The sequence below is a fragment of the Electrophorus electricus genome, chromosome 4 (assembly GCF_013358815.1).
Source record: "Electrophorus electricus isolate fEleEle1 chromosome 4, fEleEle1.pri, whole genome shotgun sequence".
Classification (NCBI taxonomy): Eukaryota; Metazoa; Chordata; class Actinopteri; order Gymnotiformes; family Gymnotidae; genus Electrophorus; species Electrophorus electricus.
Window position 1 is genome coordinate 18,108,386 of NC_049538.1, and position 70,072 is coordinate 18,178,457.

The 70,072-nt window shown below is 46.6% G+C and overlaps 5 protein-coding genes and 3 non-coding genes across 8 annotated transcripts in view; all 8 read left to right on the forward strand.

The window, feature by feature from the left end:
* The first annotated feature begins 4,312 nt into the window (after positions 1–4,312).
* LOC113576951 (F-BAR and double SH3 domains protein 2) lies at positions 4,313–53,060 on the forward strand. Its single transcript, XM_027009344.2, is given in 21 exon segments — positions 4,313–4,687; positions 7,476–7,573; positions 15,097–15,142; positions 27,780–27,859; positions 28,175–28,319; positions 28,537–28,670; positions 29,765–29,819; positions 30,153–30,281; positions 39,038–39,160; positions 39,715–39,810; positions 42,301–42,417; positions 42,910–43,014; positions 45,618–45,779; positions 47,783–47,917; positions 48,113–48,196; positions 48,300–48,477; positions 48,706–48,923; positions 50,137–50,308; positions 50,386–50,477; positions 50,647–50,688; positions 50,690–53,060. Coding segments are annotated over 21 exon segments (2,700 nt in total). The 5' UTR covers positions 4,313–4,315; the 3' UTR covers positions 50,807–53,060.
* Positions 53,061–53,686: 626 nt separating this feature from the next.
* On the forward strand, positions 53,687–59,755 carry LOC113576978 (NACHT and WD repeat domain-containing protein 2). The gene is made up of 7 exons (XM_027009377.2): positions 53,687–53,726; positions 53,979–54,067; positions 54,428–54,535; positions 54,890–55,068; positions 55,204–55,331; positions 55,412–55,920; positions 56,024–59,755. The coding sequence occupies exons 1-7, from the start codon at positions 53,687–53,689 to the stop codon at positions 59,753–59,755; spliced, it is 4,785 nt and encodes a 1,594-aa protein (XP_026865178.2).
* A 2,285-nt stretch (positions 59,756–62,040) lies between these two features.
* Positions 62,041–65,790, forward strand: rps3 (ribosomal protein S3). The gene is made up of 7 exons (XM_027009369.2): positions 62,041–62,118; positions 62,827–62,957; positions 63,111–63,204; positions 63,350–63,444; positions 63,768–63,955; positions 64,764–64,966; positions 65,730–65,790. Exons 1-6 carry the CDS (start codon positions 62,089–62,091, stop codon positions 64,961–64,963), a joined length of 738 nt encoding a protein of 245 aa, XP_026865170.1. The 5' UTR covers positions 62,041–62,088; the 3' UTR covers positions 64,964–64,966; positions 65,730–65,790.
* On the forward strand, positions 63,513–63,661 carry LOC113576984. Its single transcript, XR_003410571.1, has one exon. It is a non-coding gene; the product is annotated as a small nucleolar RNA SNORD15 (small nucleolar RNA).
* On the forward strand, positions 64,397–64,546 carry LOC113576986. Its single transcript, XR_003410573.1, has one exon. It is a non-coding gene; the product is annotated as a small nucleolar RNA SNORD15 (small nucleolar RNA).
* On the forward strand, positions 65,277–65,428 carry LOC113576985. The gene has a single exon (XR_003410572.2). It is a non-coding gene; the product is annotated as a small nucleolar RNA SNORD15 (small nucleolar RNA).
* An 83-nt stretch (positions 65,791–65,873) lies between the features above and the next one.
* kctd14 (potassium channel tetramerization domain containing 14) lies at positions 65,874–67,980 on the forward strand. Its single transcript, XM_027009370.2, has 2 exons — positions 65,874–66,223; positions 66,975–67,980. Exons 1-2 carry the CDS (start codon positions 66,137–66,139, stop codon positions 67,644–67,646), a joined length of 759 nt encoding a protein of 252 aa, XP_026865171.2. The 5' UTR covers positions 65,874–66,136; the 3' UTR covers positions 67,647–67,980.
* A 678-nt stretch (positions 67,981–68,658) lies between these two features.
* Positions 68,659–70,072, forward strand: part of ints4 (integrator complex subunit 4) — a 9,011-nt gene continuing 7,597 nt past the window's right edge. Inside the window, exons 1-3 of the mRNA XM_035525070.1 lie at positions 68,659–68,760; positions 69,451–69,648; positions 69,812–69,929. Coding sequence (XP_035380963.1) covers positions 68,668–68,760; positions 69,451–69,648; positions 69,812–69,929 — 409 coding nt within the window. The 5' untranslated portion in view covers positions 68,659–68,667. The remainder of the gene's footprint in view (positions 68,761–69,450; positions 69,649–69,811; positions 69,930–70,072) is intronic.

The window sequence follows — 70,072 nt, forward strand, 5'->3', positions numbered from 1 at the left end:
TCTTATCCAGAGCAACTTACAAAGGTGATTTGTCATCTGCTCATAGAACGTATCCTAACCAGTATAGTAGGTCAGAGTTCAAAACATTCAACCATTTCACTGCGAGTTATACTGTGTATGACTATGTATGTGACAAATAAACCAAACTTGAAAATATTTGAAATAGAATACTGCTGAAATACAGGAATCATTGCTGATACCTAGAAGTGCTAAATAAGCATAAGCTCTATATCTATATAAGCAAAACAAGCATTTTATATATATATATATATATATATATATATATATATATATATATATATATATATATATATATATATATATGCAATAACAAACAATACCAATTAATACGTGCTCAATTAAGTCCAAGAATTACTCAAGAGAAAATTGGTTATAGTTGGTTATTTAAATATTCCGCAAATAGAAGAGTCTTCAGTCTGCATTTGAAGACTGCAAGGGAATCTGCTGTTCGGACAGCCAGTGGAAGTTCATTCCACCATCTGGGAGCCAGGACAGAAAAACAGTCTTGATGCGTATCTACCATGAGACTTGAAGCATGAAGTTTTATGGCACTTGTAATGAAATTAGATCCTGTATCAGCAAAAGACCTGAGTTCTATGTCTGCCTAGGTTTTAAGTGCAAATTGCATAAATATAAAGGTAAAGGTAAATATAATTTGCAGACCTTCATTTGAATAACAATTATAAGATTTTCTGACAAGGTCATTGCAGAAGTCATATTTGCTACCTGAATTAAAACACAAATATCAGATTAGCTTGGTACTCACAGTTGCAACTGATGGACTTAATCACCCTGGAAGAAGGATCTCTCTCTCTCTCTCTCTCTCTCTCTCTCTCTCTCTCTCTCTGTCTCTCTCTCTCTCTCACTTTCACTCTACATCACTATTTCTCTGCCTTGCATACTTGTGTAGAACTGCCAAGCTTCTGCCTGCAGCCGTTTCTGCACCACCCATTACTCCAGAGGTTCTTCCTGCTCAGTCGGACATGCCCCAGCGTGTGCTACACACACGCAGCACCTTGTGCAGCTGGAGAACCGACTGCTCAGTCACACACTCAGGGGCTTCACATGCCACTCAGCCATGCATATCCTAACAGGCCAAAGTGGTCATTCGGGCCGGTCTTTTGATTTTGGATTGAACAACCACTTCAACCATTATGTCTTGAGGGTGGTCATTGGCCAGCTAAGCTCAAAACCTCCACAATGCTGGACTGAGGTGCATGAAATGACGCATGCAGCAATTTTGTGTGTGTGTGTGGAAAACCTGGATGGTTTCAGGTTTCTCTGCAGTCTGAAGAGCTATGCCAACCTGCTAAGAATGATTGGTTGTGGTGACTGCATAGTGTTGGAGTGCCTCCCACCACAGCAATAGAGTTTTGAGTCCTTTTTAAGACATTGAAAAAACGCTGGCGATCCACAGGGTTTAATATCTCTTTAAATTCAGTCTAGAATTCTAGCATAGTATGTCCCAGAATTGATACAGAAACATAAATTATGAAGCAACAGCACTTCGAATCAATTCAGTTCAAGTGTATCTACATAAAAAGTAGATTTAACACAACAGCAAATCGAACTGGCATATTTTACCGTTTACGTGATTAACTGAATAGTGCTACTGCATTTTCTCCTCATTTGTATATGACGTTAACGATTCATAATAGAACAAACACACAGAGAGAGAGAACACCTGAACCTGTCCGATGGTGAATTTCCCATATGAACCCAATGTGGCTTGCATTAATTTCTTTTCTCTAACATTTAGCTAATTGATAACACGTATCAATTTAGCTAATTGACAAATGTAAAAGGCGGGGTTTTGGTCTGTGAAGTGAGCATGGTGGTAAACTTTGCAACTGCAGTAGTAGTAGTAGAAGTACACGAGGAAGGAGACTACTGAAACAGCTGATTTTGTCCACCCCTGAAAATATTTGTTTCCTCTAAAGCTGGCTTTACTTCATTTATTCAATAATAATTTGAGCATTAATGTGGTCATTCTAGTCAATATATTGAAACATATTATTTTACTAATAACAGAATCACTAGATATTACATGGGGTACAAAGGACATTTCATGAAACGAAACAAATTATTTTTAATTAAAATGAAAAGAAAAAAGTGTACTACAAATATTTTAAACCATAATGCTGGTACTTATTGTATTGTTCAATGCCAATAAACGCGACAAACACAGTCGTAACTTCTTTCGTGAACTTTTCCCTACAAGCCTGTGGGGGCAGTGCTATGATCTGGGGTTGCTGCAGTTGGTCAGGTCTAGGTTCAGCAACATTATGTGCCAAAAGAATGAGGTGAGCTGACTACCTAAATATACTGAATGAGCAGGTTATTCCATCAATGGATTTTTTCTTCCCTGATGGCATGGGCATATTCCAAGATGACAATGCCAGAATGCATCAGGCTCAAATTGTGAAAGAGTGGTTCAGGGAGCATGAGACATAATTTTCACACATGGATTGTCCACCACAGAGTCCAGACCTGAACCCCATTGAGAATCTTTGGGATGTACTGGAGAAGACTTTAGGCAGTGGTCCAAATCTCCCATCATCAATACAAGATCTTGGGGGAAAATTAATGCAACTCTGGACAGAAATAAATGTTGTGACATTGCAGAAGCTTGTGGAAACAACACCACAGCAAATGCATGCCATAATCAAAGCTAAAGGCGGTCCAATAAAATATTAGAATGTGTGACCCTTTTTTTGGCCAGGCATTATATAATAGTGTTTAAAATTAATCGAACTTAATGTGAACACTAGTCTATCTTTAAAACCTTTATTACAACAGCCATGCAGGATAACATAGTAAAATGTTTAATGATATAGATGAAAATAACGGACCTAATCCATTTATTAATACATCTTAAGTGGAGAACAAACATTTATAGATTAACAGGCCCTTGTAACAGCCTGTGCCAGCCCCTCGGCGGGCATTGAGAGGATCAATATGCCTGGGCTAATATGTTCGCATTTTTGGGTTCTAGTTAGTAGGACCCTCTAGCCTCTCTCATGGAGTTGCATTGTGGATAATTCTCTGAACCTGTATTGTCTATTAGTGCAAGGTGCAACCATTCCTTTGTGGTTCTTCTGTCAGAACCTCTACACACACAAAAAAAAAAAGAGAGAAAAGTTTATCACATAGCAGAAGACAAGCCGAAGATCTCCAGAATATCTCAAAACTGTTATTTTTAATTTGAGCCCTGTCTTGAGTGTTATTTGATAGTTGCTAGATTTGTGCATGCAAATGAGTTAGTCTCACTTGTGTGCTAAAAGTGGAAATAATGTGAAAGACTATGTGAATAATGTTTTGCATCTGTGCTTCTGCTTTAGGGCTGAAGGCTATTCTGGCTGCAGGGAATATGATATATATGATATACAATCTATATTCTGTAGGCCATACTTTAAAGAAGTTATTATATAATGTATGTTCTTTCACTCACACTTACAGTTTGTCTGTCTCTCTCTCTCACTCACTCACACACACACACACACACACACACACACACACACACACACACACACACACAGAGGAACGTTCATTCGTTGGCATTCACAGCTTCCCGCTGAAGTGAACAGTACGTTTGATGAAAGATTCACATTACAGCTTGTAAATCAGTCAGTTTGTTATAATCAACAGGAACTATGTCTATTGTAAATAACTAACTATCCCAAATGTTTAAAAAGGATCTAAAAACAAGTTGATCGAAAACAAAATGCGAGACGTTAACCTCTATTTGAGGCACAATGCTATTATCCTGAAAGCGTTATAAACTGGATAATAAACTTTCCCATAAAATAAGTTTATTAGTGTGGTCACTAATAAAGTGATTTGGTTTTTTTTGTTTTTTTTCGAAAACGAATTACCCGCTGAATATAACTTGGGAGGAGTAGGATAACTATTCGGTATAGGATCGTAGGCTACTCTAGTAATGGACAGTTCCAGCAGCTCGAGTAAGCTATTGTGGCTTGCAGAAACGATGAGAAATGGAATGCAGCCCTCATTTTTTTCGGTGTTTGAATAGGAAGAAAAGATTGACTGCCGGGGAGCAGTCTAGATCTGTTTTAGTGTTTGTCTTGGAACAAAGAGCTTGTAACTTGTAAAGGCAGTGTAAGATCTATAGCTCTGCTATCGATCGACGTGCCGCTGCGACAGTAACTGTCTATCGACGTGCTCTCGCTCGGCTGCGGTTCCTTGTTGCTGTGCAGGTCCAGAGTCGCGGGCGCGTGGTGCACAAAAAAAAGAAAAGAAATAAAAAAAAACAAAAAACGGTTCGACAAAACTCATGCGCGAGGATCCACGGCGAGGCGCCACAGCCTTGTCTACGCGCCCTGCGACGCCGAAGACATTTCCTCCGAGTGTCGCTATTGTGCCTCGTATTTACGGGAAACCCCACTGCTTTTCTGAAGACTTTTCCTCTATTATTTTCTGCCCGCCTGTCTGCGCTCCGCAGTATTTGCTCAGGGTTTGCGAGAGCGGAGCTGCTTTGTCATGGCCGCCTGAGTCCCGTATCTGGGGTCGCGCTCGTCTGTCCTTTCCCTCCTTTTCCCGAGGTCGAGAGCTGCCCGTTGCAGTCGGATTTCGCAGTTTCTTAGGACCTTATTCTTTTTGGAATTATTCATGTCAGTGTTCAAACATGCAGCCGCCGCCGAGAAAGGTAAGAATGCCCCTTCTCCGGATATTATAAGAAACGAACTTACTGGGGTTTTTTTTTGTTTTTTTAATCTTCTAACGTGAAGTAAAGTTTGTTTGTATCGTACTGACGAAGTTGTAACGAAGTCGCTTAAACGCGTGTAGTTTCTGTCGGCCAAAAACGTTACTTTTGCGATTTCAACTCCCCTTGTAAGTTGTAATCATAGACTTTTCGCATAATGATGGGCCATCGTTACGCTGATGGACTTCACTTTGTCAGCACCCCCCTGGAAGGCATCTGCTCGGCGTGTTTTGGAGGTATTTCTAAAGGAATGTCTCCAGCTAACCGTTAAGGCGAATCAGCATGCGTCGCCATATAAAGTGAAGCTACGGCTGCTGAACCGAACCGTAAGTTCAGGCTGTGTTGCCTGATGTCCCCGAGATGGTTTCTTGTCCTCTGTGCATTGCGTGTCCTGTGCTTTTGACCTGTGGCTTTTTACATTGTACCCAGTTACCTACTGCTAGACTAGCGAGGTGTTCTGATTTCATCGCATTCCTCTTTTAAATCGTTTTGTCAAACGGCTTAAAGATTTGCACGTTTAAAAAGATTTGTTCTGACACTAAGTACAACAAATTAAGGTGAGCATTTCGACTGGTATCTCACCGATTCTAGCCATGGTGAATGACGGTAATGGTGTTGGATTCATTTAAGAGTAATGCAGGCTTCTGAGTCTGAGAAATAAAGGCTAATGATTCACGTGCTGACTCTTCATCTGTTTTGTTTTGTTTTTTGTTGTTTTCCAAGAACAATGGACACCCAGAATATACTGATGGCACCTCGAATAAAGTAATGGCTACTGTCGTTACCTATAATAAACTGATGGCTAATGTAGTCACCCAGAATAAACTGATGATTTAAGATAGTGGACGTCTGACCTTTTGCCGCTGCTTTGTCTAGTGCAAAAATTCTACGCTCGCTACCTTATCTTGAAATGAAAGGGAAGCTGTTAGATTTGACCAAATACATTGACCATTATTTTATTTCGTAAAATACATGGCAAATGCCATTGGCCGGGAAACGGTGCGTAAGTCGATAAGCCAAGGCCAAGGTTTACGGATGGTATATCGGATTTGACTCAGTTTAAATCATACTGGCCGGGTGGGTTTACTCCTATGCTTGCTGCCCTCTCGTGTGACAGCGGCAGATCATGCGGTTTATGTACTGCTAAGATGAACACTACCATCCCTTTCAGTGGCGAATGGTGTGATCGTGTTTATTGCAAACCGGCCGCCGGCGTCGGTTCATTTGGGCATTTATATAGAGACGGAAACGTGGATTGATCTGTCCCCTACTACACGACACCGTAAACGTTCTACAGATGCGCGCCATATCAGTCTCCAGCATTTTTTATTTTATTTTTTGCAAAGCACGAAGACCGTCCAAAGGGATCCGGTATCTTACGAGCTGGCATGTAGTCTCTCCTGTGCACCGCTTCCTGCGACCTGCCTGCGCCTTCTGTTCAAGCGTGCAGGCTTCGGCTGTACTTGACGCTCTTTGCTTTATCTAACCTTTAGGGGATGGTTGCAGAACCAATTAAGCGACGCCGCTCTACCGGCAAGCCGAGCGGTTCCGTTGTAATTAACAGCGGCTCCCAAGGTATGAGCAGGCCTGCTGTGGCACGCCAGTGCGTTCCCACCGGGTCCTGCGCAGCGTTAAGTGGGGCCACGGAACACATCATCACCCACGCTGGCTCCATACATCACGGTGCTTACTTGGCGCCCAGAAAAGCATCGTCAGCAGGGACTGGTGTAACCGGCGATGCTGGTGAGGTATGGAGCTGGTTATTGGCACTGACCTCACGATTCGATTCACAAGGGAGGCTATGCGATTATTGGTAGTTGCGATAATCAAATGCGAATGACAACAGCAACATTAACAGGGACCGGCTGAGCCCTAGTGGTGTCGACGGGATTTACATACGTCTGTATAAATGACGCATACAAGTCCGTTTTAGTTTGTCCATAAGGCAGCATCCTGTCAAGGTTGACTTAAATTGTTCTCCGGGAAAGGACCGGAAAATTCATTAAATTCCACCTCCACCTGCGCCACCTTTCAGATGCACCTGCGGCCTTCAAGAACCTTCACACTGAGCTGTAATGACAGCAGATCAGACTACCCAGGGTGGCTATGTGGAGGCAGGGTTGTAGTCAGTGCAAATTTGTAACTGTCATGGAGGTTTAAGGTTGTTTTTTTTTGTTGGATTGTTTACATTTTTATATAATTTTAACATCTGTTTCCTACCACCTAGATCCCCTCTGGAGTTTGACATGTTGTACTCAGAATTGAATGTCAACTAAGTTCTGGAGCTGGGAGAACGTCAGTGGTGCTTGTGTGTTTGACACTAACAGCTTCATCTCCACCCTGCCAACATGGGCGTTGGTTCTGGATGTGGGGTTAGGGCTTGCAGTTTGCTTCGGTGTGTTGTATCCCGCGGGTAGAGAACAGAAACACTGCACGTGCTTTAATTGCATTCCAATAAAGCAGGCTTGGCGTCATGGTTTTCAACTTCAAAGAGAGGGCAGAGTATCCAGGGGCAGACATGTTGCATATCTCATACGTGCAGTATGGTGCTTATTGGTGTTTGTTTGTTTTGTTGTTGTTGTTGTTGTTGTGTGTGTTTGAAAATTCCGGGAGGGAGGGAAGAGAGAGAGAGAGAGAACGAACATGTCAACTGTGAGTATGAATACACGCTCCTCTTTCTCTGATGCTAATGAAGCCCTCTCCTTCCTTCTTTTCATGTGTGTGTGCATAGGTAAAAGTCACGCAGGAGCTGAAGACCACGCACACAGAGCAGCTCACAAGACTACACCTTAAGCACCAAACCGAATGTGATTTACTGGAAGACATGAGGTAAACCCTTAAGCAGCCACCCTCACCCCTCCCCACACACACTCTCTGTCTGTCTCTCTCTCTCTCTCTCTCTCTCTCTCTCTCTCTCTCTCTCTCTCTCTCTGTCTACCTTAAACACTTTCACAATAGCTCATGAGGCAAGCTCTTCAGTACATGCGCACACACACATGCACACACTCTCACCATTGCTCATGAGAGGAAGGCTGGACTGGAAGTGAGCAGCAGGACTGGGAGGCTATGGGGAAGGGAGAGGCGAGACGGTGAATTCCCATTATTTGGAAGAATACCCAGATTATAGGACTGGGATATGGCGAAAGCATTTCCTCTGCGTTTCCGGCTCGGGCCTCGGATGTTCCCACATCCGAGAGTCCAAGCTGGAAGTTTTTCCTTATCCCTCATTTAATCCTCCTCCATGTCGTTTTGTTACCCCCGCCCCCACCCCAACTCCCCCTATGAGGAAACAAGGCATGTTCCAGGAAATGGAACGGAGAGTCTGCAGAGGCTGGAGACAGCACGTGCGTGTGTGCACACAAGTGTTTCTGGGAGACGTAGTTGACTTTCACACCCACGCAAGGGACTTATGGATCGAAATTGCTGTGCAATCAGAATATACTCTGCATGTATAAGTGTGTGTGTGTGTGTGTGTGTGTGTGTGTGTGGTTTCACACTGACTGCATCAAGGAGCTGGAAGGATTATTCAATTTTTCTGTGAGGCTGAAACCTCTCTCTCTCTCTCTCTCTCTCTCTCTCTGGTGTTTTGGTCCAATGTGGTTCCAGCTCTTGTTTAGGGCTCCCACCCTGATAGTACGCACCTCCTGCAGAGAGTCCCCCTCTCCTCTCAGCACCTCCTTACCACGGTCATCCACAGTGCTGCGCTTCTCTCATTAACCCCTCATCACTCCCTCACTCTCATTACATTACAGCTGAACGCAAGCTGCATGAGCTCTCTCCCACTTACTAGTCACGTTTCCTCAACATTATAGCAACTGCTTACGAACGCTCGCTAATTCCTGCCATCCTAACAGCTGTTTCACAATCCGTAATGTCGACCTTTGTAGGAGGACACATCTCGTGCGCCTCCAGAGGACTAAACTGTGATCATCGCCAAGGCCACCCCAATGATGTCATGGGGGCTGTTGGTTTCAGGAATTGTCTTGGTAACAGTCCACAGCTTATAGCACCATTATAACGCAGCACTTGGCTGATGGCGCATGCCGCTACTGTTATGGCTCACAGCAAGGGACCGTCATGAGGGTCATCGTAACTGTGTGAACATCCCCCACAAGCGAAGTTCTGGGGGATGAGAGAGCGTGATTGAGTGAGCAAGAGAGAGAGGGGCGGGGAGAGAGAGAGAGAGAGACACTCAGACGGACAGAGAGAGACACGGACAGATAGACAGAGTGAGAGAGAATACTGATAAGAAAGCAGAAGAGGCAGGCTAATTCTGCTAGTCAGCTAAATATCCCCAGTCTTGCCTAATATGCAATTTTTATTCTTTTTTATTCATAATAAATAAATAAATGAATGAACAAATACCACGGCAGCTAGCGCCACGGCTACATGAGAGTGAGAGCTAGCTGGCACGTAATCCATGGAGATGCTGGTTCCTCAAGAGTTCTGGAGGTCCTCAGCACTCTATGGTTCAGTGTTCCACACCCTATCCCGCTGAACCAGCCCCTCAGTCGCCTGCACCTGTTGAGTAAGGGTGCATAGGAGGAGAGGAATCGGTCAGCTGTGCACTTCAGGGCCTCTCTGGGATTCGAACTCGAGACTTTTAAAAGGCACGAGTCAGTCTAGGGCTGCTTTCCTGGGTGTCCGTCTTCTAAAGATCTTTATTGTTCTGCTCTGGGGGGGGGGGGGGTCCTCATGCCCTTATGTCTCGCATCAGACTCATTGCTGGGAGTACAGAGCCTCATCAATGTCGGATGCTTTCTATCTGCTGCTCTCTCTTTCACATACACTCTCTCGTTCCCTTTTTCTCTGTCTCTCGCTCACACACACGCACGCACGCACACACACGTGATCTTGTTGCCTAAATTGATCTCTTGGCAGGGAGGCAGGGTCGGCATTGATCTAATCCCATGTTCTCTGATTTGATCCTCCTCTATACCTCATTGGCCTGCTGCTGCTGCTGATGTCATCTCTTCGAGACTACATGTGGCCAAAGCTGTTATTATTCCCACCCTTTAGCACTCTCTCTCCCACCCACACACACAGTAATAGACACGCTTGCCCACACACACACACACACACACAGCCACATCCTCCTTACAAGTTTATTTTCTCATATGTTTGTTTCCTGTGTGTGTGTGTGTGTGTGTGTGCGCTTCATTGAGTGCGTGCTACCATTTGCTCTTGTGTTCTGTGTTAACTGTTGATGGGCAGCTCAGTGAACTCAAGGTCTGAAGTTCAGACTCTTGCTCAGATGAACTGATACTGCTGGCGGTACGAGGCAAGAAGGAGTACAAGGCATTGTGGGAAATAGTTTTGTGCTCCACTGAGGCCTCTGTGCCTTCAGTAAGTTGAAAGAGAGTTTTGTTATTGCAGAAACTGGAGGACAGTGTTTTCTTTTTTCCCGCTTCTCTACAAAGTGAAGAAGAAAGTGTTGTTTTAAAGGACCGTCTTTGTGTTGTTTATGTGAGAGAATAATTATTTCCAGCCAATGCGTTTTAGTGGAATCTGGTGTGAATTACTGACTTGCACTTCATGGCATGTGTGCACATTGTCTACACGTATGTGTGTGTCACTGTTTGAATGTGTGTACGCATGAGCCTCTGTTCGTTGGCCCTGTGTGCCACAAGGCTTAAGCATCCACTTGACCTTTGTTTGTCTGGGGTCAGCCCGGGTCATTCTGTGCCACCTGACCTTAACTGTGTGGCCAAACGTTCAGGAATGGGGTCTGATAGGCCTTACTGATAGAATAGCCAACACACTCTCCTTTTTTAGTGCAAATCTCTGGTATAACCATTACAAGGCTACATTTGGCCTCTGATCATTTTTGGTGGTCTGCAGGATTTCATAAATAAATGTAAAAAAATGCTCTTGGGTATTGCAGGGCTGTTGAAAAAATATATTGGGTTTCTCTAGTCCTAAAAAAATTCCATTGCAAAACTCCAGCTTTGAGACATTCTGTGTAGGAAAATGTCCATATTCATGCCGGCAATATAAATCAAAAGATCGATGGATACAAGATTTCTCATGTGGATTGTCCTCCAGGCAGCCAGTTGTATCCAAAATTCTAACATTGGTCAGGTTGTAAAGCACTTGTGCTGAACCTGAGGTTCTTCAGTACACACGTACACACACTTGTTTTTTGGTACACGTGTATATACATACCCAATGAGCTCTACACCTTGCACTGCTACACACGGAGACGGAGAGAGGCACAGACCCAGGCTAGTGTGTGTGTGTGTGTGTGTGTGTGTGTGTGTGTGTGTGTGTGTGTGTGTGTGTGTGTGTGTGTGTGTGTGTGTGTGTGTGTGGGAGCTGTATGACTAAGGTATCTAGACCCTCTGAAAGGAGTCCAGCATTAGTGAGTGGAAAGCTCTTCACCGGCAGTGGAGGCTGGCGACTTGGATCAGTAAGGCAGCAGGAGAGCAGCTTCTGTTCACGTCAACATGAAGACACACGCCCTCTGTCTTTCTGCCAGCCTTTCTATACAGCGGCACCACACGCGCACACACACAGAGTTCAGATGCTCAACCAGTTTCTGAACAACAAATTCTTGAACATAAGTACAGTGTGACTTGGTGACATCACTACAGTGAGCTCGCCTCCTGACTCTGCTTTTATATAAAACAAATATATATAGAGAAAAATCATATCAGGACACACACACACACACACACTTGCTGCTTGTTGCTTTCATACCCAGTCACTAATTGGAGAAGTGCCTATGGTGAAAATCAAGTCCTCGACCTGGGTCACCCCAGATTCTGCCAGCATCCTGTTCCAGGTGAAATTAGATCACCATCACTGGCCCCCAGAGCCCTGCTGCTTCGTTTACCCTCTCTCCATCTCTCCATCTGGACGTGTCTCTCTCTCTCTCTCTCTCTCTCTCTCTCTCTGTGTGTCACGCTCTCTCATTGTGTGTGTGTGTGTTGTGAAGAAGCCCCTCCTGTCTCCACCCCTTCCCACATGGCCCTGCGGGGGGTGGAGGTGTAGGAGAGCACTGTATGCCTCTGCAGCGGCACGTAGGCCAACTCTGTGTAGCGCTATGACAGCACCACCTGAGGGCCATGATGCCTCAGTTTAATTCAGGTTTATTCACTGATCTCTTATATTTATTTACACACACACACCTCAAGGCACTGATTGCATCATTATATTCAAAAGTGGGCACACAAGTACAGACATATAGTATTATGGCATCATTCTCACCCGTACGAACATTGGAATGTTTTATGTAAGGGAACATCTGTTTAGTGAAGTTTATAGACATTTTATAGACGTACAGCACTTGCAGACCTTCTGTGTTATTTGGAGTGATTATTATTTGGGCATCTCATTGTATTGCTTCCTAGATTTAGAGTTTGATTAAATTGGGCTTGAATTAGGCTGTGTTCACATTACTGCTGTTGGAATGTGTGTGCTTACATTCTGGTGATTGTCATGCAAATGGCGCAATTTATAGTGTGTGGGTGCGCGTGTGTTTGCGTGCATGCATTGATCAGGCTGGACGGGAGAAAAAAAAGCTAACGATGATGGCTTTCCCCGACAGAGCTCTGACCTCTGCCCTTTAAGACCGGCCTTGACCTTTCCTCAGTTTTCCAAATGTGCCGAAGTTTGACGTTACCAGCAGCTTTCTGAAAAAGCCTGTCGTAGGCCGATTCTCCCATTCGTGGTGTCCAAACAGGCCTGCAGACCCGTTTTCCTTGATATAGGGTGGAATGGTTTCCATAGTTACCGTATACACACCCCCGCCCGCCCGAGACAGGCACCGTAATGGTGGCAGTATCCTGGGAGCACAGAGGCATGATGGCTACCTGATCCCCTGGTCCTGTCGCTCTGTCTGCTTTGTAATTAGCATTCTGGGTCCGGCTGTAATTATTGACTTAGTGTTGTCGTACCCTTCCAAGCGGCATCCCGGAAAATGCCACCAGCATCTCCTTCTATCTTGTTCTCTCTCTCCCTCTCTCTCTCTCTCTCATTATGTTCTGTAACCGCTGCCTTTTGTATTGTTGCTTTCTCACAGTCCCGCCCACCGCACCAAGCCTCTTGGGAAGTGGTTGCAGTAGAATCTCAGCTGTGCGTGTGCCAGTCGGCGAACCTGTGTATGCAAATATGTTGCCTCTCTGCATGCAGGTCAGAGCTCAAAGATGGGCTCTCAAAAGGGTCCTGAGGGGGATTTACCCCATGCCCATTTAACCATTGACCTTTGTTTCGGTGTTTCCTGTGCGGAAGTTCATGTCAGGGAGTGAAACACCTGGAAGTCAAACAGCCACCCCCCACCCAATACATACATGCCACACACACACTGCGGTGGACTCTTTCCAATCAGCACCAAACCTAGAGGGGGCCACACCCATGAGCACCGGTGTGGAGGGGCCAGTGGAAACTGAGGCTTTACCTTAGGTTCCGCTTCTCTGAACGAGAACTCTTTGTTCCTCTGTTGTGATGTGAGAGAGTGCTGCTCTGTTTGACAGCATCCTGTTTGTTTGTGTGTGTGTGTGCGCGCGCGCGCGCACACACTATTCACTAGTCTGTTTGCATCTTTTATGTGGTCTCACACTGAATTACACCACTGAAGAACTGCAAGCCACTGAAGAACTGCAAGCCTTTCATAATCAGACTATACCCAAAACCTGCTGCCAGCCTGTGTGTGCATGTGTGTGCACGTGCGTCTAGCCAGCCCTCCAACTTTACACCGCAGTTTCTTGTCCACGCACCCCAATGTGTCCAAACTCCTCCTTTCCCCTGAGTTCCCCTGCCCTCTGTCTACAGCAGAGCTTGTGCTGTCCGCATATTTAATGTGTTCAGTTGCCTAACAGACCCGAGACAGGTCATCAACGTTCCCAAGCCTTTGCTTCCCCGACTGACGTGTCCGAGCCCAGAACATTTGGCTGAAACCCCTCCCCCAACTTTCAGGGGGCCGCCGTGTAACGTCAGAGCTTACAGGAAACAAAGTAAAGTGTTACGAAGGGTTACGGGGAGCACGCAGATGTTGCGCAAAGCCGAACATTCTGGGCTGTTCTCCTGCCAGGGAGAGAGTAGGAGCACCGCTTCCGAAACGAGGATAGATACGGAGTGAAGGAAGACCAGAAAGAGAGAGATCCGAGCTAGGGCTAAAACTGTTGGACCCTTTGATAAATCAAGAATGTAGTCCCCCTCCCACACACACACACACACACACACACACACACACACACACACACACACACACACAAACCCCCAGCAAGCTATGTGAGCACAGGGCCATGTTTGGATTTGGCAATGCACTTGTTTGGCTGTTGGAGTAGAGGGGTTTGCTGGGGTCTGTGGAAAGGGGGGGGGAGTGCGGAAATTCCTGGCCTGCGTAAGAGCAAACATACCAAGTTCATGCTCACATTCTTGCTCTCACACACACTATTGCACTTAACACAGAGACACACTGCCCTGGTAAGCACCAGTCAGGAAGTACTGATCCCCACTTGTTACCAGAGGTAAAGGATAGGCCGAGTCAGACAGAGAACAAGGGAGCAGGGAGCGATAACCTGCAAAAACGTCCCCATTAGTCTCCGTCTCTAAACCTTGGGGCTCTTGTAAAGGCCTAGAAAAGTGTGAAACTCAGAGGCAACGTAGGGACACTCAGGAAATGGATGAAAATGTACAGATATTCAGTTGTCAAAGTAACAGTTTTATTATTAAGTTCAGTTTCTATAGCGCATTTCACAAACCCAAGGATGCTTTACATTTAAAGGGGGAAGAAACTAGATAGAATAATGAAACGTGGAGGAAACTGGAAACCTGTGTGATTTTAGAGATTCTAAAACAAATGTCCACTATATTGCAAATATGCATATAAAGCTTTCACATAATGACCTTGGATTGACTCCCTTTCCATGGTCCCACTATTGGTATGTACATAGCAGGAAAACCGAAGGAAGGAAATGTGGAATGTTTAGAAAGAAAGAACAGAAGAGAAAATAAGAGAAAACCAGCTGAAATGAGAATGAGGAAGTGTGATGTATATGGAGGGCCAGGGCTGGCCGTGGAGGCCTGGGTGTTCACGCGCTCTGCCTTCTGGACAGTAGCAGGTCCTTCGAGCTTCAGCTGCGTGGTAATAAAATACTGGTCCAAACGCTTCCTCGACCGCCTCCGGTGCTGCCGTGTGAGATTGCTCCATCTTGCCGGTGCGAGACACAGAGGCTGAGGGGAAAAAACAAGTGAGCGTTAGTGCTCGGAGGGCAGAGATTAAATGGAGTGGGGTCCTGTAGTTAAGGAACATAATAGGCAACTTTAATGGGGGACATGGCTTATGAATATGTATCAGGAACTGGTATTGTGTTGCTTAATGAGCGCTTCTGTCTGATTTGTTTTAACAGGACGTACAGCCAGAAGAAGGCTGCTCTGGAGAGGGACTATTCACAGGTAAGGCCATTTTGTGTGTGTGTGTGTGTGTGTGTGTGTGTGTGTGTGTGTGTGTGTGTGTGTGTGTGTGTGTGTGTGTGTGTGTGTGTGTGTGTGTGGTATCTCTTTCACAGTCACGATGCACTCTCCATGACATGCTCCTGCCCCACACCAGAACCCTTTGGCTATGCTGGCTTTCTCCTCGGTGATAAGAGTCCCAGTTTCCTGCCTTCACTTCCACCCTCACCCTCTGCTCCTACACGAATCCCAAAGGTCCTTTGAAAATGCAGCGTCACCATGATTTCGTGCCCTACGTTAAAGCGCCCCGCAAACAGCTTTTAGCGGCGCACCGCTAATCGGTGCAAAAGCTTCCCCAGCCTTGCCAGCTTCACACAGACGTAAAGACTAATCAACAGCAGATCAATAACAGCTAATTAACAAAACCTCAAGCCGATTGGTAGCTCTGCCGTTCTGTGCGCCTGCCCACCGAGTCCAGGGGCAGAGGTTCGGGCTCGCTGCCCTGCGCCATTGCTGGCTCACCTGGCTTGCACTGCGGAGTTCCTGTCAGGGCTTCGGATCGCGGTGCACTCGGTGTACTTGGCTGAGGGAAACTTCTGATCTAGCAGCTGTGAGTGTCTCATTTCAGACTGCGTCCCAGCTACCACGGAGCCCTGTGCGGTACTGCCTTGTCTGTACACGTGGCAATGCTCGCAAAAGGCCCACGTTCTGGCACCGTTCCCGAGCGTCTGGTTAAAGGGGCTTTCTGCTGGGTTTAGGGTGGCCCCTGTTCGGGGTTGTTAATGCTCTGCTTAATCGTTCCCCGTGGCATCTCGCGCAAAAAAAAGAAAAAGAAAAAGACCCTCAACAGCAGTCGCGTTACCCCCCCGGTCACACGTCACCGGTCATGTTGTGCCCTGCTATCGCTGCATCACGCCTCTGCATAAACGACGTGGAAGGAGCAGCCAGCTGGGAAGCGCAGAGGTGGAGCCAACCCTCCGCCCTCGCCCCCCCGGTGTCTGAGAGCAGCACACTTGAGCAGTCGCACCACCTCTCGTAGCGGCGGGTTAGACGCCACCGAACGTTCTGCTGAAGATGGATGGTTGCGTTGTGCTGTTGGTTTTAACGTGCTTCTGTGGCTGCCGTTAATGGGGCTTCCGTGACTAATGCCCGGCGGAGCAGAAGCTCCAGAGTAAAGGCTGCTCCAGGGATTCTGTGCCCTCCGATTATTCTCCCATCACTGTAGATTTGAGTGTGTGTTTGTGCACACTTGTATGTGGGCATGCATGTGACTGTGTATGGGGGGGGGGGGGTACGTGCGCGGGTGCACTTGATCGTGTGCTGTGCTGTGTCTGATGTCTTGTAATGACTGTGAGATCACTCAGGGCCAGAACCTGGCACAACGCCACACAGTGATGCCATGTAGGCACACACAGTGCCCTGTCTGTGATACTGCTATGCAGACGGGCAGACTTCACATGATGCAACCATGCAGGCTCGCACACATACACATACACACACACACACAGCCACAGCCACACATAATGTCACTGCCGCGTGAGCTCAACAAACCAGTGCATGTAAGCATACACACACACGCACACACACACACACACTCTTAAACACTGAACTATCAACCATCATTTGGAAGCATGGCTTAGATTGCACACCATGTGCAGATGACAGTTTGGTGGATTTGGGGTCTAATTAAACTCCTGCTGTTTGGTGCTCCCTTCATTAAAGGCACAGAGAGGACACTCCATGCCCCATAATGCTCAACATCACAGGCATGTTAGTATTTATGAGGAATGATATATTCCCACTGGAGCTATCACTAGTGTTGAGTCTGACCTTTGACCCTGAGGTTCAGAGGTCATAAAGGATTAGACTCGTCTGCCTAATGCCCTGGCAACTTGTAGACCAGTCACTCTATGGAATCTTCTTCGAAATTTCACCTCCACCCCCCACGTTAATTTGACGTGTGTCGGTAATGTCAGTGGTGCAACTTCTGCACCTGGTCTTATCCACGGGGAGGGGCACCAGCCCACACCATCCCTCAGACAGCTTCTGCACCCTACCAGGCAGCAGAGGACAGGTGAAAAGGGGTGGGATTTGCGCTCCCCAGGGCAGATATCCCTGCTGAGGCGGTTGCCATAGAGATTCCAGAACCAGGTAGTGCTAAGCTGGCCTCGTCATAGAGACGGCGGGGATGTAGCAGCGTCGGGACTTGGGCCTTAGTAGGTTTCTCGGGGCCTGGTGTGCCCATGTGCTCCCACTACACACACATGGGGGCCTACAGCACCGCACAGCTGTCCACACAAATAAACATTGTTTTCCAGGCCGGCCCTGTCGAACAGACCAACTTTTGTTTTGGAAAGAGACTGGGCCTAAGGGGGGAGGCGGGCCCTCCTGTGGCCTCAGCTGAGCTTTCATTGACTCCCCGCTGCCTGCACCGCCCCTGTGCATGCAACATGGTTATCGCTGGACTTAAGCAGGAGCCTTCTGCTAAGAGAGAGGATACTCCACCATGGCTGTGAATGCCAATGAATGAACATTCCCGTGTGCATGTGCGTGCACGCGTCTGTGTGCCCCTGTGTGTCTCTTAATCAAAGACATTATACTGCAGGCTTTTACTAGGTTTATCAGAATCACCAGCTCCGGTGTCACCCTCTGTGAAAATGGTTGCTTAGCAACACGCCTCACCCCTCTGACACCCTTTAAAACCCCCATTCTGAGAGAGAGAGAGAGAGAGAGAGACAGACAGACAGAGACAGAAAGCTGCAGCATGATGAAAGTGCTGAATTTCCTTGGAGTGTGTGACAGTGTGAGTGCTGTGTGCAACTGAATATTTTACTGCATGCCACCACTCCGCCATGAAAGAGGGAGAGGTGGGGTCAGGGGTGGAGGGCAAGAAAAAGAGCGAAAGGTGAGGGAGGTAGAGGGAAGAAAGGATGGAAGACGGAGTGCAGGGCAAAGTCTGGGGAAGAGAGGTGGCTTGGAAATGCCTCCAGCCCTCGCTGTAAGTCTTCCAGTGATGGCAGTGACCATCTAGGAGGAAGGACTCTCTCTCTTTCCCACTCTTCTTTTTGTCCTCCTCCTCTTTTGGTGTGAATTCCAGCGCACAGGTTCTTTCTTGACAATGAACAGAGCAGGAACTGAAATCCCAGTGTGTAAAAAAGCGCTGAGACGTGTTGACCGAGAATAGAGACGAGAAGAACACACTGGGAAATGGTGCTACCTTGCATGTGACAGACAGGTTTAACCCCATGTGAAATGTGCCATCTCCTGACCTAAATCCCGCCTGCTCTGCTGCCCGTGGGCGCCAGCATCGCGGCCCAGCAAAGGCTGCGTGATGCGTGAAGCAGCAGACATGCCTAATCCAGTCGATTTGTGAAAGGCAAGCATGCATTCTTCATTAGTTCCACGACAGCTCAACCTCTGCCGTCTCCGAGCTGCAGTTGGCATGCGGTTATCGCGCGCGCGCGTGTGTGTGTGTGTGTGTGTGTGTGTGTGTGTGTGTGTGTGTGTAGTATAAACGCTTGGTCTATTCCGACCATGTTCAGGCAAGACCCCTTCACCTTTCTCCTTTGGCACATGCAGGACCCCTGCTATCTCGCCAGCGTGGGTGGAGCTTTTCTGACTAGCTGTCGGCCGCGCGTGGGAGGGCCGTCTCGGGGCCACGAGCAGTCAGAGGCAAAGGCCACTTCCTGATCCCCGTGACATCACGGCGCCTGTATAAAGACTGGAAAGATCAATAGCAGACACGCAGTCAGCGCACACTGCTCAATTGGCCGTGCTCTCTCTCGCTCTCTCGCCCCCTGCCCTGCCTAACTGATAGTTTTTGATTTGGCTTTAGCCTGAGAAGACTAGGGAACCCCCCTCACCCACCCATACTCACAACCTGCCACAGAAATGCAAGAGAAAAAACACCAGTCTATGTACAACAGCAGAAGCAGCTAGAGGAAGAACATGAGCATACTGTGTGTGTGTTTATTGTTCTTAAGTGTAAAGGAATTGATGTGTTTGACTATGGATCTGTGAACAGAAAAAGAGGTGTGTTGTATGCATGCAAGTGTGTGTGTGTGTTAGGGGAAATCATTGCAGTTTGCACATTAACGTTGTGAGTATCCTGACAGGGTGTTGACCAAAGGTATTAAGAAGTCAGTGTAATCCTCTTCTCCGGAGACGCCAAAAGCCTTTATTTTCATCGCTGTAGCTCTCATTAGGAAGAACTTTTTAAAAATCAGCTCTTCCCATGCAACTCTCTCCTATCTGCCTGTCCCTGCCTCTGTCTACCTGCATCTGCTTGCATGTCTCTCTCTCTGCCTGCCTGTCCCTGTCTCTATCTGCCTCTCTTTTTCTCTCCATTCAGTGTTTCCATGCCTCCTTAACCAAGGTTATTGTGCAATAATTAAATGTCCTTTTAGGATGATGCTGTTCAGATGTTCAGATGGCCACAGCACCCAGACAGGCCTCTAGTCATGTGATCAGAGTGGTCTAGGTTGGGGCTGGGATTAGGCTGGGTTTGGTCTAGTTTAGGGCCGAGTTTAGTCTCTTTGGTGGCCAGGTTTGGTGTCTGTGGCGGCTGGCTTTGATCTATGTTTGGTCCAGGTTGGAGCTGAGATGGGGCTGGGTTTGGTCTAAGTTAGGGCCATGTTTGTGCTGGGTCTGGTCTAGGTTGGTGCTGGGTTGGGTGCATGCAGGAAACAGAGATCTGAGTGACTTGCTCCTTGCCTACATAACAACAGGGAAACAGTGATGGGAATTATGCAAATTGGCATTAGTGAATGTTTTTAATAGAAAATGTGTGATTAAAGTGAAATGTGTTTTTTAAAATGTGCTGGAGCGGACAGCACCAGAGCTGTGTTTCTCACACAGGTTTTTCTTCCTCTTTCGTGGTGGGGCCAACACACACACACACACACACACACACATATATATCTCTTCCACCCCCCTGCATGTGCGCCCCCTCCTCTGCTCTCCTTCCTGGGAAAGTCTCAGGGAAAGGGCCTGCATTAGCATAATCGTCTTTAGCGCCTTTGTGGGCGGGCTCTCTGGGAGAGCGGCAGCCGCCACTGGCCGGCTTGGCCACCTGTCCAGAACAAATCAAGTGGCTCTTTGTGGCTTGGCCGGCCCTCTCCCCTCCTGCTTTCATATCCCCACGCTAATGAATAAATTGATTATATATGATTCAGATGGAGAGAAATGTCATTCATCCCCATTAATCATGGCACTTAATGGAATTTTAGCCTTCCCTTAGATGCCACTGAACACAGAAATGTAGTGCTTTTTTCTCTCTCTCTCTCTCTCTGTGTGTGCGCGCTCACGCATCCAGGTCCACATGTGAATGCATACTCAAGTCCACGTGTGTGTATATACATCATTCCATATAAGTGTGCTAGTGCATGTGTCCCAGCTCATACCCCTGGATTCTGCATACCGATGGCCCTGATGAACGAGGACGAGAGACTGGCAGAATTCCTAGATTGCCGGCAGAATCCTGAGAGAGACAGAGAGTGTGACACACCTGGCTTGGTGTGAGAACTGAACGTGCGGTCTGCACCTCACACTGTCTGAAAGGGCCATAGGAGAGCACGCTGTGTGTGTGAGAGTGAGTGAGTGATGTCAGCACCTGAGCCCAGTCCAGGCCGTCTGCTGTGACTCAGAGTTCATCTCCTTTTGATAAGTTTGTCCTTCAGAGTCTTCAGGCAGGGACTCGCTGAACAGCTGAGATAGTTGGAATAGAGGACATGGTGGGAGGTGTTGACACAGAGGGGAGGGGAGGGGGGGACAGATAAACAAATGGGCAGCAGAGTGAATAAGGAAGAGAAACCCAGTGAATTTCACAGCTTGGCTTGAAGTGCAGTACCAGGAAAGCTGCAAGAGGATGCAACGAGAGATGGACTGGGCTAGTGTTGGTTCATTCTTTCTCTCTCCGTGTGTGTGTGTGTGTGTGTGTGTGTGTGTGTGTGTGTGTGTGTGTGTGTGTGTGTGTGTGTGTGTGTGTGTGTGTGTGTGTGTGTGTGTGTGTGTGTGTGTGTGTGTGTGTGTGTGTGTGTGTGTGTGTGTTGGGGGCTGGTAATGGCCCTTTTAAAAAGGTGTAAAACACATTAGGCTTGCTCCATTAGGCTGGTAAAGCAGGGCAGAGGTGACCCAGGCCAGCACGCCTTTCTCAGGTTCCAGGAGGCACACACAGGGCCCCAGGCAGGCCTCTGGTTACAAGAGCATGTTCTCTGTCTAGCCTAATACAGGACACGGGCAAATATACAGTTATATCGTGGCATACCGCAGTTGCTTTGCGATATGCTCTAACACACTTCTAGGGCCTATGTGTGAGGTGGGGAGTGGCTGGGCTGTATTGTACAAATGCTGTGATTCATCAACACACCCACAGACCACGTGTCCTGAATGTGAGACTGATCACAGCGCCATTTATGAAAATTCTGTGATTTGTTGATTTGGTGAACATCAAAGGCACTGCTTGCAAATAAACCCTCACGCATCTCCACATCCTTCATCTGCTCTTCTATCCTTGTGTTGGCTTCTCTTACTGTTTGGTCTCCTCTCTCTCTCTCTCTCTCTCTCTCTCTCCCTCTCCCTCTCCCCCTCGTTTCCCCCGCAGTGTTTAGTCCTGTCTTTTCTACAGCTCGTGCCGAACAAACAGTTACGCCTGTATTTGTTCATCGCCTTCCTCACGGGCCAGATTATGATAAGGTATCCACAGAGACCAGCCCGAGGTGAAGTTCAGCACCCACTGGGCTGTTTTGGGGTGATGAGTAGAGCCAAAAAAAACAGGGCATGTAGGGGTCAGGGGTCATACGAAGGGCACAAGTCTCTCGTTCTCTCACTTTCTCTTCCCTCAGTCCAGTTTACGAGCTCATGTGTTTACCGCTTGCTTGGAGCCTGCACCCCCACTCGCCACCTCATCACCCATGTAAACACCTGGATGGAATCCATCTACTCATGTATCACTGTGCCGTGTTAATCAGAAAGACAGAGTGCAAAATGGCCGCTATCGATTTGCCGCCATCTCGCGTGGGCTGCTGACAGCGTCGGACCTTCAATAGTGTTATAATGCTGTATACCTCTATTAAAACTTGCTAATGTACTTGCCTCACAGGACAGATCGCTTACACAGGGGGTAATCTCTCTGTGAATCTGGTCGTGTGTACATTTGTGCGTGTGCGGGGACGCACTTGTGCGCCGGGTTTGCATATGTTTCCCATTGCACTCTAGGGTCAGATTAAACGCGGGTCAAGGGGTCACAGGTTTTGAGGGTAAAGGGGGAGAACAAAGCGCCGGTCACTCCTGCGCTGTCGCCAGACCCGGCATGTCCGAAAGGTCAGGGAGAGCGGGAAATAAAGGAGATGAATCGGAGGCTGGCCCGCCCCGTTCCCACCCGTAGGCCACAAACCCTCGGGGCCAGCCTGACCCGAAATGCCTCACTGAGAGCCTTCTGCTCACGTGGGCTCGTGTGTTAGACTATGTCCGCGTGCCAGCTCCCCTGAAAGTCTCCCAACTCCCCAAATACCTTTTGGTTCATTTGGATAATTTTTTTTCCCTCATCCTTTTTAATCCTTTGGCGTATTCTGCAGTATTCTATTTCTCCTTCAGACATCCATGTGTTCTCACCTAGCACTAGTTAAAAAAGGCAGATGCACCACTTGTAGTTAACCAGCCCCTGCTCCAACACCTGCACTTCCTGGGTAGACAGGTCACCATCGGACAGGAAACCAGGCCGGTCTAGGAGGCCTTCACGCCTGCGACTTGTCTCAACCGTTCATGCCGCGTTATTACACTCTGACATCCGCTCCGACTCCCATCGCCGTAAAGTCCTTAATCCGAGATGTTCCCGCACTGCCGATGCTGCTGGCGCACCTGCATGCGCCTTCCTCTTTCATCCTGAACATGGGAAGTGGAGTCTTTCCCTCGGAACACGAGAGGAGCGTTCAGCATATGGCGGCCATGGAACCCCAGAGACGCCAGCGGCCCTCTCGATTGGAGCGTTTCCTTTTCAGCCCCAGTGAAAAGCCATGGATAATGCATGAGAAGATGGCACTGGAAGACGCGCGAACCCGTCAGAACTGCACTGTAACTGAGCCTCTGCCAGAACGCTGTGTCCCAGTAGGCCAGACCCCCACCCCCCCAACCCATACGCATGTCTCCCATATGGTTCTCTCTCTCTCTCTCTCTCGCTCTCTCTCTCTCTCTCTCTCTCTCTATCTCTGCGCTATCGATTTCTTGTGTTCACTCCTTTCTCCCTCTCACTCTTTTAGTTCTTAGCTTTCAAGGTGTCCACGCAGCCCTGCTAACCCCTTCCGGACCTGCCCCGCATTTTCCGCACACCGGACGCCATGGGCCCCAGAGGCGATACAGAAAAGGGCCGTGAAATCCCCTCAGCGATGAGCATGCCGTCGGGGTCACGGGGCACTTGCCTTTGACCTCGCCAGCTTTGTTTGGCGAAGGGAGCGTCGCAATATAATGCTGCATGCACTGTTACCACGGTGATGTGGGCCGTCCCGCCCACCTTCTATGCTGGAACAAAACGCACGGTGTTTTACGTCTCCCCGGCCTCGGCCCACATGGACTTGTTCCAGTGCTCTGTGTGTCCCACCCACAGCAACTCCGTGTCTAACCTCCAGCCACCAAAGAATGGTGTGCGGGAGCACTCCTTCTTAATGGAGCATGGTTCAGAAGCTCACGGCGGGTTACTCGATGAAATGGGCCACCTCCATCTGTTGCCATGCCGAGGCCCCTAAACCCGCCCCCTGGGTCCGTCCCTGTGGTCCACCTCCTCATCCTCATTGGAGAGCCAAGGCCTCCCTTCCCTGGATCCGAGCTCCCACTCTGGGCCAGGGTGTGGCCGCAGCCCGTCAGGGTTGACCCCACCAACCCTGCTGCAACTGCAACCTCCGTACACACACTCTACAAAGGGTAAGTGCTCTCCTCCGCTGCCGTCGGATCCCTCCGTTCGGATGGGAAGCTTGCTCCGGCCTTACCCATGTCTCCTTCCTTCTTCATTTGGAAGGCGTCTGCTCTCTGGCTCTCTTCCCAGGCTTCTCTTGGGATCGTGTGTAGTTATAGAATGAAATAATCTCTTATTACGGTAAGAAAGTTCTAAAGGCCTGACAAACTGTATATCACAGGATATCCTGAGTACACTGGGGCACCAGTGCCCATCAAAAGTTTAACCTCTCTCTCTCTCTCTCTCTCACTCACTCACTCACTCACACACACACACACACACACACACACACACACACACACACACACACACACACACACACACACTGGATGTGATATGTCTCCATGTCCATTAGTCTGTGCAGGAAAGTCTGAGATCCTGGTTTTATCTCATCTAAGCTGATAGTGATTAAGATCAGGCCTCTCTCTCTGTCTCTGCCTCTCACTCACTCTCGCCCTCCCTGTTGCCTGCGCGCTCTCTCTCTCTCTCTCTCTCTCTCCTCTCTCTCTCTCTCCTTCTCACTCAGGTGCTCTCTGTCTCTCTCCATCTCTCTCATCCTCTCCGTTCTCCTCCCTCTCCCTGCTTCCTGCTGACACAGCACAGTCCCACGGACAAAGTCAATATAGGCACCACACGCGTAACACTCCTTATTACCAGCTGTCTCCCTGAATGACTTTTGCCTGATGAGCTGGGCTGTGCGGAGGGAAAAAAGGCCCTTACAAAAGCAGAATGGCAGAAACACTGCCTCCCACGCCAGGAAGAGGAAAATGGAGGGTGTGATCTTTAAAGGCCACCACGCAAAGGGGAATTTTCTCCTGGAAGGGTGTGTGAGGCGGTTCGAGTCAGAGGGTTTAATTTGGCAGGTCCAATTCTTGCATTCTAACTCATTTTCTCCTTATTTCTTCACCATGAGGGTTTGCCGTTAGTCCTCCCTCTAGCTGAGGCATAGCGCACGTTCACACAGTCCTGCACTTATACGCAGAGAGAACTCACTGGACTTAAAAAAAATAAAATAAAATAAAAAAACTCTGGTAGTTCTCAGACTTAAAGGGCTTGTCAGGAGTTGCTGGAACTTGCAGGCCGGTTTCAGTGCAGTGACAAGACATATCCAACCAACGACGACACCCTTACTGAAATGTGGAATGTACGCTGGATCTTCGCTCTGCTGTCCTGGACAGGGACTTTGAAGTTCTGGACAATAACGTTTTCTTCTTTTTGGGGGGGGGGACGACACATCTGAATAGCATTTAAAGTCTAAAATTGGAGTGAACATATCTGCATTGCTTTAGCCAATACGTTCCAGCTGTCAGCCCAAACTCAATTCAAAAAACGCAGTGCACACACACCCTCATCCATCTTTCTGTGGTAGAAAGCTGTCAGTTAGCCCACAGTCCATCCTGGTGCTGCACTGTATGGGTGGCGTCTCATCACACAAACTAGCTAATCAAAGCTGATGTGACTCTTCTCCGTTGATTGCAGTAAAACCTCAGAGATGAGGCCAGATTAAAAAAAAAAAAAACCCAAAGAAGCCCTTTCACTGCAGGCCATGTTCACAGATGACTAGTAGTTTACGTGGGCGCAGTGCAAGAATCCAAGGCGTTTTTGTGGCTGTAACGGAAACTGTTTTGTTGTTGGGTTTTTTTGTGTGTGGTTTTTTTTTTTTACATAACATCCTCTCCTGAGGTTCTGAAAGGTGCAATTACCGGATGCTCAGGGGCAACTGCCAAAAGCTCTGGGCATTTTCTGTGAGATGGGAGATTCTGGTGAGAGCAGGTGATGTTAGGTTTCAGTTCCATCCATCAGTTTCACCACTCCCTCACCTCGCTCCAGTTCGTCTGAGACGGGCGTCCGGGTCGGCCTCGTCAAGCACACCCCCTGTACCCCGTCACTGCTTGCTCCAAAAAAAAACAGGAACCATTTTGACACAGTAGCATTTCCTGTTGTGTGGCTGCGTAATCAAACCCCCCCCCCCCCCTCGCTGCTGGGTCACAGCAGGTCTGCTTCATGATGGAAGCTTCCCGGCAACAGTGCTCGTCTTGGCTTATCTCGAGCTTGACTCGAGTGGCAGTAACTGTGACGCATGACATATTCCCATGAAGCAGATTAACTATAAATCTCTATGCACAGATCTTTGTTTCGGTGACACACACACAGCGTCAGCAGAGAGAACCAGATGTTTGATGCCTGAGTGTTTAGAGAAGGGCAGTTGGGGTTGGGGGGTGCACGTCTTCTCCAGGTCAGCTGGAGTAGTGTGCAGTTCATAGGTCACCTGAGGCCAATAGGAAATGACCCGTTGGTCAACACGTGGGAGCTGAGGGGGCGGGGCAACAGCTGCAGGGGCCCATGAGCCACAGGCGTTAGGTGCACGGTGTACATGGGTGGGCAGCCGCCACTCAGTAGTGGAGATCTGTTGTAGTGTTAGCAGCCCGTCAGGATTTCTCATTAAAGTCGTGAGGTGTGCGAGATCTACAAGGTCTGGCTGCTGCGTGATGTCACGAGGGGACACACGCATACGGTGACTGAAATAGCGGCTTCACATCCATAAACAAACGGGGCTCTCTTTTTTTTTTTTTTTTTTCCCTTCTTTTTCTTTTTTTTTCTGTAGCTGCTCATTTTGAGCTACAGTTTCTCATTATCTGGACCACACAGGAAACCTGCACTGGTTACCATGGCAACTACACTCCTAGCAGGTAACGGGCAAACCTGAAGCGCTGTGGCTCCTCGCCCGTGGGCCACAGTGTCTGAGCGCCGGCTTGGAGGGGGAGGAGCATCCCCAAGCTCTTCACGCTGGCTGCTCCACGTGGTTCTGGAGCTTGTGACTGCTGAGGTGCCATATTGCATGTGTAGAGACAACCGAGGAGTGTGCTGTTGGGAGTCTGATGGGCGCAGTCTCTTGCTCCACCTGCCCAGAGCGCCTCCGTCCAGCCTGGATGCCTCCACCCACCTCCTGCAGGAGAATCACCTCTTTCTTTTGCTAAGGGAGTGAGTGCTAACGGGGTGCTGTGAAACGGAAAGTGCACATTGCGTGCCTGCTCTGTGGTTTCTGACACTAACACACTGTGCATTTAGTGCCACACACTGAGACACACACACACACACACACACACACACACACACACAAAGGCTGGACTTTCAGAGCTGGGAATTTAGCAGGTGGCGATGACGTAACTGTATCGTGATCGAGCTGCAGTGAATGTGGGAGCACTGTTTACCCCCTCTGCCCCCTCCCTCCCACACAGCACCTCGGGGGGGCGGCGTCCTGTCTCGCCAATCAACTCTGAAGCTGAGATCCTCATTTGTTTGTCAGATGGGGGGGGGGGGCTCTGTACTGTAATATTGCAATAGAACCTTTCACTTTTCAATGTGGGACCAAGTACCTACGTACACACACACATGCACAAACTTGCACAGAGCTCCTTGGCCACCGTAGACAGGGTTTAAAATTAAGAATGGTATGTGTTATGTGACCCTGTGTGTGTGTGCATGCTTGCATGTGTATGCGTGTGTTTGCTTGTGGGTGTGTGGTGTTCCTTTGTGCCTTGTTTCATGAAGAATGGATTTTGTAGAAGCAGGTGATGAACGTGTGTGTGCGCATGCATGGTCCCCTCTGTCGCCCTCACTAAATGCACGGCACGTGGAGACAAATTGTTGGTCTGATATAACGCTGCTTTGGCGCTCCTCATCTGTGTCATTCAGGCCCTGCAGAAGCTGGCCAACCAGTACCTGAAACGGGACTGGCCTGGCATTAAACCCGACGACCAGCGGACAGACTACAGGTGACCTCCTTTACACCTTTCTCCCTTAATTAGGCCAGACGATCCTTATGGAAGGATGGAAGGATGAGCTTCTGTCTGCTAGGAGAGCATGCACGCGCGTGCACACACACACACACACACACACACACACACACACACACACACACACACACACACACACACACAGATGAGCTACATAATACAGACTGTTATATTGCTCCATATTGTAGTTGTGATGTGCTTTGCAGTATATTCTAAACACATTATTCTAATATTTAGCATATTCTAAACAGTATATTCTTGCGGGCAGCAGTTGTGACCGTGTGTCCCCTGCAGGAACGTGTACGGGGTGTGGCGAGCGTTCCTGGAGGGCACTGTGCAGGTGACCCAGTCGCGACTCTTCGTGTGTGACAATTACAAGAACGAGATCTCGGACCCGGCCAAAACCGTGCGGCTTTACAAAGAGCAGCAGCTCAAGAAGGTAACGCGGCGTCTCTCTCGCACAACAATGCACACGTACGAGTGTGTGCTTTTAAATATGAAGCATGCCTTTTTGTTTCTAGTGTTATTATTGTAAAAAATGGCATAAGAAAACATTTCATTGGTGCATTGGTAGTTTGTGCCATGTGGGCTGCCCTTAACTGCCCTCCGTTCCGCCCCCTCTGTGATGACGCCCTCCTGTGGACACCGTTCTGCAGTGCATCGAGCAGCTGGGCCGGATCCAGGCTGAGCTGCAGGACTCAGTGAAGGACCTGGCCAAGTCCAAAAAGAAGTACTTTGAGATGGAGCAGATGGCGCAGGCCGTGCGTGAGAAGGCCGACATCGAGGCCAAGTACGTACTTCACGTAGTCCGTCAGAGGTCCGCTCGCTGCCTGATAGCAAACCTGCAGCCATAAACCCACTTTGGGGCAGTCCCGTTTACTGCCCAATTAGAAACGAGCTGGAGCTCCGGTTCGTTCTAATGGTGGTTTTCTGCGTGCTCGATCCAGTGCACCCTTGGGGGGGGGGGGGGGGGGGGGTGGGGGGGTGGGGGTGTGTGTGTGAGACATGCTCCTCCATCCATCCAACTTCCCTTCAGGGAGGCCCCTGTTCCTCCAGTGGAGCTTATTAGCAAGATACAGAATTTGTTAAAGACACTCAACTACTGATCATTCTCGAGAGGCATCCACATGAGAGAAAGGGAGTGAGAGAGGGGAAGAGAGAGGACCTGGGACTTGAGAGCGGGCTAGCAGAGGTGGTGGTATTGATCTGGACAAGCGCCTAGCCCTACATTTTCTCCTTGGCATCGGAGTGAGGAGGAGGATTTGCACTTCCTATCTGTGTCCAGCTGTGGGAGGAGCCATGGTAGGTCATTAGTCTGTTACGCTCCTCCCCTGCCACGCTCAGGTCACACCCACACTTGACCCCTGCCAGGGAGAGCGACGGCCTCGTTATGAGCAGTATGTCAAAAGCCTGTTGTTGTAAACATAAGGAAAGGACCTCCAAACCTTCTGCGCTGTTTTACGAGATTGACGTTTATGTGGTTTCCTCTTCCCGGTCTCAGAGCAGCGCGCCGTACTTGATTTAGGATGTGGGACGCATGGGCCATTTAGAATTCATGGTCCTTCCTCCTCTATCTCCGTGAGGGTGTTAATCTGGGCTTAATTTGTACTGCCTGCTACTTCCTCTCCTAGACACGGGTGCGGTCGAACATGAGTTGATTCACGATTCCGTTTTTCTGCCATTCACGATGCGGGAAACAACCTTGTTCATCCCCCCCCAAAAAACACTGTTCGCCAACATTGCAGTTTTCCAGCAAGTTCCACCCTGAACACCCTCAGAGTCGTCCAGAGAAGGATGTTGTAAAGCGTTTGTTTAAGAATGACTGACTTTTTGCAGGTGTGCATGAGGACTGATGGAGTTGTTTGTCTGCTGTGTGTTCTCCAGGTCCAAACTGGGCCTGTTTCAGTCCAGGATTAGTTTACAGAAGGCCAGTGTCAAGGTGAGCACCACAGACTCCGTCTAGACGCGTGTCTTTTCCCAACTCCCAGCTTCCATTTACAGCATTTAACAGGAATGCTGTTTCTGAACCCTGATGTGCTATTCTGTGCAACTGTATGCGTGTGTGGGTCTCCAAGTGAGGGTGTGTCCCGTTTTGTGCATTTCCGTGTGTGTGTGTCTCTCCCATGCATGTCTGTGCGTGTCGTGAGGAGGTGTCTCTGCTCCTCTGTATCTCCAAACCACATGTTGAGGTGGAACGCTCTGTCCATGTGGTCCAAGTAAACACTTTCATGTCTGTTTGCTTTTCGCCGCACATCTCCCATGCCCATGTCAGTTGAAAGCCAAGAGGAGCGACTGCAACTCCAAAGCCACCCACGCCAGGAACGAGTACCTGCTGATGCTCGCCGCTGCCAGCGCGCACCAGGATCGCTACTACCAGACCGACCTGGCCAATTGCATCAAGGTGAGGGCCCTGGTTCAGCCACTCCCCTTCCGCTGTCCAGCACAGACCATCATGCCCGTAGAACTCAGCTTACTTAAGACAGCCAGTTGCTCACAGCACTCTTATGGGCTTCGGGGAGAGTTGTGTAAGGGAGGCGCAAATTCTCACAATGGGCTGTCACAGGTACACCCAGCCAGTCAGCTCCAGCGCGCAGCTTACGCAAATTGTTTCACTTGTGCTCGGTGACGATGAGGTCATGTACTAAGGCACACGCTGTCCCAGTGGTGACGTGTCACCCGCTCGTGCCCTGCTCCCAGCTGTGATTTCATAGGACACATCTACACGATGACTTAAGCGCGTGTGCATGCACACACCCCACACACACGCACACTGAGTCGTGTTTTTAAAAAAGGGTTTTGTACACACAGATTCCACTTAATGACAGTCATTATTAGATGATTGCAGAAGACAGCCTGAAGCGATGTCCTAGTCACATCTTGTGCACTCGAGATCTTGCCTTTGTGGTTATGCTGATGTTTTTATCAGTTTGGCCTGGTGCTGTCCAGACTCCAGAGTGCGTGTGCTTCATCTGCTCACTGGCACTTCACACTCTCTGATCACTGGATAGGACTGCTAAGGCTTTGGCTGTGTGCTTGTGCATGTTTTATTTATTTATATATATATATATATATATATATATATATATATATATATATATATATATATATATATATATATATATATATATATATATATATATATATGTGTGTGTGTGTGTATGTATGTGTGTGTGTGTGTGTGTGTGTGTGTGTGTGTGTGTGTGTGTGAGTGAGTGAGTGAGTGAGATCACCCTCTATTAATGCATCTCTGAGTTAACGAGAGATCCGCCTCCCTGCTATGACTGGTGACTCTACACAGGGCTTCAGCAGGGCTGGAGGGCCTGACTGCAGCTCTGAGCGGAGGCTAATTCACATGCGCATGCGCCCACACACACACAGACACACACCTCACACACACCCATGGGCCTGTTCACCCACTGCTCTTAGACAGGCTAGATCAGGAAGTACATTTGCATGCTAATAACACAATGGCGCCACCTCTTTGTCTCCTTTTAATTCCAACATTCCATATTAGTCTTCCTTTGCTACAGAGACAAAAGGAATGTACGTGAATGAATATGTAGTTTATGAGAAATGTAAATACAAGTGCAACTCATTTATAAATATGTTGTAAATATAAGAGAACATAAATAGCAATGAGAATGGCAGAAATAATGAGGTGAACGCTGTGATGCGATGAGCCAACGCGTGAGGTTACTGGAAAGCCGCAAAAACGGTTTAGTGAGATTTTTAATAGTCCCACGCTTAAGAAGGTAATGAGTGCAGTTAAAGATGCTTCTTTCATCATTTAAATGGCTTCCATCTGTCTGCCGAGTTAAGGTCCCGAGCTCCACCAGGAACGTTTTATATCTTATGTTACACAAGCAGTTATCGCATTTAGCGATGTGGAGCACCCCTCAACCAGAATGACTATGGTGACGGTCATGCATCGCCGAGCACTCGTGTATTACTGTTTATTGATGTTATTTATTTGTTGTTTTTGTTTGTATTTTACATGGAATTTTAGCACTGTGTTTAAATGCAGAAGACAGGCATTTTTACTGTGAAGCAAAGTCAGTCACTCCATCAGTCCCTGTGTCGGGCTGTCCCTCTATCCTTCTCATAATGCAATATCAGTGTGTCTAGTAGGAACTCAGTTTGTGACCACAGTTTAGTAGTTTAGTAGTAATATTACAAACACAGCAATATATTTAATAAACTTAGTGGAGATGTTGGTGGTCCCAGTCTGAAAGCACAGGTTTGGAAGAGCTTGGTTGCAGCGTACATGTAATTTTATTTATTTATTTTCCATTTTTAAAACAAGCCGCCATGCGTGTCAGCTGGAGTGTTTGTTCCCGGCAGATTTGTGCAGCTGTCGAGCCTTCCCCCCACGCCAGTGAAGCTGCAACACCGGCCGCTTCAGCAGTTTACGTGTTAAGTGCTCAGTCCTTGCCCCAAAAATAACAGCCGTCTGGGCAGCCCGATCCACCATCCTGTTCCAGGATCACCGGGGAGGGGTGTGGCTGCTCCACAGGGAGGCTTGCCGGCGCTTGACTTGACCTGGAGTGTCCTTGCGAGAAGGAACAGGAGCATTTGGACCATGCGGCGCTGCACATCTCCTCCCCAAGTGCAGCTTTGACTGTAACCCACTCAGAAATCTGCCTGGCAGAGTCGCTGGCATTGGCCTGTCCTCTAGCGCTTCCAGCCAGGGAGTGGAGGAGCCAATCAGAGCTGAGCAATGACCTCAGGAAATGCAGCGGGCAGCCAGTCACCGATGAGCAATGACTGCCTTGAAGTCAGAAAGGTGAAATAAAAAATGGTCAGCCGTTGCCCCCATGACTTTAGCAGTCATTAGCCATATTGGATCACGCTAATTTAAAAGCTTCCTCTACAGTTTTTAACGTCAGTCCCTGCGACATTTAGCCGAGTGTTTGACATTAAGTACAAAGTTGTGTAATAACTCATAATGAGATGAAGATTTTTTTTTTTCCCACAATGCTACGTTGGTAATGATGTTAGCTTGTACATTGGGTGATGGTATGTTTCTTTCAATGAACTGATTGACCAGTGAAGAGGTCGGCGCATTCTGGAAGCTGAGATTCAGCGTTTTATTGAAGAGTTGTGCACTCATTGTCTTTTAATCCTGTTCTGTACCTCCATCAGTGTCGTATTTTACTTGCTTTGACATCATTTCACAGCCCTGATTAACATGTGAGCCTGGTTACAGCTGCCGCCGCGCATCCCCTGCATGTTGAGCTAAGATAAGAATGGTTTCTGCAATAACCGTCATTGGTTGTTGTTATTGTCTAGACTCAGGCGAAGTAATGAAGTCAGAGTTACCAGATCAGCCTTAGAAATTTAGAGCACAAGGATATTTTCAGGTATAATAAATGAGTTTGTAAAATGGTATAAAACGAAAATGTAGAGTTCCTTAAAAATAGAGAGAAGTACTCGTATTACGCTCATAACTGAAACCAATTTGTTTCAGTTCAATACTTCGCTTTCATGTTTGTGACAGACATGGTCAGAAAGCTTCACATAAACCCAGGCTTCAGCCACTAACGAGCTGGCCAGGAGGAGCGCTGGCAGGGATGACGAGAGGAAGAAACCTTGAGAGAAAACCCAACTCAAAAGGCTCCTCCGGGCCCGGTCCCGCTCATCAGCTAATTATCGAGCCCTTCATGAGTTGAATTGGCCATTTGGAGCCAGAGAGTTCTCCACACGGCACAGAGAACTGGGTCACTGGGAGTGGAGTGGAGTGGAGAACCTGCCACCAAACAGAATCTTAATTAATATTAACCAGTTCAGTGAGGAGAATGAATATACATGGAGCCTCTTTATCCATATAAAAGAAGAAATGGAACTGCCCTCATTTATTATAAGCAGTGTGATTTAATGGCTTTGCCTTAATGGGCCTACACCAGCAGCGTATATCAATAGTGTTAAGTCATTGGCCAACCTCTTTGTCCAAGTGAACCATTTAAGCTCAATTAGGCAGTGAGTGGCGACATTCCTTGTTTTAGAGGGATACTGTCATCCACAGCCATCTGCTCATTGATCCAATGCACCAGATACCGTGGGAAGGAGCTCTTTTCACCCAGCTTACCTCTGCCAACCCTGAAAGATTTTAGAGCGTGTTGGCGCGATAGCATCATGCAGTTGCAGCAGATTTGCCGGCTGCACATCCATGATGCAAATCTCCTGTTCCACCCCATCCCAGAGGTGCCCTGTTGGACTGAGATCTGGCGACAGTGGAGGCGATTTGAGTACAGCGAGCTCACTGTCACGTTCAAGAAGCTTGATTTGGCCTGTGTGACATGGTGTGTTTTCCTTCAGGAAGTAGCCATCAGAAGATGGGTACACTTGAGACCATAAAGGGATGGACGTGGTCATTAGCAATATTCATGTAGGCTGTGGTGTTTAAATGTTACTCGTTCAGTGCTAAGGACCCAAAGTGTGCCAAGAAAATACACCATTACACCACCACCGCCAGCCTGAACTGTTGGTGCAAGGCAGGATGGATCCATGCTTTCATGTTGTTTACACCAAATTCTGACCCTGCCATCCGAGTGTCATAGCAGAAACTGACTCATCAGACAAGGAAACGCTTTTCCAGTCTTCTACTGTCCAAATCTAGTGAGCATGTGTGAATTGCAGCTTCATTTGCCTGTTTTTAGCTGACAGGAGTGGCACCGTGTCCGTGTCTGTGATCATGTCCATCCTGGGAGCTTGAGAATCCTGTGTAGTACCTTAGCTGTTCACATGACTGCACTTTTCTGGACCGAGATCTCGAATGTTGTTCATGGGATCTGTTGAAGCCATTCTCACAGTTTGGAGGATACAGCCCCTAGTGTTCTGATTACCACGGGAAACACAGTTGCTGTTGCAGTCTTGTCTAGCTCTTCCTTCAACCCATGGTATTTCACAAGCTTCTCGTGTTTCTTTTTCCAGATGTTGCCATCACTCCAGAGTGCCACATCTATCAATATGGCCCTCTGTTTGTTCATCGGAAGTCCCACAGGATCTTACCATGGTTATTTCCCTCCACCTTTGTGGCTATATCCCACTTAGACCTTGAACTTCCAGCCCACTTGGTTATGGCGTTCCCTGTACGCCCTGCTAGCATCTTGCATCCCGCTATTATGTGCGGGATTGTCTCAGCGGCATCTTTGCACAGCCTGCATCTGGGGTCCTTTGCGTTGTGGTAGATCCCAGATACCATCGGTCTTGTGTTCAGTGCTTGTTCCCGTGCTGCCTCTGTACTGTCTTTCAATCCAGCCTTTTCCAGCCATCAGTAGTATTTCTCCATATCTGCCGGTGGTACATAACGTGTAGGGGTTTTTCCTCCCATGATGGACCCTGCCCCTCCTCATTTCCATCCTCCTCGTGTTTCTGCTGTCTGAGGTACTCACTTGGCATCACTTTCATCACTTGGGGCCATCGTCCTGGTGCACTCCTGAATCTTGGTCATTTCATCCTAGATAGCGGCTCTGATGTTCACTAGTCCTCGGTCCCCCTCTTTCCGCTTAATGTACAGTCTGAATGCTGGATTTGGGATGAGACCCTCCATGCGTTGAGGGGTTTCCTTGTCTTGATGTCAGTGGCTTCTATCTCCTCCTTAGGTCTTATTATGACAGCAGCGTACCTGATGACTGGCAGGGCATAGGTGTTGATGGCCCAGATCTTTTTCTTACCGTTCAGCTGATTTCTCAGGACTTGCATCACTCTTTGTAGGTATTTGGTTGTAGTTGGTTCCCTTGTGGCCTCTTCATGATTCCCATTTGCCTGTGGGATTCCAAGGTACTCAACATCTGCTATGTTACCTTCTGGGTCTGGGTGTGGGTGTGGGTGTGTAGCCATTTTATTAAGTACACGTGTTCAAATGTGTGGTAACACAAATATCTAATCATATGGTGCATACAGCCTACCTGATGGCATGGACGGTTTGAGTTTGGTGCATGTGAAAACACTAGCAACCTAGAAGATGGGTCAACATCATAAAGCGGCGAGTGAGTGTAAGCACTGTATAGGCATTTTTTTTAATAAAGTGGGTGGTCTGTGTGAGTCTGCATGGCACAAATACTGAACCCTACCCACAAACTGACTAACAAAAACATGCCACTTGTGTAAGAATTCCGCCCCTGTGCTGTGAAATCTCCCAAGTTTCTATAGATAAAAGATACTGTTACAATGAATACATAGCTGGCTTATAATTGGCCTCTACCTATGAAATTAAAGGTTTTCTGGGTAAAGGCACAATTTAATTTTACCATGTTTCAGACTGTGAATATGAAGGAATCTGAAACATCAAAGTTACCCAGCTAAAATTCTGGGTACAGGTTTATGGTCAGAATAGACAAACATTGAGATTTTTGGATGGTGCAAAACAGTGAGATTCCTCCAGCCAACCTACTTCAGAAATTCTAAAGCTCTGGAGAATCTTCTCCATTCAGCATTGTTCAGTGATGCCAAGCACAAGACTAAAGCAGCACAGGAGTGGTTGGAGTGGTGAAGGTCAAACGTTCTATAATCCAAAATCCAGACCACAGTCCTATTGAGATTTCAAAATTGTAGTCACCCGATGTCATCCAACCAGGCTCATCAACCTGGAGCAAATCCTTTAAGAGCAGGTGAAGGTCGGTCCTGAATAGTGTGCTAAAGCCAGTCAGGAACATGCACCAACACACTTAACGCCATTATTGCAGCAAAACATGGTTATACCAAACACTGCACTTTTCAGTTTTTAATTTTTAAAAAAAGATCTGGTAAATAATTAATTTTGACTTTAAGAACATTGCTTCTGCGTTGGTATTGGTGTCATTTGTAACCCAGACGCATCTTTTAAGACTTTTTAATGGGTTTTTTTTTTTGGCAAACCACTGTGTATGTATATTCACACACAGACATGTGCTTTCTCTCTCAGTTCAATGCCCATTAGAAGAACTGAGGAGCATTTAAAAGTCGACACTGGGGTGAACTGGCCGTCACCAGGCTTGTCGGTCGTGTCCTCTCGCAATGGGTGGAGCTCGGCCCCAACACCTCGACCCTTCATCTTCACTAAGCTCCACCACCTCACCCCACTGTGTTGCTCTCCGCCGGCTGCCTGTCCTTGGGCTGCGTGAGTGGGATCCGAGTTGGGGAGAGGCTCCAGTGAATTATTGATGGCTAGACTGTCAGTGCTTCAGGGCCACCCGCTGGCGAATAGGACACAGGATCGCTGCCCGCACTCCTGATTTCCTAGCGGCCCAGCCGGTACCGTCAATACGATCGGTCGCGGCCATTCTGGGAGAAGGAATGCTTCTATTTTCTTCGTTTCTGTCATTTTTGCTTACTGTCTTCTATTTGGGTTAAAAACTGCAGGATTTTTCATCTTCTTTTCCTTCCCTTCAGGGTCTTTGTCCTTTGCCGCCCTCCACAGCACCCCCTGCCTGTTGACGAAGCGCAGCCGCTCCCGAGCTGCTGTAGCAGGTGCTTCCTGTGAGGTCAGCCCCTTAACAACTGGCGGAAGTCATTCGTTAACGGCGAGTGTTCTTCCGGCTAGGACTGCGCCTGGCCATTGTTTTCTGCGCTCCTAGCGTGCCTGTCAGATGGGCTGTGCTTCAGGTGGAGAATTAGAATGGCTCATTGTCTGGTTCTTGGCACTGGTTCTTCCTTAAATAGATGACAGCATGAAGGAAGAAGGAGACGTAGAAGGAGAAGTGCTCTCATTCTGAAAGTACCCAGATCTCTGGGAATTTCCTTATTTGTCCTAACAAAGTTAGGACTACATCAGGCCAGCTTACACAAGGTCCTGTCCCTCCATATTCTGGCACTGTACTGAGCAATGTGGTATTTTGTCTGTGCAGGAGTGTTTTTGTTTGTTTGTTTGTTTGTTTTTTTATTGGAGCGCTTGAGACTGGGAGCACTGATGTTCAGGATCAGCACACTGTGCGTGGTCCTCTCCACTGGCTGCAGCTAACCCCACTGGCAGAAGCTCACCCCACCGGCGGGAAAAGCTGTAGGCAAAATTTCAGTGCTGAGACGGGGTGTATCGTCATGACACCCAGTGGTCTTTCATGTGCAGAAATCGGTCGCTGTCTTCAGCTCATGCCTCTTACCATTTAATTTGTCTGGTGTTCCAGTGAACAGAACAGAAAGTCCAATAGAACCGAATAGTTAATCGATAATTATTACCAGCAGTGCAGTGAAGTTGAGCCTCAGACATGGAGTCTGGATGTAGTTTATTAGTAACCATTGTGTGAGTTTGAACTTTAACTGAGAGAAGTGTGGTGGTGTGTTGTTGAGAGAGCATGAGGAACAGGAGGTTTTGAGTCTGTTGTACCCATGAATCAGCCTGTGGGTGGGTGGGTGTGTGTGAGTAAAGGAGGGTGCATTTATGTAAATAGATGTGTTTTACACACCTTTCTTTCTCTAGCTGCTTTGAGAAGAGGTAACAAATCATTACAGTGAGCCAATGATCTTCTACACATATACATGACTGGACTTTGAACTGTGATGGTGACCCAAAGGACCCTATCAAAACATACACAATTCAACAGCCCTCTCCAACACACATGTGCATGTGCGCACACACACACACCACAACGAAGGCATATCTTGTGAATAGAAGGCCAGCAGAAAGATGAATCTGCTTTGGTCCAGCCGGCCAGTGAACGTGCCCGAGACAGACATCGATGCCCCCGACTCTCCAGGGCACGGCGCACAGTGATGAACTGCCGGCCTGATCCGCAGCCTCTGCCCCGGACGTGCCGGGCTCGGTTCGAGACCGGGACAGAGCCAGGGGTATGAGGAACAGGCCAAGCTGTTGGAGAGAGAGGGGGACACAGAGGAGGGTTTTCAGTGTTGTTCTTGCACGTCAGGGCCATGGAATCTGAACTGGCTAACCTTTCCCAGCAGCCGCTGCTGGTTGAGCACTGCGCTGTTCCAAAGATTACACAACACGGGGAAATGGCTCCAGTACCAGTGCAGGAGAATGACTCCATACTCTATACGCTGTTCCCTTCCTGAGTATTAAATCGTTGTCATATTGGTAAGGAAATTAATCTCCGTCTCTGTACCTCTTTCCCTTTTCTCTCCCCACGATTCCCTCTCTCTGTCTCAAACCTTCCTCTGTCCTTGCAATTGTTTCTCCTCCCCCCCCCCCCCCCCCCCCCCCCCACACACACACACCTCCCACAGGCTCTGGATGGTAATGTCTATGATCACGTGAAAGATTATTTGATGTCTTTCTGCCGGACGGAGTTGGAAGCGTGCCAGGCTGTCCACAACACGTTCCAGTTCCTCCTGGAGAAGTCCAGCCGAGTGAGTGTGTGTCTGTCTGTCTGTCTCTCTCTCTCTCTCTCTCTCTCTCTCTCTCTCTCCCCCCCCCCCCCCCCATGTCTCTCTCTCACACACACCCCTTCGTTCAGCATCAGCCCCCAATCTGTCCTCTGGTGAGCATTCTCTCTCTCCCTCCCTCTCCGACTATATGTGCATTTCATCATTCCATTTTCTCCTTCATTCCCAGAAATAGCTACATTTTGCCAGCTTCCTCATTAAGTGCTCCCTATAAACAAATTCCCTTTCCTGCACACTTATGGATATTTACACACACACACACACACACACACACACACACCATGCCCAAATATACAGCACTTCTGCACATAGAAATACAACTGCAATGTACACCGCTGTCCCAGAGGAGTCTTAGGTTACATACTGTAGCTCTTTGTAGTTTTGTGTGCACGTGTGTGTGTGTGCGCGTGTGTGTGCAGACAACTGCAGTCACCTTGGGAGGGGTGTGTGAGTGACCCCACACACAATGCATATACATGTTCATGTACACACACACTAATTGCATCTTCTTGCTTAAGGTGGTGCAGGACTTCAATCAGCAGCTGTTTCTACAGGAGAATCCAGTATTCCACAAAGCACAAGACTTCCAGTTTCAGCCTTGTGATGGTGACATGGTGAGATGCACACAAACACACACACACACACCTCGCCATGTTTGAGAATACACGGTGGGGGATTTTGGTTTAATTTTGCATTTGTAAGGAATGCCACAGTACCAACATGTCATTGCACTGCTGTGAGCTGTGAAGACTTCACCTGTCTGTCCTCGGTCGTTCAGAACAGGCCGTGGGAAGGTGATTGGCTGGAGCAGTAGTGTGTTTGTGCAGGGATTTGGTCTTCTCTCGGTTACTCCTCTGTCCCTCCTGCATCCCGTTCCTCCAGTTTGTGTTTTGTCAGTTTGCAATTCAAAAATTCTTCTGTTGTCATTTTAAAGGCTCTGTAATTTTCACAAGCACCCACAGAAACGTTCTCAGTTGCCAGAGATTTCAAAGTCAAGACCTTGGCCTCTTTCACACGCACATACACACAGGCGCCTTCACACTGTGGCTTAATTTTTTCTTCCTATTGTCGGTCACCATCACACATTTACACTCCTCAGTGTCATGCAACACCTTGCAAAGAAAAATGCCGTTTCTCACTCGTGCATCATGCGCACGCACGCAAGCACGCGCACACACACACACACACACACACACACACACACACACACACTGCACTTTCTTCCCTAGTCTATATTTACCCTCTCTGGTAGCCTCCAGACGTGTCTGAAACACAGTATGGTCTTTTGCTCTGGTGGTGAGGTTGTGAGCAGCACTGATGAAGCTGTCTCTCGCCGCTCAAAGCCCGTCACCCGTCATCATGTGGCGCACTCCACGCTTCACTGCCTTTAAATGGTGATGTTCGAATCCTTTTTTTTTTTTTTTTTTTTTTTTTTTCCCCCCTTTTTTTCTCACCATCAACTCTTCCGCTAAGTTCTTTCTTCACCTGTACTGTCTGTCACAAAGGAGCACTTCCTCCCTCTCTCGCTTGCTCACTCACTCACTCACTCACTCACACTCTCTCTCTCTCTCTCTCTCTCTCTCTCTCTCTCATCCCTGTCTCTGTCCTCTCTGCTCACTCTGCCTCAGGTGGAATAGGTGCCCCACGGTTAATAGGCTCTGCTTTTCTCCAACAGCACTGCCACTCACTCTCTCCCTCCCCTCCACCTCTCATTTGCTTTCCCCTTCCATCTCTCTCTCTCTCTCTCTCTCTCTCTCTCTCTGTCTCTCTGTGACACTGTGGCCGAGTATTAACTCAGACTGCCACCTCTCTTCTGATCCCCTCTAGGGGTTTGTTTCTGCCTTCTTCTGACATTACTGGCTCACTCTCACTAATTCTCTTCCCCCACAGCGTTCTTGTTTGCTAGATATCGGCTGTTCTAACCTCAGTGCCTGGGAACTCTTGCACTTTTGTCCTACCTGTCACTAACCTCTCCTCTCCTCTTAACTCCCCCCCACCCTGCGTGCGTGCGTGCGAACGAACTCCTGGCTCAGACTCTGAGCTCCGTGCAGCAGCTGGTGGACATTGAGCCATCGGCGGTCAGTGTGATGAGAATGACCTTGGCCCAGGTAGAGCCTCACCGAGCCTAACAAAACTCACACTCCCATCATGCCACAGAGCAGTCCGTCCACTCCGCAAGACCAGCCTCTGCATGCACCCTTCCTCCAGCCCTCCACGTTGCATGCTCCATGTTGAGTGGCTCTGTGTGTGGGTGTAGGTGTGTGAGAGAGAGAGTCCGCTGGGTGTAGAAATAGCTGCTTTGCCTGAGGGCTCTGCCTGCATCGTCTGCACATCACTGTACCCATGTGGGAGGATTCAAACGATGCCCTCTGGGGAAACCAGGGCGTACTGCAGCAGGGCTTTACACACGTGAGCAGGTCTTACGACGGGTCACACGTGTACTCCTTCCACACGAGGACGCAAGCCATGCTGGGAGAATCAGTTCTCACACACACACATACAGGCACAAGTGTGCGTCAGTCAGTCATCACTCCGGGAGATGGGCAAAACAAAAGGGGGAGAGAGATGGGAGAGGGGGATGTGCAAGGGATGCAGGGAGAGAAGGAGGGAAAACACACAAGTGTGTAGCCCACTGCTGGTGTGGAGGTCTGACTTCGTGGTTCGTGGACTTTTCCTGTGAAGCGTCATGTCTCTACATAGAGCACTTAGCAGTGCACCGGACCCTGTCCGTCAGCCCCTCACATGTGCTCCTGTCTCCCAGCTTGCCTGTCTGTCTGACTGTCCCTCTGCACGACCGTTTGTCTACCTGCTCCACGCTTGGCCCCTCCCCTGCAACTTCATTCACGCATATTCTGCATGATTAATGAACTCCACCCCCTGCCCCACCCCCATTTGGTCAGGATGGGGCTTTAGGAGTATTTCAGTAGGGAGAAATGGCAGCTGAGCACAGTGTGTAGTCAGCTGTAATGCTGTTAGCCTACCAGGTTTGTGGTAGGAGTAAAGACTTAAAGAACTCCGATGAAATTTGTTTTGTTTGTTTTACTGACGTGTGTGTACGTGTGTGTGTGTGTGTGTGTGTGTGTACGTGTGTGTACGTGTTGCAGAGCCGGCAGTTGGAGTCAGAGACGGGCACCACTGAGGAGCATAGCCTCAACAAGGAGGCCAGGAAATGGGCGACGCGTGTAGCCCGAGAACACAAGAACATCATCCACTACAGACGGGTGAGACACACACACACACACACCATCCACTACAGACGGGTGAGACACACACACACACACCATCCAGTACAGATGGGTGACACACACGCCCGCCATCTACAACAGACGGCTGACACACGCAAATGCACAGATAATTCCCTACAGACGGGTGAAACCCACACACACAGTCCACTACAGACAGGTGTTGGAACACAACACATAAGACACACATTTACACACATTTTATAAGCACACACACACATGCTCAGTTATTTTGAGTGCTTCTCTTTTGTCAGTAATGCAGAAGTAGAAGTTTCTGCTGATCCAGAAGTACCTTTTTTGGTGTTTTATTTTGGATTGCATGATTGAATGTATGAACCGAGAGAAGTCATTCCAGTGTCACCAGCATTACCTTTGGTCCTTTGGGGATGACCCATCTTCTCAGAGCTGAGCTGTTCAGTGTGACTGATCAATCACTGGTATTAATTCACACTGATTGGTTCGTAATCGCAGGTTCTAGAAGAGTGTGAAAGACAGGGAACCCCTCCCACCGAACAGAGCAGGAATGACCTCGAGTTTAAAATGGAGGAGGCCAAAGAGAACATCCGCAAAGCAGAGGTAGCGTGTCTGTGTCTGTGTGTGTGCGTGTGTGCGCGTGTTTGTGCGTGTGTGTGTTTGTACATTTGCCTGTACTTGTGTGTCTCATTTGTTAATCTGATTTCCATATAGTGATGTTGCTGAAGGTTGCAATTTGCAAATGAGCCCTCTAACATTGTTTTAGGGTGGTTGTTGGTGTTGTTGTTTTTATTTTCTATTGTGTGCTCTAAGTATCCTGGCTAACCCCAGGACCTTTTGTGGAATTTTTGATGTATTGCTGCACTCACATTAACGAATGTAAATGTGTGTGTGTGTGTGTGTGTGTGTGTGTGTGTGTGTGTGTGTGTGTGTGTGTGTGTGTGTGTGTGTGTGTGTGTGTGTGTGTGTGTGTGTGTGTGTGTGTGTGTGGGTAGATTTTTTTTGAAGTGGTGAGCTGTATTACATGGATCACACTCACACACACACTCACACAACATAACTGCAATACAGTATTTTATGAAAGGATTTATTTTGCCAGTTATTAATGTGGGAGTGTTTCAGAGCTGCTGTGCTCTCTGTCTTTTTCTCTCCCAACCCCCCCTCACCACCACCCCCCCCCCCCCACGGACTCCCTCCCTCTCTCTCTCTCTCTCTGTGTGAGTGAGTGAGATCCATGTATCCAGATCACTTCAAAAAAAATCTACCGTCGTTCCCATTACTGCAGTCACCTTTGGCGCCCTCTTCTGGCACAGTCCAGAATTTAATGTGATAATTGCCTGGTTAATATCATAATAAAACTTGCAATGTAATTATAATATTTATGCCCACTTATAACAGACATTCAGAGCGTCTTCTTTTTTTTTTTTTATACGACTCCTGTAAAAACACTGGGAGCTCAGCTCCTATTATGTTTTTCTTTTTAAACTAAAAAAGGGCTTCCCTTCCACTCCATGATCCATTAGCCTCTGATAAATGTTTAATCAGCCCATTAAGAGCTAATGGACAAGCTCTGGACAAAAGTGGGAGGAACTAAGTGAAATAAGTGCAGAACTAAAAAGGGCCAATTGCGAATGTTACGTTTTTGTTCACTGGCCCTTTGTAAATCAGGAAGCCAGTCTGTAACTGGTAGGAAGTGTACTCAGCGTCCGTTATTAAGGGTCGGGGGTTTTCCTCTGAAATAGCTACTGCCTTTCTCTTCTCTTTCACGGCTCGAAAGGCGTACATCCAGAACCTTCCGGAAGAGCCCTGCTCAGCTACTCCTCGGCTATTTCACTGACAGCTTTGTTCAGCGTCGTTTCTTCTTTTATTGCTTCTGTTCCCCTTTGTAATGGTTCCGGTCGAGGGAGCAGTTCCGATGACGTAGCCTGTGTTTATTTAAAGGGTTCACATGTGGCCCACATGTCCTGCTCCTCCCCAGGGTGCATCCTGGGTCTTTTCCTCCATGGAGTTTAATATGTGACAGGGAGCAGATGTGGGTTTATGAGGTCTGTCCAGTTCAATCCGTGCCGTTCTGTGCCTGCATTAACACGCATGACCCATTTTGCATGCTAATAGCTTTGTTCATTAAGAACGTGCATTTTTTCATGTGGACATGAGATTTGTTTATCGTGGTTACGGTGTTTGCTTCAATTGACATTATGCACGCTAAGTAAATGCTATCTGGATGAAAATCATTTTCTTTTGTGTTTAAATCACAGATTAGAGAGGGGCAAATCTTGCTCATGTTATGTCCCATGGTTGTCAGATGATAAGATCCTGCATAGAGTCTAGTTGTCATGCTATGGGGGTGAAGAACCCAGGTTACGATGCTTTTTCAAGATGCGCCCTCTCCTCAGTCAAGTAATTTGTCATTTGTAATGGGAGCGTTGTCTTCTACAAAATTCTGGGGGAAAAAATATCCTTGATCATATAGCGAAGAAGTATTTTATCACCATATTCCATCGAAGCACCACAGGTTCAGTATGAAGAACTTGCCACCCATGCCAAAGCATTCTACACCTATCTGGGATGTTTACACTCTTGGAGCCAACCTGTTTGATAGGAGTGTAGGGACTGGGCTTTCTACAGTAATGGGCTTCTCAGCAACGCTGTTTATGCAGTGTCCACACGTCTGCTGATGGGTTCTTGGGTCTGCAGAGAGAAGACTTTGGGGGGAATTGCGGAGGAAGCCAGGGTTCCACAACTGTTAAGTAGAGAAGCGTTAGCCCTGTCATCAGGAGGTCGTGAGTTCGATCCCTGATGACACCAGAGCCGTCCGTAGCCGGGAGCATGAGAGAGCAATACTGCCCCCCAACGTTGCGTGAGCCGCAGCTTGAAGGGATGTTACTGGCTCGGTACCTCAGAGGACGCAAAGTCAAGGAAAAATCCAAAAAACAAAATGTTTTAAAAAGGTAAACAAAAAGTAGCAGAAAGAAATCTAATTGTTCCTTTAATATAGTAATCCTTTATCGATTAGAGAGAAATATTTAATAGGTCATCTGTAACGGAATGGTATGGAATACTAATAAAAGTATTCCTCCCACCAGTGGGCAGTAGTAGGCAGAACATTCTTTGCAGGCAGTGTTCAGTGTAGATCAGGTAGGTTGTGTGTTCGTGTTGCGCCTGTTTGTGTGCTGACCCTGATTTTCTCTTGCGCTCCCTTGCAGACTGTGAAGCTGAAGGCAGAGGCGCGTCTAGACCTGCTCAGGCAGGTGGGCGTTTCTGTGGATACGTGGCTGAAGAGCGCCATGAACCAGGTGATGGAGGAGCTGGAGAACGAGCGCTGGGCGTCCCTGCCAACCCTCACCACCCACGACCCCTCTCTCACAGTACGCAGGTCCTTTCCTCCCATCACACACCCGCGGCCCTCCGCCACCATCCCATAATAACAGGTCGGCAACCCGCCAGTCTCAGCAAGCCTTTCAGGCCCTTACCAACAGCATGTCACTGCAGGATCTTTTAGCCTTCTCACTTTACTGTGACAGGGCACGGTGCCCTTTAACACACACACACACACACACACACACACACACACACACACACACACACACACACACACACACACAGTGACCACCTCCGCATCCCTTTGCCACACATAAACATACACACACACACACACACAATCACACAGTGACCACCTACGCATCCCTTTGCCACGCGCACACACACACCCACACACTGGTTGGGCTGGTCGGTTTCCCGTGTGTCTGGAGCCCAGGCTGTTGGGCATTGTTCTCTTTTCCAACACAAACATGGGCTCTGGCGTGTTGGCGTCACTTCCCGGAGCTAGCCTGCTCACCTCGCTGTCCGCCTGCACTCAACTCCCGGGGTCTGTCTGTGCCATTGTGCTCCCAGACACACACACACACACACACACACACACACACACACACACACACACACACTCTCAGGCATGCCACCCGCACCGTACCACCAGCAGCCATGACCTATGCCTAAGGGCTGGCAGCCTTGCACTTAGTGACCCACCCCTCCTCCTCCTCTTGACAGAAGTGCACACCACACACACACACACACACACACACACACACACACCCCGACACACTCATTCGCAGATGTGTCTTCTGATGTCAAGGTGATGATTGCGGTGAAAGTGGGAGTGGAGGCGGAGTTGGGGTGGTGGGGGAGTGGCTTCATCTCTTGCTGCCGTGTACCGACTCGTGCCCCATGGATAATAGCGACAAGTTGAGAGGTGTGATGAATAATTTATGGGCAAGGTGGTGAGAGGCACGCGGGATCTCTCGTTAGAGCGTCACTGCACATGCTGAAGGGCTGACTGCCGAGCGCCTGCATCAGGAGTTTTATGAGCCTTATTTAAGTGGGTAGTAAGAGAGATGATGAACAGGACCGTCTTGTCACTCACCATCGCCCTCTGCTGGTTAGTTTTTATTTGAAGGTGAAGCTCTTGTCTCGGGTGGCCAGAGTCCAGGAGCTCGGTGATTCCCTAACCCAAACCAGCAGCTTCAGTTCATCAGCTTCAGTTCAACACTTTTCAGTTCAGCTATTTTTTTTTTTTTTTTTTTTAATTGCAGTAAATGCACTGAAGTGTTGTCTTCTCCTACTTCAGTGTGCTACTGGGCTGCTTCTGGCTTTAGCCCTAGTTTCAGCTCGTCACCTTGGCGCACTTATATTGGGAGGAAGAATATAGGCGGGCAAATCGCAGGGAAAGACTTTGTGCGTTTGTGTGTGGGAGAGGGAGAAAGAGATGGCTGAAGTAACAAAGCTTGAAATGAAGGGAAAAAAAGCCTCCACACTATTTTCTGCTAGCAGTGTTTAGCAGTCAGTCCGTTGGTCAGTGTTCACGCTGCCTAATTTCAAGGTGCCACATTACGGCAAAGCCTGTAGGGCCAGATAAGACTGGAGGCACCGTCCAGCGTATCAGGACCCACAGGAAGGGTAAACACGGCCCTGTGGACGCCTTTGGTTTGCCATGTCAACATCAGAGCGATTACTCTGGCCCCACGCCCTTCACCGCTTCTGATCTCAGATCGGTTTTCTCCACCTCGACTGTGTTTTCCTCCTCAGTCTGCGCCACTAATGTGTCCCTAGGCTTATATTAAAGGAGTCTTATCTTTCTGTCTGCGTGCCTAGTTTTAGTTCCCGATGGAAGGGCGCGGCCTCGGTCACCTGGCCTGCTGCGGCTCGGTAGAACATGACCACTCCATCTTGCCTCTAGAAGAACCGAGGCCGTGGTATTATACCCACCTACTTTACGCCAGGCAGCAAGCAAACGCAGAGCGCTGTTTCGGTAATGCCCTCAGCGCCCCCGCGTGTGAGCATGTCCTGACCCAGCGCGACCGCTGTGTTTCCTTAGGCGCCGGTGGACTTGGACCGGGACGAGGGCGAGGACCCCGAGGAGAACATGGAGGCGTTCGATGACAGTAGCTCAAGCCCGTCAGGAACCCTGAGGAACTACCCGCTAACCTGTAAGGTGCTCTACTCCTACAAGGTAACGACATCGATGTGCGCCACACCTTCGCTACTTTATTCTGAAGTTTGATGCTTTCAATGTTTACTTGTGCTGTAGTTGTTTTGTTTTTTACAGACTACATAACGGAGATTATGAGAGCTCATATACACTCCCAGATATGCATAAGTGAGATTATGGCTTTCCGATTTCTCTCTCTCCTCTTCCTCCACCTAGGCATCTCAGCCTGATGAGCTGACCATAGATGAACACGAGATGCTGGAGGTCATAGAGGATGGAGACATGGAGGACTGGGTCAAAGTAAATGCTCCCTCCCCTTCACCACTCATGCACTCGCTTTCAGTCCTCGTCACGCCACTCTCGCATGGCTTTTCAACGCGGATTGCTCATGTGCTGTGTGCAGGCACGCAACAAGGCCGGCCACGTGGGCTACGTGCCGGAGAAGTACCTGCAGTTCCCTGCCTCCAACAGCCTGCTGAGCATGCTGCAGTCACTGGCCGCGCTGGACACGCGCTCCCACACCTCCAGCAACTCCACGGAGCCGGAGCTAGCCTCAGGCAGCATCAACGGCGACGCCAGCAGTGAGGCTTTTTTTTTTTTAATCTGTGGGCTATTTGTTTGAGGGTAGGGATAAAGAAATGCAGTGTTTTGTAGACCATTCTGACACATACATACTCACACACACTCTCTCTCTCTCTCTCTCTCTCTCTCTCTCTCTCTCTCTCTCTCTCTCTCTCTCTCTCGCTCTCTCTCTCTCTCTCTCTCGCTCTCTCTCTCTCTCTCTCTCGCTCTCTACCACTCTGTCTCAGTGAGCTTTGTGAAGGCCATATATGACTACGAGGGTCAAACAGATGAGGAGTTGTCCTTCCCTGAGGGCGCCGTCATCCGGATCCTCAATAAGGACAATCAGGAGGACGATGGTTTCTGGGAGGGCGAGTTTAATGGGCGCGTGGGCGTCTTTCCATCAGTGCTTGTGGAGGACCTGACCACAGAAAACGGAGACTCACACTGGACTTTGGACACCCAGGTAGGAGAGTAGCAAGGCTCGATATGCATCATTGCATGGACACACACACACACAGACACTTGCTTTGGCACACAACCATGCACGGCAGTATGTGCACGTAGGGTTCATTCTTGCACCATGCCCACAGATGAGCCCTCTTCCTGTCTGGGTCTGATATGCCGGCGGCCTCATTAGAACGGGCGTGCCGCCTTCCTTCCTGCGACTGACCTTATTTAGGCGCTGCTTAATGAGCTGCTTCCCAAGCGGGAGACACCGCATCCCCCGTGCTCAGCGGCCTGTCTGCATATGTTTGTTATGGTTAGCGCAGGAGACCCGGGAGATGTGCACACCACCGCTTCCCGCGACCCCTGACCTTCTGCAGTTTGGCAGGAGCCAGAAACTGAAGGCTAGAAATTCTAATATGTTCACGCTGTTACGAACCCAACCTTGCCAAGCTAGTATTACGGCTATGGTTGTCTAGCACATAAATATACTGACCAGCTCGTAACGTGAACGCTGTACCTACACGGTATAAGGACGAGAAGGTCCATCCGCTCTGTGTGTGCATTAGCCTGGGGAGCCAGAAAAGTCCGCTTACCTGAGGTCCGCATCGACTTCCCTGCCCTGACGCCTTCAGGTTGCCAAAAAGGCCAGCACAACCACCTCTCACTCCACTTGGGTTTTCCATCAGTTTTATATTTTTATTTGTTTTCTAATTGGTGGAGGCAAACAAAGGCACTAGGAGGAAAGAACAAAAAAGTCCATGTGCCTCCAACATGCCGAAAAACTTGAACCATTCTCAGTCCTGAGCTCTTTTATAGCTCACAGGTAAATCAGATCATGAATTCCAGGTAAGTGACATCAGTCTCTATCCCCAACCATGTGACCTGAACCTAGTCTGACCTCCTAACAACAGCGATGCTTCCTTTTAAATCTGACATGGCCCGGCTGCTCTCAGTATTGATAGTGCCTGCTTTTAGCAATCTGACAGTCAAAGCCGGCACTGCGTCTGGAGTAAAGCAGGAAATACATTTTGAAGTTGTTTTATTGTCATGTCTTGTAGTGTGATGTAAATGGACTCACAGAGACCTTTTCCTCTCAGGATGATGAGAGCAATATGGGCCTCTAACGTCTTTGATACCTTAAGCCTTGGGGAGTGTCCTCGTTTTGCGTGTTCACACATCCACTGTTGTGTGCCGTCACATTGTGTTGGCATGACCTGTGTTCCGTGCAGGTGTCATCGTGCGCGCGGCTGCAGTCGACCCTCCCCCCGCTGCCGCTCTACGAGCAGCCCACCTACAGCACGTATGCGAGTCCGGACTCCGCCCCTGGCCCGGCCCTTCCCCGCTCACCCTCCGTCAACGGGGACCACAAGCTGCCTGGGTCGCAGAAGCCCCCCGCCCACAGTGAGAGGCCTTCCTCTTCCATGTGCCGTCCTGCTTTACCCAGCATGGGTTACCTGGGTCTTTCTGTCTCTGTGCAGATCACAACTCCAGCCTGAGCCCAGAGAGCCCAGGATTCTCCCAGCCGAAGAGATTCCCGCAGGACGGATCCGGCCCGGGCAAATTGCGGCCTGTACGGAACCCCTCACGTCACGGTGTCCCTGTGCTTCTCTCTTAGCCAGTTGCATTCTCTCTGTGGAGAGAAACGGCACAACAGTTCTCCATTTTGTCATAAACGCAGTAAAAGGCAGACAGGTGTATAAATCTAATGATCTCAGCCCGATTGTATTTTCCTCCGTCAGGTTCGTGCGGCCCCGCCTCCCCCTAAACAGCACCCTCGCAGGCAGGTGGAGAAGACGGAGGAGGTGGAGATCACACTGGTGTAGCAGTGCAGTCACTGTTTTGTACTCATCTGCGCCTGACCTCAGACTCCTCCCACTGGTCTTGGAGAGGCGGGGTTAGCAAAAAAACACCCTCCCAGCACTCTGAAACAAGGAGTACTGCATCTCAAAGACACGCCTTCCCTTCTCCACCCCCCCCTTATCCTTGGAAACACCTCTTCTGGCGTCACAGACTGTTTTGGTGCCTTTAACCCTTTTCATGCCAAAATCTAGTCCTCATATATGTAGTCATACACCGTTTCAAGTCTGGTTTTGATCTTGATCATGAACTCCAGGGTAACGGGTGAAGATTCTGCTGTCATTCACCCACCCGATGGCACAGACCATGCTGTGCGGCCAGTCTCATGGCTTCAGCGATCGAAATGATCTGCTGTACAAATGTGAGATAGCAGACGTACGCGGACCAATAGCGTTGTCGGTTTGAACGAGGCTTTATTGCACACGCACGTCTCCGGAGCGCAGAGGATGCAATATGAGGAGGTGTTTGGGAGAGAGCGCTTTTCCCGAGCACGTCGGCACACAGAGGGGCCAGGCATAGCAGAGGGGCGGCGATTGCAAATACTCTCTGCTTCAGCGCCTCATAGTCCTATCTTACATATCCCATTTGCGCTAGTACAGTACATTACTGTTGTCATAGAACCTTCAAAATACACAAGACGTTGCCATATGACGTGACCGAGCGGCTGCTTCGCGACGTCACGCACCCTGACGACGTCCTGACGAGAAAGAGAACTGTGGAAGGTGAGGAGAACGATGTGGAAGGGAATGAAGGCTGGATCCTCCATTTTGCTTTGCTACTTCTCTTCCTCCTTTAACCAGACATATCGTCCTCTGCAGCATACTCATCCAAGGCCATTAATAATGAATACACATATTTCTTTGCTCCCTTTTTTTTTTTCTCATGAATACCTGCATTTGTAAGTATTTGTAATACTTAGCCGTTGAAAGGCAGAGCGAGCAGAGGTTCTTGAGTTTTAATGGTGCCGGCGTGCGCATGGGCGGGAACGAATTGTGAGGCCAGCAGTGCCCCGTTGCCGGTTTATAGTGTCAATACAATTGATAAAGGAGTATTAGTTAAAGTGCATTATGTTCCTTCCTAGTCCATATCTTGCGTTCTTGTTACTTTAGCACTGGCTACTTTAGCTGTCTCACTGCTCCTGGAGGGAGGTACGTTATTTTCGGATGTCTGTTGAAGTGAGTTACAGAGGGCTGTGGATAGACAGTTATAGAGCCCTTTCATTGTATTTACTGAAAAAGAGAAAGAGCAGACCCTATAGAGTTCCAGGGGCTTTTATTTTGTACAAGGGGCAGCTGTCTCTCTGTTGTGCAAGTCTGGAGTGTCCTAGTTTGGGTCAGTTTGTATTTTTCTTTCTCTGTGAGGAACTCGGGGAAAATCTCACTTATTATCTATGAAGCCAAAATACGAGTCCTTTTCCCATTTCATCCTAAATGAAGTACTGATTGCTTGGTATTTATATTAATATCAATCTGTATCTGTATTTTGTACCATATTTTCAACAGTATACTATGTATCTCGGCACTTTCCAGAAGTTGTGTTGCTTTGTTTCTTTAAATTTTGTTTTTGTTTGTCACGGGTTGCCCATTGTCAGTAGCATAGCTGCCCAACTTTGAGTTTTTGATCTTGTGTGGATGACTATTTCACCTCTGTGGTTTGCAAAAAAAATAAAATTTAAAAAGAGTCTTTGTTTATTCCCTCTGTGTTGATTGCAGGAGGTAAGAAAAATGTTTTTTTCTAGAGGTTAGCATAGTATTGGTAATGAGAGCAGGGTTGTGTAAATAACATCTTGATGGATCTGTACTTTTGAGGATGTGGGGGTGGAGTATTGTTTTGGATGTTTTTAATCAGTGGAAGATATAGGAATATATGTCCTTATGTCACTTTTTTGTCAGCCTATTTTCTTGTTGATCTCCTTGAGATCTTTCGAATGTTATCAAACTTGTTTTGAAGTTTATACTTTTCAGTGTGGTCCATCCTGTGTGAGAACTCCTTCTCACTCAAATTTTGGCTCTTCTTTTTTTAATAATACCCACTTTCCTTTGGACAGTTTGGACTCTGCAACTTTTTAAAAAGCTTCATCCACATACTCTTGTAAAATTCTTTTTTTTAAATTGTTTTTATTTGAGTTTTTTTGTATTTTATTTGAAGAGTACTTAATGCTGCTGGATAAAGATGGCATACTCTCAGACTTTTGCTGCAGTGACAGTATCAGAGAACAGGGGAAAACATTTCTTTCTTCATATTAGCTGTAAAATAATTTGTATTTATTGTGTAAAAATGTTAAATAAAAAAATAAGAAAAGTGGACGTGTGACTTCTTTCGTCTGTGCGTCCATAATAAGAACACAAATAATAAGATGTTGCAGGAATATTTAAGAATTGTTATTAGTATTTAAAATGTTTTAATTATTTTAAATTTTTTTATATGGGAACTAAAATTGTGTTTTGGTTTCTCAGGTTCAAGATTGGGGTTAGATTTATGTGTATACAAGCTAGCACTCTTTCCACAAAAATGCACAGAGCTCTCTCTCTCTCTCTCTCTCATATTCATATATTCATATATATATATATATATAAATTATAAAAAGCAAGGAGGCAGATTTCACACTGGAGCCTCTTGTCTGTCTACAAGTCCAGAGAAGTGAGTAGGTGGTACCCCACAGATTCTAATATCAGGATATGTGCACTTTTAGGAATGTCAGGAAGTTGAGTCCAAACACAAGTGGAATGAGGAGGGGCCTCCAGTTCTGCCAGCATTTACCAGCCCCTACCCGGCTTGATGCTTCAATCCAGGGTTCACTACCTGGAAACATGAACAGGCTACCTGAGCGACCCCTGTTCTGCATATGGTTTTTGTTATTTATTTTTGTAGTATGAATATGATTTGAGTGTGAACATGGATCAATGATTCATCTAAATTAGAATGGCTTGTGTAAAGGTTTACTTGTGTTCCAACCCAGAGGGTGAGTTAAAGTTCAGATTATTTGAATTTTAGAGGTAGACGATGTGAAATATGAAAAGTCATCATACCGAAAATTTAAACATGAAACTTCATTGAGTGCCACTATGTTCCATTTGGTGCAGAAAAACCAATATGCTAAAAGAACAGAAATAATGAATCATTTCTGTGTGTTGACTGATGGTGCTACATTTGTTGCTGTTGCATATATCCAATGTTAGTAACAATCTGGCTGTATTGCCCCAATGTCTTTCAGACTCGGTGCTAGAAAGAAAGGTTCTGAGAGTGAATGTGCTTCCCAAGCTGAGGGACCACTGTAGACGCTTGTATGGGGTCGACTTCAAAGTGAGGAGAGTTATGGTGTTTCAGTAAACATGTGGGGAGTTGGTTTTTTTTGTTTTTGTTTTTTTTGTTTTTATTTTAAACATGAGTTATGTAGTTATGTGCTTATTGTATGAAAACAGGCTATTTTTTTGCTTATCTGAGGGTGGAGTCTTGCTGTTCAACCATTAGTGCACTTTAATTATTAAAGTCAAACAGCTTGTGAATGGCATTATAATGATGTCTTTTTAGGCAGGTCATTGTGTATGAAATGAAATAAACCAAGTACGCAAACTTTATGTAATGAGTGCTTGTGGTTAGAGCAGAACAAATTCAACAACCATAATAGCAAACACGCTGAATATCCATGTTTGCTTTATGCAGATTATTGACCCTTATGAAGGGATGGATCCTGGCAACTGGCCAACGCAGCAGGAGCGGCTACAGTTACTGGACGAGTGCCGGCAGAATTCGCTAGGCCCTTTCTTTGTGGTAATGAGCTCTGTTGTAATCCATAGATCAGCGGCAAAGCTGCAGCCCAGTGGGATATTGAGTTTTATGCATGTCTATGCAAAGTGACCGTGTTTTGCGCAGACGACATCTCAGTGGTGATGTTAGAAAAAGAAATTAATTCTTAACGAGGCATGCTGCAAAGATAAAAGGTTCTTTAGGAAATGCGCAAAGCCGATATGTGCCTTAATGAAAAATGTAAACAGCAGCAATCATTACGTTTAGTGCATTATATACACGGAGTGCAAAATGAAGTATCCCCTTCACTGATGCACAATAATAAAGGTGTTTCTTAAACACTAATAAATTGCTCTGCCTGCGTGTTTGGCCGGCCAGGGCCTGGTGGGGAGGCAGTATGGCAGTGCGTGTTTACCGGAGCAGGTGGAGCTCTCAGAGTTCCTGACAATACTACAGGTCTGCCAGCAGAAGGGGTTCAGCTCTGATGCCCTAGAGAAATGCTATCGGAGGAATGAGAACACCATGCCCTCCTCATTCTGTCTGCTCAGCCAACATGCGTATAAGAAACAACAGGATACCCAGGTAGGGTCTTTGGGAGTTTGGTAAATTAAAAAGGTATCATTGTTTTTCAATGCCTACATGATCTACAATAAGTCCCTTATTTCAAAAAGTGTTTCATTTCTGTAGCCAAGGAGCAAAATAGAGAACAGTTGGCATGAAGTGGCTGGAAAGGGAAGAAAGATCTTAAATGACGTTGTGAGCCAGTGTGTTCTAGAGGGCAAGATTGACTCGGAAAGAGCTCAGAAATATTTTAGATCCAGTAAGTATGTTTGCATCCTTCCTGTTTTTTATTTCAGATTTTTACATGCAGACAGATGATTTTGGCTATCATAACTCTAGGTCTTGAGAATGATCTGCGCTATGGCCTGCAAGGCTCCCCTGCTGATATCAGAAGATGCCTCTGTTATGTTCATAAAACCTCTGAAGAAGCTGATCAGAGAAAGAGAGGAAACGAGCAGCACTTTGAGTTTCAGGCTCAAATGCCCCGACTGAACCAGCTCCGTGACGACTTCCTGCCCGGCCTGGTGAAATCGCACGGGGCACTGGTGTACACCGCGGCCAGTGAGCGGCACTGCCAACGGCGCTACGCAGACGAGCTAGGACAGCAGCTGTGCTCAGATCTTATGGCGCTTATACACAGCTCTATGGTGAGGGAGAGAAGCCAAGCCCAAAATTCCCTCTCCCAACAAAGACACCTGTGTCGCGTCTTTTCCCGTCTCTACAGAATCGAGCGTGCAGAGGTTAGCCAGGTCAAAGCATACATGGAGCAGGACACAGAACATCCACTAATTCTCGTTGGTGGGCCATGCACAGGCAAAACTGTGTTTTTGGCCCACTGTGCTAGTCAGGTATGTTTTAATTGAAGTGTTTCTGCATTAGGTTAATTTTAATTAAGAGTATTTGAGGCTCATGTGCATGCTTATGACACTAATAAGGTACTTCATCTTTCAGATAAAAACATGGATGAAGGACCAGGACCCTGTGATTATTGTGCACTTTGCAGATATTGGCAGCTCCTTGAAGCAAATTCTCAGTAGCCTATGCCATCAAATTGCTTTATGCTTCAATCAGCCATATAATTCTTGTTCCATAGACATCTCTCAGCTGAAGAAAACTTTCTGCAACTTCCTGGCCAAAAGCTCACTTTCCTCAAATCCTCTAGTCCTCGTCATAGATGGACTAGACCAAATACCTAATACAAATGGACCGTTAGATTTGACCTGGCTTCCCAAGACTTTCCCTTCTAACATAAAACTTTTAATCTCTTCCACACCAACAAAGTCTGGGTTTCTTTCAGCAATCAAGACATATTTCCCAGAATCCACCCTGTTCTTTGAGCTAGGCCTATTAGATAGTAAAAGCTGCAATGATATGTTGTCAGCTCTCCTCTTGGCAGCCAATAAGAGGATAACATCAGGTCAGCAGATGTATGTAAATCAAGCTATTAAAAAATGCTCTCTCCCACTGTATGTTGAGCTCCTGTACAGAGAGGTTTGTAACTGGAGCTCAGAGTTAGAGATTACACCTGAAACATTAGTCCCAGGGGTCCACACAAACATTGGTCGTTTTTTAGATTACCTTGAGGAAAAACATGGAAAGGTTCTAGTTGTCAGAACGCTGGAATTTCTCACCCTGTCCAGGTGTGGTTTGACTGAGGCTGAATTGACTGACATTCTCTCTTGTGATGATGAGGTTCTAGCAACTTTCTTCCCAGTAAAGGATTCTGTACCATATAGGTTTAGGGTCCCTGAGGTTGTGGTGGAGAGGCTACTGCTGGACCTGAAGGGGTTTCTAGAGAGAAGGAACACAATCGGCACACAAACACTGTTTTGGATTAGCAGGCACTTTAACTTGGTCATCTTTAGGAGGTACCTTTGCTCAAAGGAGAAACAGAAAAGGCACTCTGTGCTGGCAGACTATTTTAGTGGCAGGTGGGCATGTGGAACAGCTAAGCCATTGCTCATCACTGGAAGCCACAGAATGAAAATGCCAAACCCCCAAGTTATCCAAAATGACAGGCCCTTGAAGATTTACACTGACAGGCAAGTTCCTGGTCAACCCTGGATGTTTCATTCCTTCACATCCATTGTTCCTATCAATGCTTCATCTGAGTGTGCATGTCCCAATCGGAGAAAACTGCAGGAGCTTCCCTTCCATCTAATGGAGAGTGGAAATACTGAGGAGCTTGGTCAAGTGTTGATGTCACAAGAGTTCCTTTATGCAATGTTCCACGCAAGACAAGTAGAGGATTTGATGTTCTGGCTAGAGACAGCATCACAGAAAATATTGCGCAGAGAACTTGGATTCCTCACTGCTGTCCTGAAAAATTCAGCCTGCTGGTTGAAGGAGTGTTCTGCTGACTTAGCATTGATCATGCAGGCCAACGTGTTCCCCTTTATACATATCTTCTCTGCATTAGGGGATTCTCTCAACCAAGATAGTGCAATGAGAAGCATTGGGGTAAATACAGTGTTATTTCCCACACCTTCTGTGCCTGCCATGCATTGGGTGCTGCCAACAGCAGAGATATCGCCAATTACCAAGGCAGCCATATCTCATTCTGGATTTGCAGTAGTTATTCAAGATAATGGTTCTGCTTGGGTCTGGAATGGGAGTGATTCCCAAGTCTTCAAACTTCCCCAGTCCTCAGAAGTAAAGTTTACAGATGTCAGGTGCTCCACTGATATATTCATGCTCACCACTCAAAGTGGTAAGCTTCTATCATGGGACATTAATGCGCCGTCACACCTCCAGGAAGTTCAGACTCAACATACAGAACAAGGTCCAAATAGCATTTTTACTATGGAGGGTGTCTTGGTGAGTAATGGAATGATATTCATATTCTCTAAGGAAAGGAGCTCTGTCAATGTGTTTGCTGAGGGAATGACAATTGACCCACTCCAGTGCTCCTATAATGTAACATGCATCTCATGTTCTGTGGATGGTCACATGATTTTTTGTGGACAGAAGGAGGGTACTGTGAGTATATTTGACACTCAAAGTGTTCAACCTTTGGGGTCCTTCATTTGTTCCACAGGAATGTCTTTGTTTGATCTTATCCTCCATGAGAACGGAGAGAAAATAACCTGTGTTGATTGCAGAGGAAGTTTGTTTGTATGGGACCTTAAGATAATTACCAAGCCAGTACTCATTAAAGAGACCCTCAGTCATAGCCCGTTGAAAGTGTTAAGTACAGATCACTCTGAGAGCAACCATCTCCTTATCTGCAAAAGGCAACAGATCCAAATAACTGGTGCACATTTATTAGATACAGAAGACCAATTCAACACACCTCAGGGCAAAAGCTTTGTTCAAGCGGTTTTGGATCACAATGCACACTTCATCATTGCCTTGATGGAGGACTGCCTGTTTATTTTAGTATGGAATAGGCTGACAGGTCAATGCGTGTTAACCCTTGATGTTAGAAGCACCCAAACTTTCAAACTTGTTAAGCTAAAGGATAATTCCCTAATAGCTGTCACAAGCACAGGTATCACTCACTGGGATATGGGTATTATTGCAGTGGCAGCCTCCACTCCTAAATCCAACAAAAAGGTGCTGAAAGTAGTTGTAGAACATGGTGGGGCTAACTTCTACACTGCAGATGGTTCTGACCAGGTGTGGAGGTGGACTGTGTTAGGTGGAAGAGTGGCAGGCCACCTACTTCACCATGGTCCTGTGGAGGCCTTGGCTCTCTCAGCAGATAACATGCATATTGTGACCATTGCATCAGGGGACATTTATGTCTGGGACACCAGTACAAATGAAAACATTCACAGAATCTGTGGTAGTCAAGCATCTCAGATACTGACAACTCCAAAAGGCAAATTTGCAGTGTCTCTATCAGAAACAGGCCTGTCAAGGGTCTGGAAGTTATGCAGTGGCCATGTGGTTTGCAACATCCACCATCATCTTAAAGATGCCATCATTTCACCTGAGAGCACTTTTCTTATGGGCATTCATAATGGGGATCTTCTGGCCGTCAGTCTCTGGTCTGGTTATGTCAGCAGTCAGTTCTCCTGTTCTATTTGTTCAGAAGTGGTTGCCTTCCACCCACTAGCACACCATCCAGAGTATGTGGTTGTGATTACCATTTCAGGAGCTTTGTACACATGGAAGCTAACAGATGAGACTGTTTGCCACCAGTTCCAGTTCCCACAATCTTTCCAGTATCCACCACTGCTTTTTAAGCTGTCATCAGATGGGAAGTATGGGATCATTTCTGTAGTTGGATCCAAGATAAACATCTTGGATACTTACCATGGGAAACTGTGCTCTTTGAATGCTGAAGGACAAGTCTGCCAACAATTTGTGGACATGTCTGATAAATATATAGTCTATATCTGCAACCCTTCAGTTAGGTGTCAGAATTGTTTGTTTGACCCAAATATCAAGCAAATATTGGTTGTACAACGAGCAAAGGACGGAAAGAGGGTAGGGATGATTTATCTATCTAAGAGCTCCTCTGCTCTAGCTCTGTCTGATACGCTGTGTGTGCATGTAGGCTTTGAGGATGGCTCTGTTGGAATGTATGCTTTTAGCGATCCAGAAGTAGGTTACATCAATTCCAGGGCTAAATGTCAGAGCACAAGACTAATGTCTCCATTTGTTGAACCAGTGGTTTGGACGGCCATGGCAAACCCTGACCTTATTTGGGTGGATGTAGTCTCTCAATTACCATAAATATACTGTGGCGGCTGCCACTTGCACAAAAGCGGGAGCAAGGAGGCCACACTGTGCACCTTCCCAAGGACTGTATTTAGTTACATTTGGTTTGAAAATTTATGATTATTATTAGTCAGTTCATTTGTGTGTGATTGGTTTCATTTTGGTTTTGTCTTCCTTTAGTTAGGACTAGGAGTTTAAAAAGTGTCATCTTTCTCATGCCTCTGTCCATTTAGTTATTCCCCATACTACATTGTATGACTATGACTGAACCTATGAGCCAGTAACCAGCAATGTGAAACTGTATATCTTGACTATTAAATTCTTTTTAAAATTACTTTTCTGTACGTTTCTCAGAACTTTCATATCACTGCTTCTACAAGCACAGAAGCCTTTGACAATCATGACTGAATAATGTACAGTATGAAATTCCATTCTGGTGTACTGCATACAAAAAAAAGTATAGATGTCTAATTTGTTGTATAACAGGTAGGAAGAATAATAGGGAAATGCCATTCATTGCATGGCCTAAATACTTTTACTGATGCATCTCATTAAATTAATTATTCAAATTTATTCTGAGCTGAATTTTTATTCTCATATAAACATTAATTAGTTAGATGCCGGCGTGCTAAAAATTACCATACAATGTGTTACAAGAAATAGTAGAACATAAATAGTTGTTACCTGGTCAAAACTATAACAGACATTAGAATTCTGCCATTTTATGTTAACATGGTCCCAAGTTACAGTCTATTGTCTAATCTAGGCTACATCTCTCAGCAATTCATTTATTTATAAAGTTTTCCCACATTTTACCTGCCATATTGATGAATCTCATTAGTGGCATGCCGCATGGGCCTTAAGCACTGCCCTCGTCTTCGGAACATACTAATCACGTGATCTAGGTCAAGCGAACTGCAGTTGATTAGCTAAATCCTCTTATTCAGAATGTGTTTGCTAATGTGGCTAGACTGAACTGTATTTATGTAAAAATAATATCTAGATTTTGTACCTAGAATGTGTATCTGGTTGTGGTTGGCTAGAATGCTTGCTATAACATTTAGTTATCTACCTCCGGATAACTATCCTAACATTAGCCAACTAGGCAAATGTTAGTTAAACAGGTTACTTCTGCATCATTTACAGTGTTCAGCAAGCATCTATGACACATTAAAAACACTTAACAAGTTATTAAATATTCCTGTTTATTTGTTGCTCTTTGATAATCATAACATGCTTTGTTTTTGTAAAGGAGCTACAGAATCCCTTGGAACAAATTTTCAACTGTGTATTTGCCTATTATTTCTGGGATGATTTCCTTTTAGACTCGCAAAGAAAGATTGGTAAAGAAGGCTCTTAAAGGCTGCTGTTTGTTTTCCTTTTGATGACCCTTTATTTGACCGTGATGAGCGCTTTATAATAAACCTGATTATAATTATAGCAAACTTTTACATACATGAGATGACAATTTCCAAACAGATACCTTCACACATGACATTTGTATATGTGGATCTATGTATTTACAAATCTTTACTCTATTCATTGTACTGTATTTCTATTTTAGGTTCCCTCAGTTAAATACTTGTTAACAGTCTGTTAGCTTGTCGGGTCTCTTCAGCATGTTACATACATGTGTGTACTCACCAAAACAAATTCCTTGTATGGGTAACATACTTGGCAAAATAAAGTGATTCTGATTTTGATTCTGATCTATATTAGTGAAAAGCGCCTGCAGCAGGTCAAGTAACATTCTGTAAATCCGTTGTATGTTAAAGCTTTTCGTGGTTTATTTGGTACCAGGCTGCAACACCTACCAACTACCACATGGGGTAGTAGTAGCATAAGCGCTGAACGTCTTTACCGTTATTATTTGTAATGGCCTATTTTCTTTTAAGACTTAATTTTTTAAAAATGAGTTTTATGTGATTAGTCTACTGTGTTACTGCATGCGTTTAGCGCAAACTGCTATATATTGATTCCTTAGTTGGGTTTTAGAAATGAAGAAACAGAGCCTTAAAAATGATGGAGGATGAAAGATTTTATTCACATCACAATCTTTCTGGATTAAAGTGAATACAATGTTGTCATTTCAATCGATTCTCCCCCTATTTATAAAAATAAAAATCAGTACTGACAAAGCACGTTGCGTGGCCTACTTGTAACTGCTATTTAAACCCAAAATTCTGGTGATAACGGTAGGAAAGCTAAAGGTTAGACTTAAGTTTTACTGAAATCGCACAAAAACTACAACTACCATTAGTGCGAAACGTTAAACGGAAGTGCTACAATAACATAAATTAATTTCCGCCTTTCTAAGCATTCCTTTCCTGTCTGCGGCCTTCGTCAAGATGGCGGTGCAAATTTCAAAGAAGAGAAAGGTTAGTGTGATTTTCATCCAATTATACGCCAAAGTGGGACTTATCACAGTGAAATGATGGTTGTCTATTATTGATATGGGGCTTAATAATAGTTGTTGGTATTAAGATAGCGATATTCTTACGTCTTTAAACTGGATTGTCCTGGATGGTACCAACTGCATCTGCTGTGAAACATGGCAGTCTGATGTTCTCAGACCGTTTTTCGCATGGGGAAGTGTAGTTTGCTAATTTCGCTCATACCGTCCAGCAGATTGAAGAGTTTTAGGTATTCATGCAGCTCTATTCTTAAATGTGTTCGAGGTTTAATGCCGTTTACCTTCGCAATACGAGGTAGTTACCCCCGGTTTCGTTAACTTACTAGCTAACCTAGGTTAGCTGGAGGTATAGTGCAAAGAATATACCAAAGCTTCAAAGGGTTTGGGAGCTAGCTAAGGGTTAGCTATTGTAGACACATCTGACTTTATCATCAGTTCCAGTGTATTTAAAGCTACTATAGATGTATTGAGAGAGAATATTGCAACCTATCCAAAACCGACTTTAATACAGTGAATAAGTAGGCAGCTAGCTACCTTTTAAGTTAGCCGGAGCACTTGTTTAAACGTGTATAGTTATGGCATGTTTACATTGTGATGTGTAACGTAAAATGGCTGCAGCCGTTTTTAGTTTAAGTGTTATGTAGTTGTTTAATGCCTACTGTTTTGTCATTAGTTTGTCTCAGACGGCATCTTCAAAGCCGAGTTGAACGAGTTCCTGACTCGTGAGCTCGCAGAGGATGGTTACTCTGGTGTTGAGGTCCGTGTCACACCAACAAGAACAGAAATAATCATCCTAGCCACCAGGTAATTTTTGAAATGGGCATTCTGAAACATTTATAACTTGTTCTATTACATCATTTTAATAGTTGAAACACGGTTTAGTCTCTAAACTTTTGGGCAGAGTGAAAAAGCAACTAGGCTAGCTATGCAAATCAAAGAATAAAACTGTTTGTTTAGGACTCAGAATGTCCTGGGAGAGAAAGGCCGCCGCATTAGGGAGCTGACTGCTGTGGTGCAGAAGAGGTTTGGGTTCCCAGAGGGCAGTGTGGAGGTAAGGCCAGGATGCATGTCGGAATGCGTCTTTATTGTGCATTTAATGCTTCCATAACCAAGTCACAATGTGGAGTGCCACTGGTTCACACACTGTACTGTTAATGAGCTGCACTGGGTAAACTGCCACATCCTGGTTGTTTCAGCTTTATGCCGAGAAGGTTGCCACCAGGGGTCTATGCGCTATTGCCCAGGCGGAGTCACTGCGCTACAAGCTGCTCGGAGGCCTGGCTGTCCGTAGGTGAGAGGCTAATGTTATCATAATTGTGTTCCTTCTTGGGTTCCATCTTACCTTAAGGCTTGCATGTCCTTCAGTGATGATGCGATGACGAGTCGGAATGGGGCAGATTCTCTCTGTGGATTCTGGGTCAGTTGTCATGTTCTGTGCTTCTGGCCTTAGTTCCTCAGTGTAGAACGTTCCTCTCAGTTGAAGACATTGAGGCATTTGTCTGAGAAGAGCATAGCCAGCTGTGTTCCCCTGTCTCCCAATTTATCATGTGGTTTTAAGCAGCATGGTGACTGATTTGATTGGGGAAATGTCTGAGCCCTTTTGCATCTCCTCAGGGCCTGTTACGGCGTCCTGCGCTTCATCATGGAGAGTGGGGCCAAGGGCTGCGAGGTCGTTGTCTCTGGCAAGCTCAGGGGTCAGAGAGCCAAGTCCATGAAGTTTGTGGATGGGCTGATGATCCACAGTGGAGACCCCGTCAACTACTACGTCGACACTGCCGTGCGCCATGTCCTGCTCCGACAGGGTGAGTGAGATGAGATTAAAGTGGAGTAAATGGTGTGTATATGTAGTTTCTCACCACATGATCAACATTTAGAAGAATGCAGTAGACCTGTTAAAGCTGTGTTGCATGTTTTGATGTTGACCTTTGTCAAAATCAGTATGTGTGTGATAGATGCTGGGTGACCACTGAGGAACTGTAGACTAAAGGCAGGATTATGGCTGTCAATTGAAGGAACCTTTCAGTGTTTTGTTTGTATGGGTTAACTTATTCTCAGGACAATTTTCCAGTTTAATGGCAAGCATGTTAGCAATTAAAGCTTCAAGTATAAATGCTTGATGTATATTGTACAGACTACTGCAGATTCAGTTAAGCAACCGGCAGTGACTAGGTTAATTGTAACGCTGGTATTGGCTAGATCTCTGCTCCTGCACTCTTTATAATATGCAGCTGTCTGCAACGCGCCTTCAGTGATGATCCGATGACGAGTCAGAATGGGACAGTATCTGTTTAGAGAATGCTGGGCCAGGGGGCACGTTCTGTGCTTCTGGCTTCTCTTTCTCAGAGCAGTGTGCTCCTTTCACTTGAAGACATCGAGGCATTTGTCTGAGAAGGAAATAAATGCATACTGATTAGTTAATTGCCACTTTCCTAGTTAATAACCCCAGGGCTCAGATTATTATTTTTTTTGGTTTCTTTTTTTTCTACTTGCCTTGTCACAGGTTGATGGCATTTTCCCTGACATGAGGTTGGGAGGGTGTGGTTTTTTCCTCAGTCAGACTGATGTCAGATTCTTGTTTTCTCTGGTTTCTCTGTTTGTGCCTGTACCCAGGCGTACTTGGCATCAAGGTTAAGATCATGCTTCCCTGGGACCCCAGTGGCAAGATTGGCCCCAAGAAGCCTCTGCCTGACCATGTCAGCATCGTGGAGCCCAAAGAGGAGATCCTCCCCACCACCCCGGTGTCAGAACAGAAGGGCGCCAAGCCCGAGGTCCCCGTCATGCCACAGGGAGCTCCCGTCCCCACAGCATGAAGGGTAAGAGGAACAGAATAGGTCCAGATTTATGGAAATGTTTTCTGTGGTGGCTCTTGAAGGATTTGTTGACTGTTAGCGGTCCTAAGGCCAAGGCATCCTTAGTCCACCCATCTTTTAATTGTCCTGTTTTCTAATCCATCTCAGACTGATACTCAAGGGCAATGGCATGTTAATGGCCTGGCTCAGCATACAGTGTTTGGAGGTTACTGAGGAACTCTGAAATATAAGTGGAGTATTATCAGAAAGGGGATAATAAGACCTATAAATGTAATCTAGCCCACTTCTGGGACTGTTCATGCACGTACACTCCCTTCAGTGATGAGCCGATGACGAGTCGGAATGGGACAGTGTCTCGTCTTTGAGAAGTCTGGGTCAAGGGTCACGTTCTGTGCTTCTGACTTCAGTTTCTCAGAGTAGAATGTTCCTTTCGGTTGAAGACATTGAGGCATTTGTCTGAGAAGGGTTTTTTCAGCTATACTGTTTTAGGAATGGTACACACTAAACTTTCAGTAATGGTCAGCGGAGGTCTGCACTTTCCCCCTTGTGTGCACACATTAGAGGGCAGTGGTGGCTCATTGGTTACAGTACTTGACTGGTCATAAGAAGGCTGTCAGTTCAAGACCCACCACTGCCAGGTTGCCACTGTTGAGCCCCTGAGCAAGACATTTAACCCTCAATTGCTAAAGTTGTGTTCAGTCATAATTGTAAGTCACTATGGATGTCAGCTAAATGCCGTTGACATAAAAAAAAAATTCTTTTCCAGGTGTTCACCATTGGATGATGAAGAGCCTGTGATTCTGTACAAAAATAAAAAGACAAATATATTTTGCCTCTTGTCGTTTCATTTTTATTCAGGTCATGCCAGCATTCATATAATTTGCTCTTGTAGTGATGACAACTTGTTTCAAATGTGGTAATATGAATTGGTATATTTTGTAAAAGTGGGTTGTTTGATGTTCTCTTGTTTTGTGCTACAACAGCCTTGTTGGAGAGGGTACAAGCTCCCGTTTGTTTAAATTCGCATCCAAACTTTAAAAACAATACCGTGAGCATCTAATATTTCTGGTATCAAGTTGAACGTAAAAGTTTAACCTGGAAGTTTGCTTAAGAGGCGCTTAAACCACGCCTCCCTCCTCCGCCGCCAACTTCTACCTGCTGCGTCGTTGGTGGATGGGACAAATCGACGCTGAAATCTTAAAGATGAGTCTTCCTGAGTGCAAATCACCAAGGAAACAATCCGCTGACCCTCAGCATCTGGTAAGAAGTGTTGATAAGCTATAAAAGGCGTATTTGTAACACGTTTTTGTTTGTGTTTTGTTTTTTTAGGGGGGGTTTTTTTTTTTTTTTTTTGCGATGATCTCGTGTATGGCAGCTGTTCGCCGTATTCGCTGATTTACCCCCACCTCGGCCTTTGGGTAGCGATGGGGCATGTAGTCTAGTTTGAGTGGGTAGGTGGTTACTTTCTTAGTCCAAAAAGTCTAGTATCCTGGTGTGTCATGTCTAAGATGTAAAGAAGGTAAGGCGTGAACGGTTTACTTCTAGTACCGTCATGTTCGTGTGGCAATAGGCTAGATGTTGGCTGAGCCGCGCGTATTTAGTTAGCCTCGGCAGCGAGTCCAAGAGATTACATGACGGTGGAGGCTCGTAGTTTCGCTGCCATCTGTAACGGACCTCTTGTTCTTCATACCCGTCATTCTAACACTAAAAACGCTGTCAAGTATGCAACAGTGTTGGGGCCTTTTTGGAACAAAGAAACGTAAAATATTTAACAATATTGTTTAACCCTTATAGACAAATTGGGAAACTACTAATTCCATAATTTTATAGTTTCAACTCAACTGTGGTATAATGTCTATAAGTTGAGCTTTGTACTACGAAAGGGATGTGAAGGTGTTGGGAGGCGACTTTGTGCTATTACTCACGGAAACTACATTTAAATATCGGGTTTCAGATAGGTTTACGTGCAAAAACGTAAGACGACGCTAATTCATGCGTTGTTTGTCTTCAGCACTCTACAGTCGTCCAGCTGAACGTCGGCGGTCATTTGTATACCACCACTTTGGGGACCCTTCGGAAATTCCCAAACTCCAAGCTTGCGGACATGTTCAACGGGCCGCCCAAGCTTCGGAAGGATGCTGAGGGCCGGTATTTTATAGACCGTGATGGGAAGCACTTCGGCTCGATCCTCGAGTACCTCCGCACAGAGGAAATCCCCACCAAACATTTGCAGGAGGTACACAGGGAAGCCGTGTATTACGACGTAAAGCCCCTGGCCAAACTCCTCGAGGAGACGCCCCTGCTCTTCGGTGAGACCGTGGGAAGGCAGCAGTTCCTGTCCCGGGTGCGCAATTACCATGAGAACCTAGAGGTGATTATTAGGGTCGCCAGGGCAGAAGCCATGGCCTCAAGATACTCTACAATAATTATGTGTATTCTAAGGACAGAGGACGACCTGGCAAGGTACAATGATGCTATAGACAGTCTTGACACTAAAAAGGAATCGGTTGTGAATTTTGGCCCTTGGAAAGCTTCAGCTACTGTAGAGGATCTGCTGGATTGCATAAAAATGGACATAGAGGCAAAAGGATATAAAGTGAGCTTGAAACCACACAACGCAGATAAGGGCTTTCTTTTTAAGAGTCATGACTTCTTTTATAAGCTAACATTCACTTGGTGGTAAATGTGGTTGTTGCCGTTCTATAAGTAGGTGTGTAGGCATCATGTATCCAAACGGGTAGCTCTGCATACCTTGGGACTATAAATCTTTAAGATCCACAAACACTTCAGATAAGAACTGTGTGTCAGCTGTTAGTATATAAGACCCACCTATGTTACTGGTGCCTGGTGATAGCCTAACTATTCAGGAATAATTGTGACCACCCTTGTTTAATATTGACTCTAGTTTATATTTGCCATTACAAGGACTTTACATATACTCACTACAAATGTACCTTACTTTTTTTTTTCTACAAGACTTCTAAAAATGTTTCATACCAATATAAGGATGTAATAAAAGGTTTGTCAGTCTGTTGTAGTCTTTGATTTGTTTATTTGAAGTGTGGGTTAATGCATGATGGTTATCATCTAATGTTCTCAGACATTCATAAGGAATGGGTTCCTTCTCCATTAGGCTACTGTCAATGTTTGCCATTGGAATTCCATAGAAGAGATTTTCTGGGAGACATACACATCTCCGATTGTTTTTTCGGGATATAATAATGATTAGTAGGAAGGAACTCATTATAATTCATTAACTTACCACAGTTTCTTTTTATTGTGATTGTATGTTTTGTATTTTGAGAAGGCTATTACTTAAAAAGTGCATGGTTTAGTTCACGGAAGTATGATATTGTTTAACAAGTATTTCGTCACACATTTCTGAAACCACTCAAGTGTTTAACTGTAGAGCTAACAAATAAGCATAAAAGTCAGTTAAAGAATAATGCCAACTTTATTATACTTCCAGGAGTGATTTTTATTAAGTCTTGGCTATTTTGTGCTCCTGTATAAAAATTAATAAAAAAGACAAAATATAGTAAATGAAAACCACGTTAAAAACGCTGAAACATTCTCTCAAACTCTACAGTGGTTTATTTTCTTTCTTTTTTTTTGGACACTTGGTGTCGATACTGGTACCCATGTTAACTGAACTCAAAAGACCGACGAAGAACGACTACGGACGGTGATGTGGAACAATTTTAATGACATTATTCCGTTGCTGGCTACTGAGGAGTACTGGTATGGCTGCTCATTTGAAAAAACGGGTTTACGAAGAATTTTCCAAAGTTGTACAGGTAAGCAACCAATATAGTAAAGATAAAACTGTTGCGACGTTTATGATGTGTTTAGCTAACTAGGTTCCATTATTCGTCGCAATAGCTAGCTGGGTGGCTAAACTGGCTAGTTAGCTAGCCACATATTAGCTGAAGGATCATGTATTGTTTTTGTACTGTTTTATAGCTAGTTAGCTGCTTACCTGCAGCTAAAATACTAGCTAGCTAGCTAAAATGCTAAGAAAGGACAGTCATTCAATGATCAAGCTAACGTCAGTGTTTCGTTGAAGCAAAACAAACAATCAAGTTAAAAAAAAACCTCTTACAACCAGTATGATAGGCATGCAATGAAAATTTGTTTTGGCAGCATGGCGTATGATAAGATATACATTCATTCTGAATATGCATTTTTTTTATTCATACTCAGAAAAACAATAGGCTTTGAGCACAGTATATAGAGTGGTGCTAACAGACAAATAAGTTAACGATAGCTAGTTTCATCCTTCTCAAGACTGTACGGACGTTAATTTTCGTTGTCTAATGAAATGTCGTTAACTAAACTGCCTTTTGTTTCCGACGCACATTATAATGTGTAACCTGTATCAAAAAGTGATTGAAATGTATTAGTGGCATCGCATATCTGACTTTAGAAATGACTCTTCCAGAGAGTTAATTTAGTTTGTTTTATTATTACTTGACATTTTCTCCCAGCAACTGCCTCATGAGGAGGTACCGGCCAAGAAGCTCCGGCTTACCAAGCCCAGTAAATCAGCAGCGCTCCATATTGACCTCTGCAAAGCCACCAATGCCACAGATGCCCTGCAGTATCTCTTGAACTTTGCCCGCAAGCCAGTGGAGGCAGAAAGCGTGGAGGGTGTCGTGCGCATTCTGCTAGAGCACTATTACAAGGTCTGATGTCATCGCCAGGGCCAACTTTAAAGGGATGGAAGAAGTGGTTGGGGGCAACAGCTGTGCAAATAGTGAATTTTCACCATGTCGTTATAAGACACACTATGCTATTCTTGTTGCTGTAGGGGTTCTTGTTTATGACTTGTGTCCACCTATTTTCCAGGAGGTAGATAACTCAGTCAGGCTGAAGATTGCATCACTGCTTGGTCTGTTGTCCAAAACGGCAGGTTTCTCCCCTGACTGTATTGTGGATGATGTCATAAGCACGCTTAACAATGATAGTAAGTGATATTGGTGATCATCATGTTATCTAATTAGGCTATATATTCTCCTGAGACTCGGGAGGGGGGGGGGGGAGACATCTAAACTTTCCTCATATGATCATGTGGTGTCTCACGAGGGTGATTGTTTACTGTCTGCTTCC

Excerpts from the sequence above, each read along its gene's own strand:
- LOC113576978 (XM_027009377.2), top strand. The coding sequence starts at position 53,687 with ATGGCTTGTGTAAAGGTTTACTTGTGTTCCAACCCAGAGG. Across the intron at positions 53,727-53,978 it reads CTTGTGTTCCAACCCAGAGG|ACTCGGTGCTAGAAAGAAAG; the intron begins GTGAGTTAAAGT and ends AATGTCTTTCAG. Across the intron at positions 54,536-54,889 it reads CGCTAGGCCCTTTCTTTGTG|GGCCTGGTGGGGAGGCAGTA; the intron begins GTAATGAGCTCT and ends TTGGCCGGCCAG.
- rps3 (XM_027009369.2), top strand. The coding sequence starts at position 62,089 with ATGGCGGTGCAAATTTCAAAGAAGAGAAAG. Across the intron at positions 62,958-63,110 it reads ATAATCATCCTAGCCACCAG|GACTCAGAATGTCCTGGGAG; the intron begins GTAATTTTTGAA and ends CTGTTTGTTTAG. Across the intron at positions 63,956-64,763 it reads CCATGTCCTGCTCCGACAGG|GCGTACTTGGCATCAAGGTT; the intron begins GTGAGTGAGATG and ends GCCTGTACCCAG.
- kctd14 (XM_027009370.2), top strand. The coding sequence starts at position 66,137 with ATGGGACAAATCGACGCTGAAATCTTAAAGATGAGTCTTCCTGAGTGC. Across the intron at positions 66,224-66,974 it reads CCGCTGACCCTCAGCATCTG|CACTCTACAGTCGTCCAGCT; the intron begins GTAAGAAGTGTT and ends GTTTGTCTTCAG.